Source organism: Triturus cristatus, chromosome 11 (assembly GCF_964204655.1).
Source record: "Triturus cristatus chromosome 11, aTriCri1.1, whole genome shotgun sequence".
NCBI classification, from domain to species: Eukaryota; Metazoa; Chordata; class Amphibia; order Caudata; family Salamandridae; genus Triturus; species Triturus cristatus.
The window spans coordinates 638,554,508-638,626,596 of NC_140594.1; positions in this window are offsets into that span (position 1 = coordinate 638,554,508).

Genomic DNA, 72,089 nt, shown 5'->3' on the forward strand with positions numbered 1-72,089 from the left:
AATCAATTTTCTGATGAAAAACGATGACCCGTGACCTGTCGAACTGTCTCCAGATGGTCAGAAATGGTAATTTTTTAATGTTTAATTTTTTGACTGTAAATGACTATTGCTTGTGAATTATCACTTTTGGAACTAAATTAAGTGAGTTTAGAGTCATTTTAATGCCTGAAATTGGTCGAAATAGAAGCTTCTGAGTAGGAGAAAAAGTCTGTAAAAATGGCAATTTTGGTCACATTGAGGCTTTAAAAAGTAATTATTCAACATGAGGCACAATCCAAATGACATTTTGAATCAATGTTTCTACAGTCCAAAAACTCTATTTTCTGATGAAAAACGATGACCTGTGACCTGTCGAACTGTCTCCAGATGGTCAGAAATGGTAATTTTTTAATGTTTAATTTTTTGACTGTAAATGACTATTGCTTGTGAATTTTCACTTTTGGAACTAAATTAAGTGAGTTTAGAGTCATTTTAATGCCTGAAATTGGTCGAAAAAGAAGCTTCTGAGTAGGAGAAAAAGTCTGTAAAAATGGCAATTTTGGTCACATTGAGGCTTTAAAAAGTAGTTATTTAACATGAGGCACAATCCAAATGACATTTTGAATCAATTTTTCTACAGTCCAAAAAATCAATTTTTTGATGAAAAACGATGACCCGTGACCTGTCGAACTGTCTCCAGATGGACAGAAATGGTAATTTTTTAATGCTTAATTTTTTGACTGTAAATGACTATTGCTTGTGAATTTTCACTTTTGGAACTAAATTAAGTGAGTTTAGAGTCATTTTAATGCCTGAAATTGGTCGAAATAGAAGCTTCTGAGCAGGAGAAAAAGTCTGTAAAAATGTCAATTTTGGTCACATTGAGGCTTTAAAAAGAAATTATTCAACATGAGGCACAATCCAAATGACATTTTGAATCAATTTTTCTACAGTCCAAAAAATCAATTTTCTGATGAAAAACGATGACCCGTGACCTGTCGAACTGTCTCCAGATGGTCAGAAATGGTAATTTTTTAATGTTTAATTTTTTGACTGTAAATGACAATTGCTTGTGAATTATCACTTTTGGAACTAAATTAAGTGAGTTTAGAGTCATTTTAATGCCTGAAATTGGTCGAAATAGAAGCTTCTGAGTAGGAGAAAAAGTCTGTAAAAATGGCAATTTTGGTCACATTGAGGCTTTAAAAAGTAATTATTCAACATGAGGCACAATCCAAATGACATTTTGAATCAATTTTTCTACAGTCCAAAAAGTCTATTTTCTGATGAAAAACGATGACCTGTGACCTGTCGAACTGTCTCCAGATGGTCAGAAATGGTAATTTTTTAATGTTTAATTTTTTGACTGTAAATGACTATTGCTTGTGAATTTTCACTTTTGGAACTAAATTAAGTGAGTTTAGAGTCATTTTAATGCCTGAAATTGGTCGAAATTGAAGCTTCTGAGCAGGAGAAAAAGTCTGTAAAAATGGCAATTTTAGTCACATTGAAGCTTTAAAAAGTAATTATTCAACATGAGGCACAATCCAAATGACATTTTGAATCAATTTTTCTACAGTCCAAAAAATCAATTTTCTGATGAAAAACGATGACCCGTGACCTGTCGAACTGTCTCCAGATGGTCAGAAATGGTAATTTTTTAATGTTTAAATTTTTTGACTGTAAATGACTATTGCTTGTGAATTCTCACTTTTGGAACTAAATTAAGTGAGTTTAGAGTCATTTTAATGCCTGAAATTGGTCGAAAAAGAAGCTTCTGAGTAGGAGAAAAAGTCTGTAAAAATGGCAATTTTGGTCACATTGAGGCTTTAAAAAGTAGTTATTTAACATGAGGCACAATCCAAATGACATTTTGAATCAATTTTTCTACAGTCCAAAAAATCAATTTTTTGATGAAAAACGATGACCCGTGACCTGTCGAACTGTCTCCAGATGGACAGAAATGGTAATTTTTTAATGCTTAATTTTTTGACTGTAAATGACTATTGCTTGTGAATTATCACTTTTGGAACTAAATTAAGTGAGTTTAGAGTCATTTTAATGCCTGAAATTGGTCGAAATAGAAGCTTCTGAGTAGGAGAAAAAGTCTGTAAAAATGGCAATTTTGGTCACATTGTGGCTTTAAAAAGTAGTTATTCAACATGAGGCACAATCCAAATGACATTTTGAATCAATATTTCTACAGTCCAAAAAATCAATTTTCTGATGAAAAACGATGACCCGTGACCTGTCGAACTGTCTCCAGATGGTCAGAAATGGTAATTTTTTAATGTTTAATTTTTTTACTGTAAATGACTATTACTTGTGAATTATCACTTTTGGAACTAAATTAAGTGAGTTTAGAGTCATTTTAATGCCTGAAATTGGTCGAAATAGAAGCTTCTGAGTAGGAGAAAAAGTCTGTAAAAATGGCAATTTTGGTCACATTGTGGCTTTAAAAAGTAGTTATTCAACATGAGGCACAATCCAAATGACATTTTGAATCAATTTTTCTACAGTCCAAAAAATCAATATTCTGATGAAAAACGATGACCCGTGACCTGTCGAACTGTCTCCAGATGGTCAGAAATGGTAATTTTTTAATGTTTAATTTTTTGACTGTAAATGACTATTGCTTGTGAATTATCACTTTTGGAACTAAATTAAGTGAGTTTAGAGTCATTTTAATGCCTGAAATTAGTCGAAATAGAAGCTTCTGAGTAGGAGAAAAAGTCTGTAATAATGGCAATTTTGGTCACATTGAGGCTTTAAAAAGTAGTTATTCAACATGAGGCACAATCCAAATGACATTTTGAATCAATTTTTCTACAATCCAAAAAATCTATTTTCTGATGAAAAATGATGACCCGTGACCTGTCGAACTGTCTCCAGATGGTCAGAAATGGTAATTTTTTAATGTTTATCTTTTTTGACTGTAAATGACTATTGCTTGTGAATTATCACTTTTGGAACTAAATTAAGTGAGTTTAGAGTCATTTTAATGCCTGAAATTGGTCGAAATAGAAGCTTCTGAGTAGGAGAAAAAGTCTGTAAAAATGGCAATTTTGGTCACATTGTGGCTTTAAAAAGTAGTTATTCAACATGAGGCACAATACAAATGACATTTTGAATCAATATTTCTACAGTCCAAAAAATCAATTTTCTGATGAAAAACGATGACCCGTGACCTGTCGAACTGTCTCCAATGGTCAGAAATGGTAATTTTTTAATGTTTAATTTTTTGACTGTAAATGACTATTACTTGTGAATTATCACTTTTGGAACTAAATTAAGTGAGTTTAGAGTCATTTTAATGCCTGAAATTGGTCGAAATAGAAGCTTCTGAGTAGGAGAAAAAGTCTGTAAAAATGGCAATTTTGGTCACATTGTGGCTTTAAAAAGTAGTTATTCAACATGAGGCACAATCCAAATGACATTTTGAATCAATTTTTCTACAGTCCAAAAAATCAATATTCTGATGAAAAACGATGACCCGTGACCTGTCGAACTGTCTCCAGATGGTCAGAAATGGTAATTTTTTAATGTTTAATTTTTTGACTGTAAATGACTATTGCTTGTGAATTATCACTTTTGGAACTAAATTAAGTGAGTTTAGAGTCATTTTAATGCCTGAAATTGGTCGAAATAGAAGCTTCTGAGTAGGAGAAAAAGTCTGTAAAAATGGCAATTTTGGTCACATTGAGGCTTTAAAAAGTAATTATTCAACATGAGGCACAATCCAAATGACATTTTGAATCAATTTTTCTACAGTCCAAAAAATCTATTTTCTGATGAAAAACGATGACCCGTGACCTGTCGAACTGTCTCCAGATGGTCAGAAATGGTAATTTTTTAATGTTTAATTTTTTGACTGTAAATGACTATTGCTTGTGAATTTTCACTTTTGGAACTAAATTAAGTGAGTTTAGAGTCATTTTAATGCCTGAAATTTGTCGAAATTGAAGCTTCTGAGCAGGAGAAAAAGTCTGTAAAAATGGCAATTTTGGTCACATTGAAGCTTTAAAAAGTAATTATTCAACATGAGGCACAATCCAAATGACATTTTGAATCAATTTTTCTACAGTCAAACAAAATCAATTTTCTGATGAAAAACGATGACCCGTGACCTGTCGAACTGTCTCCAGATGGTCAGAAATGGTAATTTTTTAATGTTTAACTTTTTTGACTTTAAATGACTATTGCTTGTGAATTATCACTTTTGGAATTAAATTAAGTGAGTTTAGAGTCATTTTAATGCCTGAAATTAGTCGAAATAGAAGCTTCTGAGTAGGAGAAAAAGTCTGTAATAATGGCAATTTTGGTCACATTGAGGCTTTAAAAAGTAGTTATTCAACATGAGGCACAATCCAAATGACATTTTGAATCAATTTTTCTACAGTCCAAAAAAAGAATTTTCTGATTAAAAACGATGACCCGTGACCTGTCGAACTGTCTCCAGATGGTCAGAAATGGTAATTTTTTAATGTTTAATTTTTTGACTGTAAATGACTATTGCTTGTGAATTATCACTTTTGTAACTAAATTAAGTGAGTTTAGAGTCATTTTAATGCCTGAAATTGGTCGAAATAGAAGCTTCTGAGTAGGAGAAAAAGTCTGTAAAAATGGCAATTTTGGTCACATTCTGGCTTTAAAAAGTAGTTATTCAACATGAGGCACAATCCAAATGACATTTTGAATCAATTTTTCTACAGTCCAAAAAATCAATTTTCTGATGAAAAACGATGACCCGTGACCTGTCGAACTGTCTCCAGATGGTCAGAAATGGTAATTTCTTAATGTTTAATTTTTTGACTGTAAATGACAATTGCTTGTGAATTTTCACTTTTGGAACTAAATTAAGTGAGTTTAGAGTCATTTTAATGCCTGAAATTAGTCGAAATAGAAGCTTATGAGTAGGAGAAAAAGTCTGTAATAATGGCAATTTTGGTCACATTGAGGCTTTAAAACGTAGTTATTCAACATGAGTCACAATCCAAATGACATTTTGAATCAATTTTTCTACAATCCAAAAAATCTATTTTCTGATGAAAAACGATGACCCGTGACCTGTCGAACTGTCTCCAGATGGTCAGAAATGGTAATTTTTGAATGTTTAATTTTTTGACTGTAAATGACTATTGCTTGTGAATTATCACTTTTGGAATTAAATTAAGTGAGTTTATAGTCATTTTAATGCCTGAAATTGGTCGAAATAGAAGCTTCTGAGTAGGAGAAAAAGTTTGTAAAAATGGCAATTTTGGTCACATTGTGGCTTTAAAAAGTAGTTATTCAACATGATGCACAATCCAAATGACATTTTGAATCAATGTTTCTACAGTCCAAAAAATCAATTTTCAGATGAAAAACGATGACCCGTGACCTGTCGAACTGTCTCCAGATGGTCAGAAATGGTAATTTTTTAATGTTTAATTTTTTGACTGTAAATGACTATTGCTTGTGAATTATCACTTTTGGAACTAAATTAAGTGAGTTTAGAGTCATTTTAATGCCTGAAATTTGTCGAAATTGAAGCTTCTGAGCAGGAGAAAAAGTCTGTAAAAATGGCAATTTTGGTCACATTGAAGCTTTAAAAAGTAATTATTCAACATGAGGCACAATCCAAATGACATTTTGAATCAATTTTTCTACAGTCAAACAAAATCAATTTTCTGATGAAAAACGATGACCCGTGACCTGTCGAACTGTCTCCAGATGGTCAGAAATGGTAATTTTTTAATGTTTAACTTTTTTGACTTTAAATGACTATTGCTTGTGAATTATCACTTTTGGAATTAAATTAAGTGAGTTTAGAGTCATTTTAATGCCTGAAATTAGTCGAAATAGAAGCTTCTGAGTAGGAGAAAAAGTCTGTAATAATGGCAATTTTGGTCACATTGAGGCTTTAAAAAGTAGTTATTCAACATGAGGCACAATCCAAATGACATTTTGAATCAATTTTTCTACAGTCCAAAAAAAGAATTTTCTGATTAAAAACGATGACCCGTGACCTGTCGAACTGTCTCCAGATGGTCAGAAATGGTAATTTTTTAATGTTTAATTTTTTGACTGTAAATGACTATTGCTTGTGAATTATCACTTTTGTAACTAAATTAAGTGAGTTTAGAGTCATTTTAATGCCTGAAATTGGTCGAAATAGAAGCTTCTGAGTAGGAGAAAAAGTCTGTAAAAATGGCAATTTTGGTCACATTCTGGCTTTAAAAAGTAGTTATTCAACATGAGGCACAATCCAAATGACATTTTGAATCAATTTTTCTACAGTCCAAAAAATCAATTTTCTGATGAAAAACGATGACCCGTGACCTGTCGAACTGTCTCCAGATGGTCAGAAATGGTAATTTCTTAATGTTTAATTTTTTGACTGTAAATGACAATTGCTTGTGAATTTTCACTTTTGGAACTAAATTAAGTGAGTTTAGAGTCATTTTAATGCCTGAAATTAGTCGAAATAGAAGCTTATGAGTAGGAGAAAAAGTCTGTAATAATGGCAATTTTGGTCACATTGAGGCTTTAAAACGTAGTTATTCAACATGAGTCACAATCCAAATGACATTTTGAATCAATTTTTCTACAATCCAAAAAATCTATTTTCTGATGAAAAACGATGACCCGTGACCTGTCGAACTGTCTCCAGATGGTCAGAAATGGTAATTTTTGAATGTTTAATTTTTTGACTGTAAATGACTATTGCTTGTGAATTATCACTTTTGGAATTAAATTAAGTGAGTTTAGAGTCATTTTAATGCCTGAAATTAGTCGAAATAGAAGCTTATGAGTAGGAGAAAAAGTCTGTAATAATGGCAATTTTGGTCACATTGAGGCTTTAAAACGTAGTTATTCAACATGAGTCACAATCCAAATGACATTTTGAATCAATTTTTCTACAATCCAAAAAATCTATTTTCTGATGAAAAACGATGACCCGTGACCTGTCGAACTGTCTCCAGATGGTCAGAAATGGTAATTTTTGAATGTTTAATTTTTTGACTGTAAATGACTATTGCTTGTGAATTATCACTTTTGGAATTAAATTAAGTGAGTTTATAGTCATTTTAATGCCTGAAATTGGTCGAAATAGAAGCTTCTGAGTAGGAGAAAAAGTTTGTAAAAATGGCAATTTTGGTCACATTGTGGCTTTAAAAAGTAGTTATTCAACATGATGCACAATCCAAATGACATTTTGAATCAATGTTTCTACAGTCCAAAAAATCAATTTTCAGATGAAAAACGATGACCCGTGACCTGTCGAACTGTCTCCAGATGGTCAGAAATGGTAATTTTTTAATGTTTAATTTTTTGACTGTAAATGACTATTACTTGTGAATTATCACTTTTGGAACTAAATTAAGTGAGTTTAGAGTCATTTTAATGCCTGAAATTGGTCGAAATAGAAGCTTCTGAGTAGGAGAAAAAGTCTGTAAAAATGGCAATTTTGGTCACATTGTGGCTTTAAAAAGTAGTTATTCAACATGAGGCACAATCCAAATGACATTTTGAATAAATTTTTCTACAGTCCAAAAAATCAATATTCTGATGAAAAACGATGACCCGTGACCTGTCGAACTGTCTCCAGATGGTCAGAAATCGTAATTTTTTAATGTTTAATTTTTTGACTGTAAATGACTATTGCTTGTGAATTATCACTTTTGGAACTAAATTAAGTGAGTTTAGAGTCATTTTAATGCCTGAAATTGGTCGAAATAGAAGCTTCTGAGTAGGAGAAAAAGTCTGTAAAAATGGCAATTTTGGTCACATTGTGGCTTTAAAAAGTAGTTATTCAACATGAGGCACAATCCAAATGACATTTTGAATCAATTTTTCTACAGTCCAAAAAATCAATATTCTGATGAAAAACGATGACCCGTGACCTGTCGAACTGTCTCCAGATGGTCAGAAATGGTAATTTTTTAATGTTTAATTTTTTGACTGTAAATGACTATTGCTTGTGAATTATCACTTTTGGAACTAAATTAAGTGAGTTTAGAGTCATTTTAATGCCTGAAATTGGTCGAAATAGAAGCTTCTGAGTAGGAGAAAAAGTCTGTAAAAATGGCAATTTTGGTCACATTGAGGCTTTAAAAAGTAATTATTCAACATGAGGCACAATCCAAATGACATTTTGAATCAATTTTTCTACAGTCCAAAAAATCTATTTTCTGATGAAAAACGATGACCCGTGACCTGTCGAACTGTCTCCAGATGGTCAGAAATGGTAATTTTTTAATGTTTAATTTTTTGACTGTAAATGACTATTGCTTGTGAATTTTCACTTTTGGAACTAAATTAAGTGAGTTTAGAGTCATTTTAATGCCTGAAATTTGTCGAAATTGAAGCTTCTGAGCAGGAGAAAAAGTCTGTAAAAATGGCAATTTTGGTCACATTGAAGCTTTAAAAAGTAATTATTCAACATGAGGCACAATCCAAATGACATTTTGAATCAATTTTTCTACAGTCAAACAAAATCAATTTTCTGATGAAAAACGATGACCCGTGACCTGTCGAACTGTCTCCAGATGGTCAGAAATGGTAATTTTTTAATGTTTAACTTTTTTGACTTTAAATGACTATTGCTTGTGAATTATCACTTTTGGAATTAAATTAAGTGAGTTTAGAGTCATTTTAATGCCTGAAATTAGTCGAAATAGAAGCTTCTGAGTAGGAGAAAAAGTCTGTAATAATGGCAATTTTGGTCACATTGAGGCTTTAAAAAGTAGTTATTCAACATGAGGCACAATCCAAATGACATTTTGAATCAATTTTTCTACAATCCAAAAAATCGATTTTCTGATGAAAAATGATGACCCGTGACCTGTCGAACTGTCTACAGATGGTCAGGAATGGTAATTTTTTAATGTTTAACTTTTTTGACTGTAAATGACTATTGCTTGTGAATTATCACTTTTGGAATTAAATTAAGTGAGTTTAGAGTCATTTTAATGCCTGAAATTGGTCGAAATAGAAGCTTCTGAGTAGGAGAAAAAGTCTGTAAAAATGGCAATTTTGGTCACATTGAGGCTTTAAAAAGTAATTATTCAACATGAGGCACAATCCAAATGACATTTTGAATCAATTTTTCTACAGTCCAAAAAATCTATTTTCTGATGAAAAACGATGACCCGTGACCTGTCGAACTGTCTCCAGATGGTCAGAAATGGTAATTTTTTAATGTTTAATTTTTTGACTGTAAATGACTATTACTTGTGAATTATCACTTTTGGAACTAAATTAAGTGAGTTTAGAGTCATTTTAATGCCTGAAATTGGTCGAAATAGAAGCTTCTGAGTAGGAGAAAAAGTCTGTAAAAATGGCAATTTTGGTCACATTGTGGCTTTAAAAAGTAGTTATTCAACATGAGGCACAATCCAAATGACATTTTGAATCAATTTTTCTACAGTCCAAAAAATCAATATTCTGATGAAAAACGATGACCCGTGACCTGTCGAACTGTCTCCAGATGGTCAGAAATGGTAATTTTTTAATGTTTAATTTTTTGACTGTAAATGACTATTGCTTGTGAATTATCACTTTTGGAACTAAATTAAGTGAGTTTAGAGTCATTTTAATGCCTGAAATTGGTCGAAATAGAAGCTTCTGAGTAGGAGAAAAAGTCTGTAAAAATGGCAATTTTGGTCACATTGAGGCTTTAAAAAGTAATTATTCAACATGAGGCACAATCCAAATGACATTTTGAATCAATTTTTCTACAGTCCAAAAAATCTATTTTCTGATGAAAAACGATGACCCGTGACCTGTCGAACTGTCTCCAGATGGTCAGAAATGGTAATTTTTTAATGTTTAATTTTTTGACTGTAAATGACTATTGCTTGTGAATTTTCACTTTTGGAACTAAATTAAGTGAGTTTAGAGTCATTTTAATGCCTGAAATTTGTCGAAATTGAAGCTTCTGAGCAGGAGAAAAAGTCTGTAAAAATGGCAATTTTGGTCACATTGAAGCTTTAAAAAGTAATTATTCAACATGAGGCACAATCCAAATGACATTTTGAATCAATTTTTCTACAGTCAAACAAAATCAATTTTCTGATGAAAAACGATGACCCGTGACCTGTCGAACTGTCTCCAGATGGTCAGAAATGGTAATTTTTTAATGTTTAACTTTTTTGACTTTAAATGACTATTGCTTGTGAATTATCACTTTTGGAATTAAATTAAGTGAGTTTAGAGTCATTTTAATGCCTGAAATTAGTCGAAATAGAAGCTTCTGAGTAGGAGAAAAAGTCTGTAATAATGGCAATTTTGGTCACATTGAGGCTTTAAAAAGTAGTTATTCAACATGAGGCACAATCCAAATGACATTTTGAATCAATTTTTCTACAATCCAAAAAATCGATTTTCTGATGAAAAATGATGACCCGTGACCTGTCGAACTGTCTACAGATGGTCAGGAATGGTAATTTTTTAATGTTTAACTTTTTTGACTGTAAATGACTATTGCTTGTGAATTATCACTTTTGGAATTAAATTAAGTGAGTTTAGAGTCATTTTAATGCCTGAAATTGGTCGAAATAGAAGCTTCTGAGTAGGAGAAAAAGTCTGTAAAAATGGCAATTTTGGTCACATTGAGGCTTTAAAAAGTAATTATTCAACATGAGGCACAATCCAAATGACATTTTGAATCAATTTTTCTACAGTCCAAAAAATCTATTTTCTGATGAAAAACGATGACCCGTGACCTGTCGAACTGTCTCCAGATGGTCAGAAATGGTAATTTTTTAATGTTTAATTTTTTGACTGTAAATGACTATTGCTTGTGAATTTTCACTTTTGGAACTAAATTAAGTGAGTTTAGAGTCATTTTAATGCCTGAAATTGGTCGAAAAAGAAGCTTCTGAGTAGGAGAAAAAGTCTGTAAAAATGGCAATTTTGGTCACATTGAGGCTTTAAAAAGTAGTTATTTAACATGAGGCACAATCCAAATGACATTTTGAATCAATTTTTCTACAGTCCAAAAAATCAATATTCTGATGAAAAACGATGACCCGTGACCTGTCGAACTGTCTCCAGATGGTCAGAAATGGTAATTTTTTAATGTTTAATTTTTTGACTGTAAATGACTATTGCTTGTGAATTATCACTTTTGGAATTAAATTAAGTGAGTTTAGAGTCATTTTAATGCCTGAAATTAGTCGAAATAGAAGCTTCTGAGTAGGAGAAAAAGTCTGTAATAATGGCAATTTTGGTCACATTGAGGCTTTACAAAGTAGTTATTCAACATGAGGCACAATCCAAAAGACATTTTGAATCAATTTTTCTACAATCCAAAAAATCTATTTTCTGATGAAAAATGATGACCCGTGACCTGTCGAACTGTCTCCAGATGGTCAGAAATGGTAATTTTTTAATGTTTATCTTTTTTGACTGTAAATGACTATTGCTTGTGAATTATCACTTTTGGAATTAAATTAAGTGAGTTTAGAGTCATTTTAATGCCTGAAATTGGTCGAAATAGAAGCTTCTGAGTAGGAGAAAAAGTCTGTAAAAATGGCAATTTTGGTCACATTGAGGCTTTAAAAAGTAGTTATTCAACATGAGGCACAATCCAAATGACATTTTGAATCAATTTTTCTACAGTCCAAAAAATCAATTTTCTGATGAAAAACGATGACCCGTGACCTGTCGAACTGTCTCCAGATGGTCAGAAATCGTAATTTTTTAATGTTTAATTTTTTGACTGTAAATGACTATTGCTTGTGAATTATCACTTTTGGAACTAAATTAAGTGAGTTTAGAGTCATTTTAATGCCTGAAATTGGTCGAAATAGAAGCTTCTGAGTAGGAGAAAAAGTCTGTAAAAATGGCAATTTTGGTCACATTGTGGCTTTAAAAAGTAGTTATTCAACATGAGGCACAATCCAAATGACATTTTGAATCAATTTTTCTACAGTCCAAAAAATCAATTTTCTGATGAAAAACGATGACCCGTGACCTGTCGAACTGTCTCCAGATGGTCAGAAATGGTAATTTTTGAATGTTTAATTTTTTGACTGTAAATGACTATTGCTTGTGAATTATCACTTTTGGAACTAAATTAAGTGAGTTTAGAGTCATTTTAATGCCTGAAATTGGTCGAAAAAGAAGCTTCTGAGTAGGAGAAAAAGCCTGTAAAAATGTCAATTTTGGTCACATTGAGGCTTTAAAAAGTAGTTATTTAACATGAGGCACAATCCAAATGACATTTTGAATCAATTTTTCTACAGTCCAAAAAAAGAATTTTCTGATGAAAAACGATGACCCGTGACCTGTCGAACTGTCTCCAGATGGTCAGAAATGGTAATTTTTTAATGTTTAACTTTTTTGACTTTAAATGACTATTGCTTGTGAATTTTCACTTTTGGAACTAAATTAAGTGAGTTTAGAGTCATTTTAATGCCTGAAATTAGTCGAATTAGAAGCTTCTGAGTAGGGGAAAAAGTCTGTAATAATGGCAATTTTGGTCACATTGAGGCTTTAAAAAGTAGTTATTCAACATGAGGCACAATCCAAATGACATTTTGAATCAATTTTTCTACAGTCCAAAAAATCAATTTTCTGATGAAAAACGATGACCCGTGACCTGTCGAACTGTCTCCAGATGGTCAGAAATGGTAATTTTTTAATGTTTAATTTTTTGACTGTAAATGAATATTGCTTGTGAATTATCACTTTTGGAACTAAATTAAGTGAGTGTAGAGTCCTTTTAATGCCTGAAATTGGTCGAAATAGAAGCTTCTGAGTAGGAGAAAAAGTCTGTAAAAATGGCAATTTTGGTCACATTGTGGCTTTAAAAAGTAGTTATTCAACATGAGGCACAATCCAAATTACATTTTGAATCAATTTTTCTACAGTCCAAAAAATCAATTTTCTGATGAAAAACGATGACCCGTGACCTGTCGAACTGTCTCCAGATGGTCAGAAATGGTAATTTTTGAATGTTTAATTTTTTGACTGTAAATGACTATTGCTTGTGAATTATCACTTTTGGAACTAAATTAAGTGAGTTTAGAGTCATTTTAATGCCTGAAATTGGTCGAAAAAGAAGCTTCTGAGTAGGAGAAAAAGTCTGTAAAAATGGCAATTTTGGTCACATTGAGGCTTTAAAAAGTAGTTATTTAACACGAGGCACAATCCAAATGACATTTTGAATCAATTTTTCTACAGTCCAAAAAAAGAATTTTCTGATTAAAAACGATGACCCGTGACCTGTCGAACTGTCTCCAGATGGTCAGAAATGGTAATTTTTTAATGTTTAATTTTTTGACTGTAAATGACTATTGCTTGTGAATTATCACTTTTGTAACTAAATTAAGTGAGTTTAGAGTCATTTTAATGCCTGAAATTGGTCGAAATAGAAGCTTCTGAGTAGGAGAAAAAGTCTGTAAAAATGGCAATTTTGGTCACATTCTGGCTTTAAAAAGTAGTTATTCAACATGAGGCACAATCCAAATGACATTTTGAATCAATTTTTCTACAGTCCAAAAAATCAATTTTCTGATGAAAAACGATGACCCGTGACCTGTCGAACTGTCTCCAGATGGTCAGAAATGGTAATTTCTTAATGTTTAATTTTTTGACTGTAAATGACAATTGCTTGTGAATTTTCACTTTTGGAACTAAATTAAGTGAGTTTAGAGTCATTTTAATGCCTGAAATTAGTCGAAATAGAAGCTTATGAGTAGGAGAAAAAGTCTGTAATAATGGCAATTTTGGTCACATTGAGGCTTTAAAAAGTAATTATTCAACATGAGGCACAATCCAAATGACATTTTGAATCAATTTTTCTACAGTCAAACAAAATCAATTTTCTGATGAAAAACGATGACCCGTGACCTGTCGAACTGTCTCCAGATGGTCAGAAATGGTAATTTTTTAATGTTTAACTTTTTTGACTTTAAATGACTATTGCTTGTGAATTATCACTTTTGGAATTAAATTAAGTGAGTTTAGAGTCATTTTAATGCCTGAAATTAGTCGAAATAGAAGCTTCTGAGTAGGAGAAAAAGTCTGTAATAATGGCAATTTTGGTCACATTGAGGCTTTAAAAAGTAGTTATTCAACATGAGGCACAATCCAAATGACATTTTGAATCAATTTTTCTACAGTCCAAAAAAAGAATTTTCTGATTAAAAACGATGACCCGTGACCTGTCGAACTGTCTCCAGATGGTCAGAAATGGTAATTTTTTAATGTTTAATTTTTTGACTGTAAATGACTATTGCTTGTGAATTATCACTTTTGTAACTAAATTAAGTGAGTTTAGAGTCATTTTAATGCCTGAAATTGGTCGAAATAGAAGCTTCTGAGTAGGAGAAAAAGTCTGTAAAAATGGCAATTTTGGTCACATTCTGGCTTTAAAAAGTAGTTATTCAACATGAGGCACAATCCAAATGACATTTTGAATCAATTTTTCTACAGTCCAAAAAATCAATTTTCTGATGAAAAACGATGACCCGTGACCTGTCGAACTGTCTCCAGATGGTCAGAAATGGTAATTTCTTAATGTTTAATTTTTTGACTGTAAATGACAATTGCTTGTGAATTTTCACTTTTGGAACTAAATTAAGTGAGTTTAGAGTTATTTTAATGCCTGAAATTAGTCGAAATAGAAGCTTATGAGTAGGAGAAAAAGTCTGTAATAATGGCAATTTTGGTCACATTGAGGCTTTAAAACGTAGTTATTCAACATGAGTCACAATCCAAATGACATTTTGAATCAATTTTTCTACAATCCAAAAAATCTATTTTCTGATGAAAAACGATGACCCCGTGACCTGTCGAACTGTCTCCAGATGGTCAGAAATGGTAATTTTTGAATGTTTAATTTTTTGACTGTAAATGACTATTGCTTGTGAATTATCACTTTTGGAATTAAATTAAGTGAGTTTAGAGTCATTTTAATGCCTGAAATTAGTCGAAATAGAAGCTTATGAGTAGGAGAAAAAGTCTGTAATAATGGCAATTTTGGTCACATTGAGGCTTTAAAACGTAGTTATTCAACATGAGTCACAATCCAAATGACATTTTGAATCAATTTTTCTACAATCCAAAAAATCTATTTTCTGATGAAAAACGATGACCCGTGACCTGTCGAACTGTCTCCAGATGGTCAGAAATGGTAATTTTTGAATGTTTAATTTTTTGACTGTAAATGACTATTGCTTGTGAATTATCACTTTTGGAATTAAATTAAGTGAGTTTATAGTCATTTTAATGCCTGAAATTGGTCGAAATAGAAGCTTCTGAGTAGGAGAAAAAGTTTGTAAAAATGGCAATTTTGGTCACATTGTGGCTTTAAAAAGTAGTTATTCAACATGATGCACAATCCAAATGACATTTTGAATCAATGTTTCTACAGTCCAAAAAATCAATTTTCAGATGAAAAACGATGACCCGTGACCTGTCGAACTGTCTCCAGATGGTCAGAAATGGTAATTTTTTAATGTTTAATTTTTTGACTGTAAATGACTATTACTTGTGAATTATCACTTTTGGAACTAAATTAAGTGAGTTTAGAGTCATTTTAATGCCTGAAATTGGTCGAAATAGAAGCTTCTGAGTAGGAGAAAAAGTCTGTAAAAATGGCAATTTTGGTCACATTGTGGCTTTAAAAAGTAGTTATTCAACATGAGGCACAATCCAAATGACATTTTGAATCAATTTTTCTACAGTCCAAAAAATCAATATTCTGATGAAAAACGATGACCCGTGACCTGTCGAACTGTCTCCAGATGGTCAGAAATCGTAATTTTTTAATGTTTAATTTTTTGACTGTAAATGACTATTGCTTGTGAATTATCACTTTTGGAACTAAATTAAGTGAGTTTAGAGTCATTTTAATGCCTGAAATTGGTCGAAATAGAAGCTTCTGAGTAGGAGAAAAAGTCTGTAAAAATGGCAATTTTGGTCACATTGTGGCTTTAAAAAGTAGTTATTCAACATGAGGCACAATCCAAATGACATTTTGAATCAATTTTTCTACAGTCCAAAAAATCAATATTCTGATGAAAAACGATGACCCGTGACCTGTCGAACTGTCTCCAGATGGTCAGAAATGGTAATTTTTTAATGTTTAATTTTTTGACTGTAAATGACTATTGCTTGTGAATTATCACTTTTGGAACTAAATTAAGTGAGTTTAGAGTCATTTTAATGCCTGAAATTGGTCGAAATAGAAGCTTCTGAGTAGGAGAAAAAGTCTGTAAAAATGGCAATTTTGGTCACATTGAGGCTTTAAAAAGTAATTATTCAACATGAGGCACAATCCAAATGACATTTTGAATCAATTTTTCTACAGTCCAAAAAATCTATTTTCTGATGAAAAACGATGACCCGTGACCTGTCGAACTGTCTCCAGATGGTCAGAAATGGTAATTTTTTAATGTTTAATTTTTTGACTGTAAATGACTATTGCTTGTGAATTTTCACTTTTGGAACTAAATTAAGTGAGTTTAGAGTCATTTTAATGCCTGAAATTTGTCGAAATTGAAGCTTCTGAGCAGGAGAAAAAGTCTGTAAAAATGGCAATTTTGGTCACATTGAAGCTTTAAAAAGTAATTATTCAACATGAGGCACAATCCAAATGACATTTTGAATCAATTTTTCTACAGTCAAACAAAATCAATTTTCTGATGAAAAACGATGACCCGTGACCTGTCGAACTGTCTCCAGATGGTCAGAAATGGTAATTTTTTAATGTTTAACTTTTTTGACTTTAAATGACTATTGCTTGTGAATTATCACTTTTGGAATTAAATTAAGTGAGTTTAGAGTCATTTTAATGCCTGAAATTAGTCGAAATAGAAGCTTCTGAGTAGGAGAAAAAGTCTGTAATAATGGCAATTTTGGTCACATTGAGGCTTTAAAAAGTAGTTATTCAACATGAGGCACAATCCAAATGACATTTTGAATCAATTTTTCTACAATCCAAAAAATCGATTTTCTGATGAAAAATGATGACCCGTGACCTGTCGAACTGTCTACAGATGGTCAGGAATGGTAATTTTTTAATGTTTAACTTTTTTGACTGTAAATGACTATTGCTTGTGAATTATCACTTTTGGAATTAAATTAAGTGAGTTTAGAGTCATTTTAATGCCTGAAATTGGTCGAAATAGAAGCTTCTGAGTAGGAGAAAAAGTCTGTAAAAATGGCAATTTTGGTCACATTGAGGCTTTAAAAAGTAATTATTCAACATGAGGCACAATCCAAATGACATTTTGAATCAATTTTTCTACAGTCCAAAAAATCTATTTTCTGATGAAAAACGATGACCCGTGACCTGTCGAACTGTCTCCAGATGGTCAGAAATGGTAATTTTTTAATGTTTAATTTTTTGACTGTAAATGACTATTACTTGTGAATTATCACTTTTGGAACTAAATTAAGTGAGTTTAGAGTCATTTTAATGCCTGAAATTGGTCGAAATAGAAGCTTCTGAGTAGGAGAAAAAGTCTGTAAAAATGGCAATTTTGGTCACATTGTGGCTTTAAAAAGTAGTTATTCAACATGAGGCACAATCCAAATGACATTTTGAATCAATTTTTCTACAGTCCAAAAAATCAATATTCTGATGAAAAACGATGACCCGTGACCTGTCGAACTGTCTCCAGATGGTCAGAAATGGTAATTTTTTAATGTTTAATTTTTTGACTGTAAATGACTATTGCTTGTGAATTATCACTTTTGGAACTAAATTAAGTGAGTTTAGAGTCATTTTAATGCCTGAAATTGGTCGAAATAGAAGCTTCTGAGTAGGAGAAAAAGTCTGTAAAAATGGCAATTTTGGTCACATTGAGGCTTTAAAAAGTAATTATTCAACATGAGGCACAATCCAAATGACATTTTGAATCAATTTTTCTACAGTCCAAAAAATCTATTTTCTGATGAAAAACGATGACCCGTGACCTGTCGAACTGTCTCCAGATGGTCAGAAATGGTAATTTTTTAATGTTTAATTTTTTGACTGTAAATGACTATTGCTTGTGAATTTTCACTTTTGGAACTAAATTAAGTGAGTTTAGAGTCATTTTAATGCCTGAAATTTGTCGAAATTGAAGCTTCTGAGCAGGAGAAAAAGTCTGTAAAAATGGCAATTTTGGTCACATTGAAGCTTTAAAAAGTAATTATTCAACATGAGGCACAATCCAAATGACATTTTGAATCAATTTTTCTACAGTCAAACAAAATCAATTTTCTGATGAAAAACGATGACCCGTGACCTGTCGAACTGTCTCCAGATGGTCAGAAATGGTAATTTTTTAATGTTTAACTTTTTTGACTTTAAATGACTATTGCTTGTGAATTATCACTTTTGGAATTAAATTAAGTGAGTTTAGAGTCATTTTAATGCCTGAAATTAGTCGAAATAGAAGCTTCTGAGTAGGAGAAAAAGTCTGTAATAATGGCAATTTTGGTCACATTGAGGCTTTAAAAAGTAGTTATTCAACATGAGGCACAATCCAAATGACATTTTGAATCAATTTTTCTACAATCCAAAAAATCGATTTTCTGATGAAAAATGATGACCCGTGACCTGTCGAACTGTCTACAGATGGTCAGGAATGGTAATTTTTTAATGTTTAACTTTTTTGACTGTAAATGACTATTGCTTGTGAATTATCACTTTTGGAATTAAATTAAGTGAGTTTAGAGTCATTTTAATGCCTGAAATTGGTCGAAATAGAAGCTTCTGAGTAGGAGAAAAAGTCTGTAAAAATGGCAATTTTGGTCACATTGAGGCTTTAAAAAGTAATTATTCAACATGAGGCACAATCCAAATGACATTTTGAATCAATTTTTCTACAGTCCAAAAAATCTATTTTCTGATGAAAAACGATGACCCGTGACCTGTCGAACTGTCTCCAGATGGTCAGAAATGGTAATTTTTTAATGTTTAATTTTTTGACTGTAAATGACTATTGCTTGTGAATTTTCACTTTTGGAACTAAATTAAGTGAGTTTAGAGTCATTTTAATGCCTGAAATTGGTCGAAAAAGAAGCTTCTGAGTAGGAGAAAAAGTCTGTAAAAATGGCAATTTTGGTCACATTGAGGCTTTAAAAAGTAGTTATTTAACATGAGGCACAATCCAAATGACATTTTGAATCAATTTTTCTACAGTCCAAAAAATCAATATTCTGATGAAAAACGATGACCCGTGACCTGTCGAACTGTCTCCAGATGGTCAGAAATGGTAATTTTTTAATGTTTAATTTTTTGACTGTAAATGACTATTGCTTGTGAATTATCACTTTTGGAATTAAATTAAGTGAGTTTAGAGTCATTTTAATGCCTGAAATTAGTCGAAATAGAAGCTTCTGAGTAGGAGAAAAAGTCTGTAATAATGGCAATTTTGGTCACATTGAGGCTTTACAAAGTAGTTATTCAACATGAGGCACAATCCAAAAGACATTTTGAATCAATTTTTCTACAATCCAAAAAATCTATTTTCTGATGAAAAATGATGACCCGTGACCTGTCGAACTGTCTCCAGATGGTCAGAAATGGTAATTTTTTAATGTTTATCTTTTTTGACTGTAAATGACTATTGCTTGTGAATTATCACTTTTGGAATTAAATTAAGTGAGTTTAGAGTCATTTTAATGCCTGAAATTGGTCGAAATAGAAGCTTCTGAGTAGGAGAAAAAGTCTGTAAAAATGGCAATTTTGGTCACATTGAGGCTTTAAAAAGTAGTTATTCAACATGAGGCACAATCCAAATGACATTTTGAATCAATTTTTCTACAGTCCAAAAAATCAATTTTCTGATGAAAAACGATGACCCGTGACCTGTCGAACTGTCTCCAGATGGTCAGAAATCGTAATTTTTTAATGTTTAATTTTTTGACTGTAAATGACTATTGCTTGTGAATTATCACTTTTGGAACTAAATTAAGTGAGTTTAGAGTCATTTTAATGCCTGAAATTGGTCGAAATAGAAGCTTCTGAGTAGGAGAAAAAGTCTGTAAAAATGGCAATTTTGGTCACATTGTGGCTTTAAAAAGTAGTTATTCAACATGAGGCACAATCCAAATGACATTTTGAATCAATTTTTCTACAGTCCAAAAAATCAATTTTCTGATGAAAAACGATGACCCGTGACCTGTCGAACTGTCTCCAGATGGTCAGAAATGGTAATTTTTGAATGTTTAATTTTTTGACTGTAAATGACTATTGCTTGTGAATTATCACTTTTGGAACTAAATTAAGTGAGTTTAGAGTCATTTTAATGCCTGAAATTGGTCGAAAAAGAAGCTTCTGAGTAGGAGAAAAAGCCTGTAAAAATGTCAATTTTGGTCACATTGAGGCTTTAAAAAGTAGTTATTTAACATGAGGCACAATCCAAATGACATTTTGAATCAATTTTTCTACAGTCCAAAAAAAGAATTTTCTGATGAAAAACGATGACCCGTGACCTGTCGAACTGTCTCCAGATGGTCAGAAATGGTAATTTTTTAATGTTTAACTTTTTTGACTTTAAATGACTATTGCTTGTGAATTTTCACTTTTGGAACTAAATTAAGTGAGTTTAGAGTCATTTTAATGCCTGAAATTAGTCGAATTAGAAGCTTCTGAGTAGGGGAAAAAGTCTGTAATAATGGCAATTTTGGTCACATTGAGGCTTTAAAAAGTAGTTATTCAACATGAGGCACAATCCAAATGACATTTTGAATCAATTTTTCTACAGTCCAAAAAATCAATTTTCTGATGAAAAACGATGACCCGTGACCTGTCGAACTGTCTCCAGATGGTCAGAAATGGTAATTTTTTAATGTTTAATTTTTTGACTGTAAATGAATATTGCTTGTGAATTATCACTTTTGGAACTAAATTAAGTGAGTGTAGAGTCCTTTTAATGCCTGAAATTGGTCGAAATAGAAGCTTCTGAGTAGGAGAAAAAGTCTGTAAAAATGGCAATTTTGGTCACATTGTGGCTTTAAAAAGTAGTTATTCAACATGAGGCACAATCCAAATTACATTTTGAATCAATTTTTCTACAGTCCAAAAAATCAATTTTCTGATGAAAAACGATGACCCGTGACCTGTCGAACTGTCTCCAGATGGTCACAAATGGTAATTTTTGAATGTTTAATTTTTTGACTGTAAATGACTATTGCTTGTGAATTATCACTTTTGGAACTAAATTAAGTGAGTTTAGAGTCATTTTAATGCCTGAAATTGGTCGAAAAAGAAGCTTCTGAGTAGGAGAAAAAGTCTGTAAAAATGGCAATTTTGGTCACATTGAGGCTTTAAAAAGTAGTTATTTAACACGAGGCACAATCCAAATGACATTTTGAATCAATTTTTCTACAGTCCAAAAAAAGAATTTTCTGATTAAAAACGATGACCCGTGACCTGTCCAACTGTCTCCAGATGGTCAGAAATGGTAATTTTTTAATGTTTAATTTTTTGACTGTAAATGACTATTGCTTGTGAATTATCACTTTTGTAACTAAATTAAGTGAGTTTAGAGTCATTTTAATGCCTGAAATTGGTCGAAATAGAAGCTTCTGAGTAGGAGAAAAAGTCTGTAAAAATGGCAATTTTGGTCACATTCTGGCTTTAAAAAGTAGTTATTCAACATGAGGCACAATCCAAATGACATTTTGAATCAATTTTTCTACAGTCCAAAAAATCAATTTTCTGATGAAAAACGATGACCCGTGACCTGTCGAACTGTCTCCAGATGGTCAGAAATGGTAATTTCTTAATGTTTAATTTTTTGACTGTAAATGACAATTGCTTGTGAATTTTCACTTTTGGAACTAAATTAAGTGAGTTTAGAGTCATTTTAATGCCTGAAATTAGTCGAAATAGAAGCTTATGAGTAGGAGAAAAAGTCTGTAATAATGGCAATTTTGGTCACATTGAGGCTTTAAAACGTAGTTATTCAACATGAGTCACAATCCAAATGACATTTTGAATCAATTTTTCTACAATCCAAAAAATCTATTTTCTGATGAAAAACGATGACCCGTGACCTGTCGAACTGTCTCCAGATGGTCAGAAATGGTAATGTTTGAATGTTTAATTTTTTGACTGTAAATGACTATTGCTTGTGAATTATCACTTTTGGAATTAAATTAAGTGAGTTTATAGTCATTTTAATGCCTGAAATTGGTCGAAATAGAAGCTTCTGAGTAGGAGAAAAAGTTTGTAAAAATGGCAATTTTGGTCACATTGTGGCTTTAAAAAGTAGTTATTCAACATGAGGCACAATCCAAATGACATTTTGAATCAATGTTTCTACAGTCCAAAAAATCCATTTTCGGATGAAAAACGATGACCCGTGACCTGTCGAACTGTCTCCAGATGGTCAGAAATGGTAATTTTTTAATGTTTAATTTTTTGACTGTAAATGACTATTACTTGTGAATTATCACTTTTGGAACTAAATTAAGTGAGTTTAGAGTCATTTTAATGCCTGAAATTGGTCGAAATAGAAGCTTCTGAGTAGGAGAAAAAGTCTGTAAAAATGGCAATTTTGGTCACATTGTGGCTTTAAAAAGTAGTTATTCAACATGAGGCACAATCCAAATGACATTTTGAATCAATTTTTCTACAGTCCAAAAAATCAATTTTCTGATGAAAAACGATGACCCGTGACCTGTCGAACTGTCTCCAGATGGTCAGAAATGGTAATTTTTGAATGTTTAATTTTTTGACTGTAAATGACTATTGCTTGTGAATTATCACTTTTGGAACTAAATTAAGTGAGTTTAGAGTCATTTTAATGCCTGAAATTGGTCGAAAAAGAAGCTTCTGAGTAGGAGAAAAAGCCTGTAAAAATGTCAATTTTGGTCACATTGAGGCTTTAAAAAGTAGTTATTTAACATGAGGCACAATCCAAATGACATTTTGAATCAATTTTTCTACAGTCGAAAAAAAGAATTTTCTGATGAAAAATGATGACCCGTGACCTGTCGAACTGTCTCCAGATGGTCAGAAATGGTAATTTTTTAATGTTTAACTTTTTTGACTGTAAATGACTATTGCTTGTGAATTATCACTTTTGGAATTAAATTAAGTGAGTTTAGAGTCATTTTAATGCCTGAAATTGGTCGAAATAGAAGCTTCTGAGTAGGAGAAAAAGTCTGTAAAAATGGCAATTTTGGTCACATTGAGGCTTTAAAAAGTAGTTATTCAACATGAGGCAAAATCCAAATGACATTTTGAATCAATTTTTCTACAGTCCAAAAAATCAATTTTCTGATGAAAAACGATGACCCGTGACCTGTCGAACTGTCTCCAGATGGTCAGAAATGGTAATTTTTTAATGTTTAATTTTTTGACTGTAAATGACTATTGCTTGTGAATTTTCACTTTTGGAACTAAATTAAGTGAGTTTAGAGTCATTTTAATGCCTGAAATTGGTCGAAAAAGAAGCTTCTGAGTAGGAGAAAAAGTCTGTAAAAATGGCAATTTTGGTCACATTGAGGCTTTAAAAAGTAGTTATTTAACATGAGGCACAATCCAAATGACATTTTGAATCAATTTTTCTACAGTCCAAAAAATCAATATTCTGATGAAAAACGATGACCCGTGACCTGTCGAACTGTCTCCAGATGGTCAGAAATGGTAATTTTTTAATGTTTAATTTTTTGACTGTAAATGACTATTGCTTGTGAATTATCACTTTTGGAATTAAATTAAGTGAGTTTAGAGTCATTTTAATGCCTGAAATTAGTCGAAATAGAAGCTTCTGAGTAGGAGAAAAAGTCTGTAATAATGGCAATTTTGGTCACATTGAGGCTTTACAAAGTAGTTATTCAACATGAGGCACAATCCAAAAGACATTTTGAATCAATTTTTCTACAATCCAAAAAATCTATTTTCTGATGAAAAATGATGACCCGTGACCTGTCGAACTGTCTCCAGATGGTCAGAAATGGTAATTTTTTAATGTTTATCTTTTTTGACTGTAAATGACTATTGCTTGTGAATTATCACTTTTGGAATTAAATTAAGTGAGTTTAGAGTCATTTTAATGCCTGAAATTGGTCGAAATAGAAGCTTCTGAGTAGGAGAAAAAGTCTGTAAAAATGGCAATTTTGGTCACATTGAGGCTTTAAAAAGTAGTTATTCAACATGAGGCACAATCCAAATGACATTTTGAATCAATTTTTCTACAGTCCAAAAAATCAATTTTCTGATGAAAAACGATGACCCGTGACCTGTCGAACTGTCTCCAGATGGTCAGAAATCGTAATTTTTTAATGTTTAATTTTTTGACTGTAAATGACTATTGCTTGTGAATTATCACTTTTGGAACTAAATTAAGTGAGTTTAGAGTCATTTTAATGCCTGAAATTGGTCGAAATAGAAGCTTCTGAGTAGGAGAAAAAGTCTGTAAAAATGGCAATTTTGGTCACATTGTGGCTTTAAAAAGTAGTTATTCAACATGAGGCACAATCCAAATGACATTTTGAATCAATTTTTCTACAGTCCAAAAAATCAATTTTCTGATGAAAAACGATGACCCGTGACCTGTCGAACTGTCTCCAGATGGTCAGAAATGGTAATTTTTGAATGTTTAATTTTTTGACTGTAAATGACTATTGCTTGTGAATTATCACTTTTGGAACTAAATTAAGTGAGTTTAGAGTCATTTTAATGCCTGAAATTGGTCGAAAAAGAAGCTTCTGAGTAGGAGAAAAAGCCTGTAAAAATGTCAATTTTGGTCACATTGAGGCTTTAAAAAGTAGTTATTTAACATGAGGCACAATCCAAATGACATTTTGAATCAATTTTTCTACAGTCCAAAAAAAGAATTTTCTGATGAAAAACGATGACCCGTGACCTGTCGAACTGTCTCCAGATGGTCAGAAATGGTAATTTTTTAATGTTTAACTTTTTTGACTTTAAATGACTATTGCTTGTGAATTTTCACTTTTGGAACTAAATTAAGTGAGTTTAGAGTCATTTTAATGCCTGAAATTAGTCGAATTAGAAGCTTCTGAGTAGGGGAAAAAGTCTGTAATAATGGCAATTTTGGTCACATTGAGGCTTTAAAAAGTAGTTATTCAACATGAGGCACAATCCAAATGACATTTTGAATCAATTTTTCTACAGTCCAAAAAATCAATTTTCTGATGAAAAACGATGACCCGTGACCTGTCGAACTGTCTCCAGATGGTCAGAAATGGTAATTTTTTAATGTTTAATTTTTTGACTGTAAATGAATATTGCTTGTGAATTATCACTTTTGGAACTAAATTAAGTGAGTGTAGAGTCCTTTTAATGCCTGAAATTGGTCGAAATAGAAGCTTCTGAGTAGGAGAAAAAGTCTGTAAAAATGGCAATTTTGGTCACATTGTGGCTTTAAAAAGTAGTTATTCAACATGAGGCACAATCCAAATTACATTTTGAATCAATTTTTCTACAGTCCAAAAAATCAATTTTCTGATGAAAAACGATGACCCGTGACCTGTCGAACTGTCTCCAGATGGTCAGAAATGGTAATTTTTGAATGTTTAATTTTTTGACTGTAAATGACTATTGCTTGTGAATTATCACTTTTGGAACTAAATTAAGTGAGTTTAGAGTCATTTTAATGCCTGAAATTGGTCGAAAAAGAAGCTTCTGAGTAGGAGAAAAAGTCTGTAAAAATGGCAATTTTGGTCACATTGAGGCTTTAAAAAGTAGTTATTTAACACGAGGCACAATCCAAATGACATTTTGAATCAATTTTTCTACAGTCCAAAAAAAGAATTTTCTGATTAAAAACGATGACCCGTGACCTGTCGAACTGTCTCCAGATGGTCAGAAATGGTAATTTTTTAATGTTTAATTTTTTGACTGTAAATGACTATTGCTTGTGAATTATCACTTTTGTAACTAAATTAAGTGAGTTTAGAGTCATTTTAATGCCTGAAATTGGTCGAAATAGAAGCTTCTGAGTAGGAGAAAAAGTCTGTAAAAATGGCAATTTTGGTCACATTCTGGCTTTAAAAAGTAGTTATTCAACATGAGGCACAATCCAAATGACATTTTGAATCAATTTTTCTACAGTCCAAAAAATCAATTTTCTGATGAAAAACGATGACCCGTGACCTGTCGAACTGTCTCCAGATGGTCAGAAATGGTAATTTCTTAATGTTTAATTTTTTGACTGTAAATGACAATTGCTTGTGAATTTTCACTTTTGGAACTAAATTAAGTGAGTTTAGAGTCATTTTAATGCCTGAAATTAGTCGAAATAGAAGCTTATGAGTAGGAGAAAAAGTCTGTAATAATGGCAATTTTGGTCACATTGAGGCTTTAAAACGTAGTTATTCAACATGAGTCACAATCCAAATGACATTTTGAATCAATTTTTCTACAATCCAAAAAATCTATTTTCTGATGAAAAACGATGACCCGTGACCTGTCGAACTGTCTCCAGATGGTCAGAAATGGTAATTTTTGAATGTTTAATTTTTTGACTGTAAATGACTATTGCTTGTGAATTATCACTTTTGGAATTAAATTAAGTGAGTTTATAGTCATTTTAATGCCTGAAATTGGTCGAAATAGAAGCTTCTGAGTAGGAGAAAAAGTTTGTAAAAATGGCAATTTTGGTCACATTGTGGCTTTAAAAAGTAGTTATTCAACATGAGGCACAATCCAAATGACATTTTGAATCAATTTTTCTACAGTCCAAAAAATCAATTTTCTGATGAAAAACGATGACCCGTGACCTGTCGAACTGTCTCCAGATGGTCAGAAATGGTAATTTTTGAATGTTTAATTTTTTGACTGTAAATGACTATTGCTTGTGAATTATCACTTTTGGAACTAAATTAAGTGAGTTTAGAGTCATTTTAATGCCTGAAATTGGTCGAAAAAGAAGCTTCTGAGTAGGAGAAAAAGCCTGTAAAAATGTCAATTTTGGTCACATTGAGGCTTTAAAAAGTAGTTATTTAACATGAGGCACAATCCAAATGACATTTTGAATCAATTTTTCTACAGTCGAAAAAAAGAATTTTCTGATGAAAAATGATGACCCGTGACCTGTCGAACTGTCTCCAGATGGTCAGAAATGGTAATTTTTTAATGTTTAACTTTTTTGACTGTAAATGACTATTGCTTGTGAATTATCACTTTTGGAATTAAATTAAGTGAGTTTAGAGTCATTTTAATGCCTGAAATTGGTCGAAATAGAAGCTTCTGAGTAGGAGAAAAAGTCTGTAAAAATGGCAATTTTGGTCACATTGAGGCTTTAAAAAGTAGTTATTCAACATGAGGCAAAATCCAAATGACATTTTGAATCAATTTTTCTACAGTCCAAAAAATCAATTTTCTGATGAAAAACGATGACCCGTGACCTGTCGAACTGTCTCCAGATGGTCAGAAATGGTAATTTTTTAATGTTTATCTTTTTTGACTGTAAATGACTATTGCTTGTGAATTATCACTTTTGGAATTAAATTAAGTGAGTTTAGAGTCATTTTAATGCCTGAAATTGGTCGAAATAGAAGCTTCTGAGTAGGAGAAAAAGTCTGTAAAAATGGCAATTTTGGTCACATTGAGGCTTTAAAAAGTAGTTATTCAACATGAGGCACAATCCAAATGACATTTTGAATCAATTTTTCTACAGTCCAAAAAATCAATTTTCTGATGAAAAACGATGACCCGTGACCTGTCGAACTGTCTTCAGATGGTCAGAAATCGTAATTTTTTAATGTTTAATTTTTTGACTGTAAATGACTATTGCTTGTGAATTATCACTTTTGGAACTAAATTAAGTGAGTTTAGAGTCATTTTAATGCCTGAAATTGGTCGAAATAGAAGCTTCTGAGTAGGAGAAAAAGTCTGTAAAAATGGCAATTTTGGTCACATTGTGGCTTTAAAAAGTAATTATTCAACATGAGGCACAATCCAAATGACATTTTGAATCAATTTTTCTACAGTCCAAAAAATCAATTTTCTGATGAAAAACGATGACCCGTGACCTGTCGAACTGTCTCCAGATGGCCAGAAATGGTAATTTTTTAATGTTTAACTTTTTTGACTTCAAATGACTATTGCTTGTGAATTTTCACTTTTGGAACTAAATTAAGTTAGTTTAGAGTCATTTTAATGCCTGAAATTAGTCGCAATTTTGGTCGCATTAAAGCTTTAAAAAGTAATTATTCAACATGAGGCACAATCCAAATGACATTTTGAATCAATTTTTCTACAGTCCAAAAAATCAATTTTCTGATGAAAAACGATGACCCGTGACCTGTCGAACTGTCTCCAGATGGTCAGAAATGGTCATTTTTTAATGTTTAATTTTTTGACTGTAAATGACTATTGCTTGTGAATTATCACTTTTGGAATTAAATTAAGTGAGTTTAGAGTCATTTTAATGCCTGAAATTAGTCGAAATAGAAGCTTCTGAGTAGGAGAAAAAGTCTGTAATAATGGCAATTTTGGTCACATTGAGGCTTTAAAAAGTAGTTATTCAACATGAGGCACAATCCAAATGACATTTTGAATCAATTTTTCTACAATCCAAAAAATCGATTTTCTGATGAAAAATGATGACCCGTGACCTGTCGAACTGTCTCCAGATGGTCAGAAATGGTAATTTTTTAATGTTTAACTTTTTTGACTGTAAATGACTATTGCTTGTGAATTATCACTTTTGGAATTAAATTAAGTGAGTTTAGAGTCATTTTAATGCCTGAAATTGGTCGAAAAAGAAGCTTCTGAGTAGGAGAAAAAGTCTGTAAAAATGGCAATTTTGGTCACATTGAGGCTTTAAAAAGTAGTTATTTAACATGAGGCACAATCCAAATGACATTTTGAATCAATTTTTCTACAGTCCAAAAAATCAATATTCTGATGAAAAACGATGACCCGTGACCTGTCGAACTGTCTCCAGATGGTCAGAAATGGTAATTTTCTAATGTTTAATTTTTTGACTGTAAATGACTATTGCTTGTGAATTATCACTTTTGGAATTAAATTAAGTGAGTTTAGAGTCATTTTAATGCCTGAAATTAGTCGAAATAGAAGCTTCTGAGTAGGAGAAAAAGTCTGTAATAATGGCAATTTTGGTCACATTGAGGCTTTAAAAAGTAGTTATTCAACATGAGGCACAATCCAAATGACATTTTGAATCAATTTTTCTACAATCCAAAAAATCTATTTTCTGATGAAAAATGATGACCCGTGACCTGTCGAACTGTCTCCAGATGGTCAGAAATGGTAATTTTTTAATGTTTATCTTTTTTGACTGTAAATGACTATTGCTTGTGAATTATCACTTTTGGAATTAAATTAAGTGAGTTTAGAGTCATTTTAATGCCTGAAATTGGTCGAAATAGAAGCTTCTGAGTAGGAGAAAAAGTCTGTAAAAATGGCAATTTTGGTCACATTGAGGCTTTAAAAAGTAGTTATTCAACATGAGGCACAATCCAAATGACATTTTGAATCAATTTTTCTACAGTCCAAAAAATCAATTTTCTGATGAAAAACGATGACCCGTGACCTGTCGAACTGTCTCCAGATGGTCAGAAATCGTAATTTTTTAATGTTTAATTTTTTGACTGTAAATGACTATTGCTTGTGAATTATCACTTTTGGAACTAAATTAAGTGAGTTTAGAGTCATTTTAATGCCTGAAATTGGTCAAAATAGAAGCTTCTGAGTAGGAGAAAAAGTCTGTAAAAATGGCAATTTTGGTCACATTGTGGCTTTAAAAAGTAGTTATTCAACATGAGGCACAATCCAAATGACATTTTGAATCAATATTTCTACAGTCCAAAAAATCAATTTTCTGATGAAAAACGATGACCCGTGACCTGTCGAACTGTCTCCAGATGGTCAGAAATGGTAATTTTTTAATGTTTAATTTTTTGACTGTAAATGACTATTACTTGTGAATTATCACTTTTGGAACTAAATTAAGTGAGTTTAGAGTCATTTTAATGCCTGAAATTGGTCGAAATAGAAGCTTCTGAGTAGGAGAAAAAGTCTGTAAAAATGGCAATTTTGGTCACATTGTGGCTTTAAAAAGTAGTTATTCAACATGAGGCACAATCCAAATGACATTGTGAATCAATTTTTCTACAGTCCAAAAAATCAATATTCTGATGAAAAACGATGACCCGTGACCTGTCGAACTGTCTCCAGATGGTCAGAAATGGTAATTTTTTAATGTTTAATTTTTTGACTGTAAATGACTATTGCTTGTGAATTATCACTTTTGGAACTAAATTAAGTGAGTTTAGAGTCATTTTAATGCCTGAAATTGGTCGAAATAGAAGCTTCTGAGTAGGAGAAAAAGTCTGTAAAAATGGCAATTTTGGTCACATTGAGGCTTTAAAAAGTAATTATTCAACATGAGGCACAATCCAAATGACATTTTGAATCAATTTTTCTACAGTCCAAAAAATCTATTTTCTGATGAAAAACGATGACCCGTGACCTGTCGAACTGTCTCCAGATGGTCAGAAATGGTAATTTTTTAATGTTTAATTTTTTGACTGTAAATGACTATTGCTTGTGAATTTTCACTTTTGGAACTAAATTAAGTGAGTTTAGAGTCATTTTAATGCCTGAAATTTGTCGAAATTGAAGCTTCTGAGCAGGAGAAAAAGTCTGTAAAAATGGCAATTTTGGTCACATTGAAGCTTTAAAAAGTAATTATTCAACATGAGGCACAATCCAAATGACATTTTGAATCAATTTTTCTACAGTCAAACAAAATCAATTTTCTGATGAAAAACGATGACCCGTGACCTGTCGAACTGTCTCCAGATGGTCAGAAATGGTAATTTTTTAATGTTTAACTTTTTTGACTTTAAATGACTATTGCTTGTGAATTATCACTTTTGGAATTAAATTAAGTGAGTTTAGAGTCATTTTAATGCCTGAAATTAGTCGAAATAGAAGCTTCTGAGTAGGAGAAAAAGTCTGTAATAATGGCAATTTTGGTCACATTGAGGCTTTAAAAAGTAGTTATTCAACATGAGGCACAATCCAAATGACATTTTGAATCAATTTTTCTACAATCCAAAAAATCGATTTTCTGATGAAAAATGATGACCCGTGACCTGTCGAACTGTCTACAGATGGTCAGGAATGGTAATTTTTTAATGTTTAACTTTTTTGACTGTAAATGACTATTGCTTGTGAATTATCACTTTTGGAATTAAATTAAGTGAGTTTAGAGTCATTTTAATGCCTGAAATTGGTCGAAATAGAAGCTTCTGAGTAGGAGAAAAAGTCTGTAAAAATGGCAATTTTGGTCACATTGAGGCTTTAAAAAGTAATTATTCAACATGAGGCACAATCCAAATGACATTTTGAATCAATTTTTCTACAGTCCAAAAAATCTATTTTCTGATGAAAAACGATGACCCGTGACCTGTCGAACTGTCTCCAGATGGTCAGAAATGGTAATTTTTTAATGTTTAATTTTTTGACTGTAAATGACTATTGCTTGTGAATTTTCACTTTTGGAACTAAATTAAGTGAGTTTAGAGTCATTTTAATGCCTGAAATTGGTCGAAAAAGAAGCTTCTGAGTAGGAGAAAAAGTCTGTAAAAATGGCAATTTTGGTCACATTGAGGCTTTAAAAAGTAGTTATTTAACATGAGGCACAATCCAAATGACATTTTGAATCAATTTTTCTACAGTCCAAAAAATCAATATTCTGATGAAAAACGATGACCCCTGACCTGTCGAACTGTCTCCAGATGGTCAGAAATGGTAATTTTTTAATGTTTAATTTTTTGACTGTAAATGACTATTGCTTGTGAATTATCACTTTTGGAATTAAATTAAGTGAGTTTAGAGTCATTTTAATGCCTGAAATTAGTCGAAATAGAAGCTTCTGAGTAGGAGAAAAAGTCTGTAATAATGGCAATTTTGGTCACATTGAGGCTTTAAAAAGTAGTTATTCAACATGAGTCACAATCCAAAAGACATTTTGAATCAATTTTTCTACAATCCAAAAAATCTATTTTCTGATGAAAAATGATGACCCGTGACCTGTCGAACTGTCTCCAGATGGTCAGAAATGGTAATTTTTTAATGTTTATCTTTTTTGACTGTAAATGACTATTGCTTGTGAATTATCACTTTTGGAATTAAATTAAGTGAGTTTAGAGTCATTTTAATGCCTGAAATTGGTCGAAATAGAAGCTTCTGAGTAGGAGAAAAAGTCTGTAAAAATGGCAATTTTGGTCACATTGAGGCTTTAAAAAGTAGTTATTCAACATGAGGCACAATCCAAATGACATTTTGAATCAATTTTTCTACAGTCCAAAAAATCAATTTTCTGATGAAAAACGATGACCCGTGACCTGTCGAACTGTCTCCAGATGGTCAGAAATCGTAATTTTTTAATGTTTAATTTTTTGACTGTAAATGACTATTGCTTGTGAATTATCACTTTTGGAACTAAATTAAGTGAGTTTAGAGTCATTTTAATGCCTGAAATTGGTCGAAATAGAAGCTTCTGAGTAGGAGAAAAAGTCTGTAAAAATGGCAATTTTGGTCACATTGTGGCTTTAAAAAGTAGTTATTCAACATGAGGCACAATCCAAATGACATTTTGAATCAATTTTTCTACAGTCCAAAAAATCAATTTTCTGATGAAAAACGATGACCCGTGACCTGTCGAACTGTCTCCAGATGGTCAGAAATGGTAATTTTTGAATGTTTAATTTTTTGACTGTAAATGACTATTGCTTGTGAATTATCACTTTTGGAACTAAATTAAGTGAGTTTAGAGTCATTTTAATGCCTGAAATTGGTCGAAAAAGAAGCTTCTGAGTAGGAGAAAAAGCCTGTAAAAATGTCAATTTTGGTCACATTGAGGCTTTAAAAAGTAGTATTTAACATGAGGCACAATCCAAATGACATTTTGAATCAATTTTTCTACAGTCCAAAAAAAGAATTTTCTGATGAAAAACGATGACCCGTGACCTGTCGAACTGTCTCCAGATGGTCAGAAATGGTAATTTTTTAATGTTTAACTTTTTTGACTGTAAATGAATATTGCTTGTGAATTATCACTTTTGGAACTAAATTAAGTGAGTGTAGAGTCCTTTTAATGCCTGAAATTGGTCGAAATAGAAGCTTCTGAGTAGGAGAAAAAGTCTGTAAAAATGGCAATTTTGGTCACATTGTGGCTTTAAAAAGTAGTTATTCAACATGAGGCACAATCCAAATTACATTTTGAATCAATTTTTCTACAGTCCAAAAAATCAATTTTCTGATGAAAAACGATGACCCGTGACCTGTCGAACTGTCTCCAGATGGTCAGAAATGGTAATTTTTTAATGTTTAATTTTTTGACTGTAAATGACTATTGCTTGTGAATTATCACTTTTGGAACTAAATTAAGTGAGTTTAGAGTCATTTTAATGCCTGAAATTGGTCGAAAAAGAAGCTTCTGAGTAGGAGAAAAAGTCTGTAAAAATGGCAATTTTGGTCACATTGAGGCTTTAAAAAGTAGTTATTTAACATGAGGCACAATCCAAATGACATTTTGAATCAATTTTTCTACAGTCCAAAAAAAGAATTTTCTGATGAAAAACGATGACCCGTGACCTGTCGAACTGTCTCCAGATGGTCAGAAATGGTAATTTTTTAATGTTTAATTTTTTGACTGTAAATGACTATTGCTTGTGAATTATCACTTTTGTAACTAAATTAAGTGAGTTTAGAGTCATTTTAATGCCTGAAATTGGTCGAAATAGAAGCTTCTGAGTAGGAGAAAAAGTCTGTAAAAATGGCAATTTTGGTCACATTCTGGCTTTAAAAAGTAGTTATTCAACATGAGGCACAATCCAAATGACATTTTGAATCAATTTTTCTACAGTCCAAAAAATCAATTTTCTGATGAAAAACGATGACCCGTGACCTGTCGAACTGTCTCCAGATGGTCAGAAATGGTAATTTCTTAATGTTTAATTTTTTGACTGTAAATGACTATTGCTTGTGAATTTTCACTTTTGGAACTAAATTAAGTGAGTTTAGAGTCATTTTAATGCCTGAAATTAGTCGAAATAGAAGCTTATGAGTAGGAGAAAAAGTCTGTAATAATGGCAATTTTGGTCACATTGAGGCTTTAAAACGTAGTTATTCAACATGAGTCACAATCCAAATGACATTTTGAATCAATTTTTCTACAATCCAAAAAATCTATTTTCTGATGAAAAACGATGACCCGTGACCTGTCGAACTGTCTCCAGATGGTCAGAAATGGTAATTTTTGAATGTTTAATTTTTTGACTGTAAATGACTATTGCTTGTGAATTATCACTTTTGGAATTAAATTAAGTGAGTTTATAGTCATTTTAATGCCTGAAATTGGTCGAAATAGAAGCTTCTGAGTAGGAGAAAAAGTTTGTAAAAATGGCAATTTTGGTCACATTGTGGCTTTAAAAAGTAGTTATTCAACATGAGGCACAATCCAAATGACATTTTGAATCAATTTTTCTACAGTCCAAAAAATCAATTTTCGGATGAAAAACGATGACCCGTGACCTGTCGAACTGTCTCCAGATGGTCAGAAATGGTAATTTTTTAATGTTTAATTTTTTGACTGTAAATGACTATTGCTTGTGAATTATCACTTTTGGAACTAAATTAAGTGAGTTTAGAGTCATTTTAATGCCTGAAATTGGTCGAAAAAGAAGCTTCTGAGTAGGAGAAAAAGCCTGTAAAAATGTCAATTTTGGTCACATTGAGGCTTTAAAAAGTAGTTATTTAACATGAGGCACAATCCAAATGACATTTTGAATCAATTTTTCTACAGTCCAAAAAAAGAATTTTCTGATGAAAAACGATGACCCGTGACCTGTCGAACTGTCTCCAGATGGTCAGAAATGGTAATTTTTTAATGTTTAACTTTTTTGACTTTAAATGACTATTGCTTGTGAATTTTCACTTTTGGAACTAAATTAAGTGAGTTTAGAGTCATTTTAATGCCTGAAATTAGTCAAATTAGAAGCTTCTGAGTAGGGGAAAAAGTCTGTAATAATGGCAATTTTGGTCACATTGAGGCTTTAAAAAGTAGTTATTCAACATGAGGCACAATCCAAATGACATTTTGAATCAATTTTTCTACAGTCCAAAAAATCAATTTTCTGATGAAAAACGATGACCCGTGACCTGTCGAACTGTCTCCAGATGGTCAGAAATGGTAATTTTTTAATGTTTAATTTTTTGACTGTAAATGAATATTGCTTGTGAATTATCACTTTTGGAACTAAATTAAGTGAGTGTAGAGTCCTTTTAATGCCTGAAATTGGTCGAAATAGAAGCTTCTGAGTAGGAGAAAAAGTCTGTAAAAATGGCAATTTTGGTCACATTGTGGCTTTAAAAAGTAGTTATTCAACATGAGGCACAATCCAAATGACATTTTGAATTATTTTTTCTACAGTCCAAAAAATCAATTTTCTGATGAAAAACGATGACCCGTGACCTGTCGAACTGTCTCCAGATGGTCAGAAATGGTAATTTTTGAATGTTTAATTTTTTGACTGTAAATGACTATTGCTTGTGAATTATCACTTTTGGAACTAAATTAAGTGAGTTTAGAGTCATTTTAATGCCTGAAATTGGTCGAAAAAGAAGCTTCTGAGTAGGAGAAAATGTCTGTAAAAATGGCAATTTTGGTCACATTGAGGCTTTAAAAAGTAGTTATTTAACATGAGGCACAATCCAAATGACATTTTGAATCAATTTTTCTACAGTCCAAAAAAAGAATTTTCTGATGAAAAACGATGACCCGTGACCTGTCGAACTGTCTCCAGATGGTCAGAAATGGTAATTTTTTAATGTTTAATTTTTTGACTGTAAATGACTATTGCTTGTGAATTATCACTTTTGTAACTAAATTAAGTGAGTTTAGAGTCATTTTAATGCCTGAAATTGGTCGAAATAGAAGCTTCTGAGTAGGAGAAAAAGTCTGTAAAAATGGCAATTTTGGTCACATTCTGGCTTTAAAAAGTAGTTATTCAACATGAGGCACAATCCAAATGACATTTTGAATCAATTTTTCTACAGTCCAAAAAATCAATTTTCTGATGAAAAACGATGACCCGTGACCTGTCGAACTGTCTCCAGATGGTCAGAAATGGTAATTTTTGAATGTTTAATTTTTTGACTGTAAATGACTATTGCTTGTGAATTATCACTTTTGGAACTAAATTAAGTGAGTTTAGAGTCATTTTAATGCCTGAAATTGGTCGAAAAAGAAGCTTCTGAGTAGGAGAAAAAGCCTGTAAAAATGTCAATTTTGGTCACATTGAGGCTTTAAAAAGTAGTTATTTAACATGAGGCACAATCCAAATGACATTTTGAATCAATTTTTCTACAGTCGAAAAAAAGAATTTTCTGATGAAAAATGATGACCCGTGACCTGTCGAACTGTCTCCAGATGGTCAGAAATGGTAATTTTTTAATGTTTAACTTTTTTGACTGTAAATGACTATTGCTTGTGAATTATCACTTTTGGAATTAAATTAAGTGAGTTTAGAGTCATTTTAATGCCTGAAATTGGTCGAAATAGAAGCTTCTGAGTAGGAGAAAAAGTCTGTAAAAATGGCAATTTTGGTCACATTGAGGCTTTAAAAAGTAGTTATTCAACATGAGGCAAAATCCAAATGACATTTTGAATCAATTTTTCTACAGTCCAAAAAATCAATTTTCTGATGAAAAACGATGACCCGTGACCTGTCGAACTGTCTCCAGATGGTCAGAAATGGTAATTTTTTAATGTTTATCTTTTTTGACTGTAAATGACTATTGCTTGTGAATTATCACTTTTGGAATTAAATTAAGTGAGTTTAGAGTCATTTTAATGCCTGAAATTGGTCGAAATAGAAGCTTCTGAGTAGGAGAAAAAGTCTGTAAAAATGGCAATTTTGGTCACATTGAGGCTTTAAAAAGTAGTTATTCAACATGAGGCACAATCCAAATGACATTTTGAATCAATTTTTCTACAGTCCAAAAAATCAATTTTCTGATGAAAAACGATGACCCGTGACCTGTCGAACTGTCTTCAGATGGTCAGAAATCGTAATTTTTTAATGTTTAATTTTTTGACTGTAAATGACTATTGCTTGTGAATTATCACTTTTGGAACTAAATTAAGTGAGTTTAGAGTCATTTTAATGCCTGAAATTGGTCGAAATAGAAGCTTCTGAGTAGGAGAAAAAGTCTGTAAAAATGGCAATTTTGGTCACATTGTGGCTTTAAAAAGTAATTATTCAACATGAGGCACAATCCAAATGACATTTTGAATCAATTTTTCTACAGTCCAAAAAATCAATTTTCTGATGAAAAACGATGACCCGTGACCTGTCGAACTGTCTCCAGATGGCCAGAAATGGTAATTTTTTAATGTTTAACTTTTTTGACTTCAAATGACTATTGCTTGTGAATTTTCACTTTTGGAACTAAATTAAGTTAGTTTAGAGTCATTTTAATGCCTGAAATTAGTCGCAATTTTGGTCGCATTAAAGCTTTAAAAAGTAATTATTCAACATGAGGCACAATCCAAATGACATTTTGAATCAATTTTTCTACAGTCCAAAAAATCAATTTTCTGATGAAAAACGATGACCCGTGACCTGTCGAACTGTCTCCAGATGGTCAGAAATGGTCATTTTTTAATGTTTAATTTTTTGACTGTAAATGACTATTGCTTGTGAATTATCACTTTTGGAATTAAATTAAGTGAGTTTAGAGTCATTTTAATGCCTGAAATTAGTCGAAATAGAAGCTTCTGAGTAGGAGAAAAAGTCTGTAATAATGGCAATTTTGGTCACATTGAGGCTTTAAAAAGTAGTTATTCAACATGAGGCACAATCCAAATGACATTTTGAATCAATTTTTCTACAATCCAAAAAATCGATTTTCTGATGAAAAATGATGACCCGTGACCTGTCGAACTGTCTCCAGATGGTCAGAAATGGTAATTTTTTAATGTTTAACTTTTTTGACTGTAAATGACTATTGCTTGTGAATTATCACTTTTGGAATTAAATTAAGTGAGTTTAGAGTCATTTTAATGCCTGAAATTGGTCGAAAAAGAAGCTTCTGAGTAGGAGAAAAAGTCTGTAAAAATGGCAATTTTGGTCACATTGAGGCTTTAAAAAGTAGTTATTTAACATGAGGCACAATCCAAATGACATTTTGAATCAATTTTTCTACAGTCCAAAAAATCAATATTCTGATGAAAAACGATGACCCGTGACCTGTCGAACTGTCTCCAGATGGTCAGAAATGGTAATTTTCTAATGTTTAATTTTTTGACTGTAAATGACTATTGCTTGTGAATTATCACTTTTGGAATTAAATTAAGTGAGTTTAGAGTCATTTTAATGCCTGAAATTAGTCGAAATAGAAGCTTCTGAGTAGGAGAAAAAGTCTGTAATAATGGCAATTTTGGTCACATTGAGGCTTTAAAAAGTAGTTATTCAACATGAGGCACAATCCAAATGACATTTTGAATCAATTTTTCTACAATCCAAAAAATCTATTTTCTGATGAAAAATGATGACCCGTGACCTGTCGAACTGTCTCCAGATGGTCAGAAATGGTAATTTTTTAATGTTTATCTTTTTTGACTGTAAATGACTATTGCTTGTGAATTATCACTTTTGGAATTAAATTAAGTGAGTTTAGAGTCATTTTAATGCCTGAAATTGGTCGAAATAGAAGCTTCTGAGTAGGAGAAAAAGTCTGTAAAAATGGCAATTTTGGTCACATTGAGGCTTTAAAAAGTAGTTATTCAACATGAGGCACAATCCAAATGACATTTTGAATCAATTTTTCTACAGTCCAAAAAATCAATTTTCGGATGAAAAACGATGACCCGTGACCTGTCGAACTGTCTCCAGATGGTCAGAAATGGTAATTTTTTAATGTTTAATTTTTTGACTGTAAATGACTATTGCTTGTGAATTATCACTTTTGGAACTAAATTAAGTGAGTTTAGAGTCATTTTAATGCCTGAAATTGGTCGAAAAAGAAGCTTCTGAGTAGGAGAAAAAGCCTGTAAAAATGTCAATTTTGGTCACATTGAGGCTTTAAAAAGTAGTTATTTAACATGAGGCACAATCCAAATGACATTTTGAATCAATTTTTCTACAGTCCAAAAAAAGAATTTTCTGATGAAAAACGATGACCCGTGACCTGTCGAACTGTCTCCAGATGGTCAGAAATGGTAATTTTTTAATGTTTAACTTTTTTGACTTTAAATGACTATTGCTTGTGAATTTTCACTTTTGGAACTAAATTAAGTGAGTTTAGAGTCATTTTAATGCCTGAAATTAGTCAAATTAGAAGCTTCTGAGTAGGGGAAAAAGTCTGTAATAATGGCAATTTTGGTCACATTGAGGCTTTAAAAAGTAGTTATTCAACATGAGGCACAATCCAAATGACATTTTGAATCAATTTTTCTACAGTCCAAAAAATCAATTTTCTGATGAAAAACGATGACCCGTGACCTGTCGAACTGTCTCCAGATGGTCAGAAATGGTAATTTTTTAATGTTTAATTTTTTGACTGTAAATGAATATTGCTTGTGAATTATCACTTTTGGAACTAAATTAAGTGAGTGTAGAGTCCTTTTAATGCCTGAAATTGGTCGAAATAGAAGCTTCTGAGTAGGAGAAAAAGTCTGTAAAAATGGCAATTTTGGTCACATTGTGGCTTTAAAAAGTAGTTATTCAACATGAGGCACAATCCAAATGACATTTTGAATTATTTTTTCTACAGTCCAAAAAATCAATTTTCTGATGAAAAACGATGACCCGTGACCTGTCGAACTGTCTCCAGATGGTCAGAAATGGTAATTTTTGAATGTTTAATTTTTTGACTGTAAATGACTATTGCTTGTGAATTATCACTTTTGGAACTAAATTAAGTGAGTTTAGAGTCATTTTAATGCCTGAAATTGGTCGAAAAAGAAGCTTCTGAGTAGGAGAAAATGTCTGTAAAAATGGCAATTTTGGTCACATTGAGGCTTTAAAAAGTAGTTATTTAACATGAGGCACAATCCAAATGACATTTTGAATCAATTTTTCTACAGTCCAAAAAAAGAATTTTCTGATGAAAAACGATGACCCGTGACCTGTCGAACTGTCTCCAGATGGTCAGAAATGGTAATTTTTTAATGTTTAATTTTTTGACTGTAAATGACTATTGCTTGTGAATTATCACTTTTGTAACTAAATTAAGTGAGTTTAGAGTCATTTTAATGCCTGAAATTGGTCGAAATAGAAGCTTCTGAGTAGGAGAAAAAGTCTGTAAAAATGGCAATTTTGGTCACATTCTGGCTTTAAAAAGTAGTTATTCAACATGAGGCACAATCCAAATGACATTTTGAATCAATTTTTCTACAGTCCAAAAAATCAATTTTCTGATGAAAAACGATGACCCGTGACCTGTCGAACTGTCTCCAGATGGTCAGAAATGGTAATTTTTGAATGTTTAATTTTTTGACTGTAAATGACTATTGCTTGTGAATTATCACTTTTGGAACTAAATTAAGTGAGTTTAGAGTCATTTTAATGCCTGAAATTGGTCGAAAAAGAAGCTTCTGAGTAGGAGAAAAAGCCTGTAAAAATGTCAATTTTGGTCACATTGAGGCTTTAAAAAGTAGTTATTTAACATGAGGCACAATCCAAATGACATTTTGAATCAATTTTTCTACAGTCGAAAAAAAGAATTTTCTGATGAAAAATGATGACCCGTGACCTGTCGAACTGTCTCCAGATGGTCAGAAATGGTAATTTTTTAATGTTTAACTTTTTTGACTGTAAATGACTATTGCTTGTGAATTATCACTTTTGGAATTAAATTAAGTGAGTTTAGAGTCATTTTAATGCCTGAAATTGGTCGAAATAGAAGCTTCTGAGTAGGAGAAAAAGTCTGTAAAAATGGCAATTTTGGTCACATTGAGGCTTTAAAAAGTAGTTATTCAACATGAGGCAAAATCCAAATGACATTTTGAATCAATTTTTCTACAGTCCAAAAAATCAATTTTCTGATGAAAAACGATGACCCGTGACCTGTCGAACTGTCTCCAGATGGTCAGAAATGGTAATTTTTTAATGTTTATCTTTTTTGACTGTAAATGACTATTGCTTGTGAATTATCACTTTTGGAATTAAATTAAGTGAGTTTAGAGTCATTTTAATGCCTGAAATTGGTCGAAATAGAAGCTTCTGAGTAGGAGAAAAAGTCTGTAAAAATGGCAATTTTGGTCACATTGAGGCTTTAAAAAGTAGTTATTCAACATGAGGCACAATCCAAATGACATTTTGAATCAATTTTTCTACAGTCCAAAAAATCAATTTTCTGATGAAAAACGATGACCCGTGACCTGTCGAACTGTCTTCAGATGGTCAGAAATCGTAATTTTTTAATGTTTAATTTTTTGACTGTAAATGACTATTGCTTGTGAATTATCACTTTTGGAACTAAATTAAGTGAGTTTAGAGTCATTTTAATGCCTGAAATTGGTCGAAATAGAAGCTTCTGAGTAGGAGAAAAAGTCTGTAAAAATGGCAATTTTGGTCACATTGTGGCTTTAAAAAGTAATTATTCAACATGAGGCACAATCCAAATGACATTTTGAATCAATTTTTCTACAGTCCAAAAAATCAATTTTCTGATGAAAAACGATGACCCGTGACCTGTCGAACTGTCTCCAGATGGCCAGAAATGGTAATTTTTTAATGTTTAACTTTTTTGACTTCAAATGACTATTGCTTGTGAATTTTCACTTTTGGAACTAAATTAAGTTAGTTTAGAGTCATTTTAATGCCTGAAATTAGTCGCAATTTTGGTCGCATTAAAGCTTTAAAAAGTAATTATTCAACATGAGGCACAATCCAAATGACATTTTGAATCAATTTTTCTACAGTCCAAAAAATCAATTTTCTGATGAAAAACGATGACCCGTGACCTGTCGAACTGTCTCCAGATGGTCAGAAATGGTCATTTTTTAATGTTTAATTTTTTGACTGTAAATGACTATTGCTTGTGAATTATCACTTTTGGAATTAAATTAAGTGAGTTTAGAGTCATTTTAATGCCTGAAATTAGTCGAAATAGAAGCTTCTGAGTAGGAGAAAAAGTCTGTAATAATGGCAATTTTGGTCACATTGAGGCTTTAAAAAGTAGTTATTCAACATGAGGCACAATCCAAATGACATTTTGAATCAATTTTTCTACAATCCAAAAAATCGATTTTCTGATGAAAAATGATGACCCGTGACCTGTCGAACTGTCTCCAGATGGTCAGAAATGGTAATTTTTTAATGTTTAACTTTTTTGACTGTAAATGACTATTGCTTGTGAATTATCACTTTTGGAATTAAATTAAGTGAGTTTAGAGTCATTTTAATGCCTGAAATTGGTCGAAAAAGAAGCTTCTGAGTAGGAGAAAAAGTCTGTAAAAATGGCAATTTTGGTCACATTGAGGCTTTAAAAAGTAGTTATTTAACATGAGGCACAATCCAAATGACATTTTGAATCAATTTTTCTACAGTCCAAAAAATCAATATTCTGATGAAAAACGATGACCCGTGACCTGTCGAACTGTCTCCAGATGGTCAGAAATGGTAATTTTCTAATGTTTAATTTTTTGACTGTAAATGACTATTGCTTGTGAATTATCACTTTTGGAATTAAATTAAGTGAGTTTAGAGTCATTTTAATGCCTGAAATTAGTCGAAATAGAAGCTTCTGAGTAGGAGAAAAAGTCTGTAATAATGGCAATTTTGGTCACATTGAGGCTTTAAAAAGTAGTTATTCAACATGAGGCACAATCCAAATGACATTTTGAATCAATTTTTCTACAATCCAAAAAATCTATTTTCTGATGAAAAATGATGACCCGTGACCTGTCGAACTGTCTCCAGATGGTCAGAAATGGTAATTTTTTAATGTTTATCTTTTTTGACTGTAAATGACTATTGCTTGTGAATTATCACTTTTGGAATTAAATTAAGTGAGTTTAGAGTCATTTTAATGCCTGAAATTGGTCGAAATAGAAGCTTCTGAGTAGGAGAAAAAGTCTGTAAAAATGGCAATTTTGGTCACATTGAGGCTTTAAAAAGTAGTTATTCAACATGAGGCACAATCCAAATGACATTTTGAATCAATTTTTCTACAGTCCAAAAAATCAATTTTCTGATGAAAAACGATGACCCGTGACCTGTCGAACTGTCTCCAGATGGTCAGAAATCGTAATTTTTTAATGTTTAATTTTTTGACTGTAAATGACTATTGCTTGTGAATTATCACTTTTGGAACTAAATTAAGTGAGTTTAGAGTCATTTTAATGCCTGAAATTGGTCAAAATAGAAGCTTCTGAGTAGGAGAAAAAGTCTGTAAAAATGGCAATTTTGGTCACATTGTGGCTTTAAAAAGTAGTTATTCAACATGAGGCACAATCCAAATGACATTTTGAATCAATATTTCTACAGTCCAAAAAATCAATTTTCTGATGAAAAACGATGACCCGTGACCTGTCGAACTGTCTCCAGATGGTCAGAAATGGTAATTTTTTAATGTTTAATTTTTTGACTGTAAATGACTATTACTTGTGAATTATCACTTTTGGAACTAAATTAAGTGAGTTTAGAGTCATTTTAATGCCTGAAATTGGTCGAAATAGAAGCTTCTGAGTAGGAGAAAAAGTCTGTAAAAATGGCAATTTTGGTCACATTGTGGCTTTAAAAAGTAGTTATTCAACATGAGGCACAATCCAAATGACATTGTGAATCAATTTTTCTACAGTCCAAAAAATCAATATTCTGATGAAAAACGATGACCCGTGACCTGTCGAACTGTCTCCAGATGGTCAGAAATGGTAATTTTTTAATGTTTAATTTTTTGACTGTAAATGACTATTGCTTGTGAATTATCACTTTTGGAACTAAATTAAGTGAGTTTAGAGTCATTTTAATGCCTGAAATTGGTCGAAATAGAAGCTTCTGAGTAGGAGAAAAAGTCTGTAAAAATGGCAATTTTGGTCACATTGAGGCTTTAAAAAGTAATTATTCAACATGAGGCACAATCCAAATGACATTTTGAATCAATTTTTCTACAGTCCAAAAAATCTATTTTCTGATGAAAAACGATGACCCGTGACCTGTCGAACTGTCTCCAGATGGTCAGAAATGGTAATTTTTTAATGTTTAATTTTTTGACTGTAAATGACTATTGCTTGTGAATTTTCACTTTTGGAACTAAATTAAGTGAGTTTAGAGTCATTTTAATGCCTGAAATTTGTCGAAATTGAAGCTTCTGAGCAGGAGAAAAAGTCTGTAAAAATGGCAATTTTGGTCACATTGAAGCTTTAAAAAGTAATTATTCAACATGAGGCACAATCCAAATGACATTTTGAATCAATTTTTCTACAGTCAAACAAAATCAATTTTCTGATGAAAAACGATGACCCGTGACCTGTCGAACTGTCTCCAGATGGTCAGAAATGGTAATTTTTTAATGTTTAACTTTTTTGACTTTAAATGACTATTGCTTGTGAATTATCACTTTTGGAATTAAATTAAGTGAGTTTAGAGTCATTTTAATGCCTGAAATTAGTCGAAATAGAAGCTTCTGAGTAGGAGAAAAAGTCTGTAATAATGGCAATTTTGGTCACATTGAGGCTTTAAAAAGTAGTTATTCAACATGAGGCACAATCCAAATGACATTTTGAATCAATTTTTCTACAATCCAAAAAATCGATTTTCTGATGAAAAATGATGACCCGTGACCTGTCGAACTGTCTACAGATGGTCAGGAATGGTAATTTTTTAATGTTTAACTTTTTTGACTGTAAATGACTATTGCTTGTGAATTATCACTTTTGGAATTAAATTAAGTGAGTTTAGAGTCATTTTAATGCCTGAAATTGGTCGAAATAGAAGCTTCTGGGTAGGAGAAAAAGTCTGTAAAAATGGCAATTTTGGTCACATTGAGGCTTTAAAAAGTAATTATTCAACATGAGGCACAATCCAAATGACATTTTGAATCAATTTTTCTACAGTCCAAAAAATCTATTTTCTGATGAAAAACGATGACCCGTGACCTGTCGAACTGTCTCCAGATGGTCAGAAATGGTAATTTTTTAATGTTTAATTTTTTGACTGTAAATGACTATTGCTTGTGAATTTTCACTTTTGGAACTAAATTAAGTGAGTTTAGAGTCATTTTAATGCCTGAAATTGGTCGAAAAAGAAGCTTCTGAGTAGGAGAAAAAGTCTGTAAAAATGGCAATTTTGGTCACATTGAGGCTTTAAAAAGTAGTTATTTAACATGAGGCACAATCCAAATGACATTTTGAATCAATTTTTCTACAGTCCAAAAAATCAATATTCTGATGAAAAACGATGACCCCTGACCTGTCGAACTGTCTCCAGATGGTCAGAAATGGTAATTTTTTAATGTTTAATTTTTTGACTGTAAATGACTATTGCTTGTGAATTATCACTTTTGGAATTAAATTAAGTGAGTTTAGAGTCATTTTAATGCCTGAAATTAGTCGAAATAGAAGCTTCTGAGTAGGAGAAAAAGTCTGTAATAATGGCAATTTTGGTCACATTGAGGCTTTAAAAAGTAGTTATTCAACATGAGTCACAATCCAAAAGACATTTTGAATCAATTTTTCTACAATCCAAAAAATCTATTTTCTGATGAAAAATGATGACCCGTGACCTGTCGAACTGTCTCCAGATGGTCAGAAATGGTAATTTTTTAATGTTTATCTTTTTTGACTGTAAATGACTATTGCTTGTGAATTATCACTTTTGGAATTAAATTAAGTGAGTTTAGAGTCATTTTAATGCCTGAAATTGGTCGAAATAGAAGCTTCTGAGTAGGAGAAAAAGTCTGTAAAAATGGCAATTTTGGTCACATTGAGGCTTTAAAAAGTAGTTATTCAACATGAGGCACAATCCAAATGACATTTTGAATCAATTTTTCTACAGTCCAAAAAATCAATTTTCTGATGAAAAACGATGACCCGTGACCTGTCGAACTGTCTCCAGATGGTCAGAAATCGTAATTTTTTAATGTTTAATTTTTTGACTGTAAATGACTATTGCTTGTGAATTATCACTTTTGGAACTAAATTAAGTGAGTTTAGAGTCATTTTAATGCCTGAAATTGGTCGAAATAGAAGCTTCTGAGTAGGAGAAAAAGTCTGTAAAAATGGCAATTTTGGTCACATTGTGGCTTTAAAAAGTAGTTATTCAACATGAGGCACAATCCAAATGACATTTTGAATCAATTTTTCTACAGTCCAAAAAATCAATTTTCTGATGAAAAACGATGACCCGTGACCTGTCGAACTGTCTCCAGATGGTCAGAAATGGTAATTTTTGAATGTTTAATTTTTTGACTGTAAATGACTATTGCTTGTGAATTATCACTTTTGGAACTAAATTAAGTGAGTTTAGAGTCATTTTAATGCCTGAAATTGGTCGAAAAAGAAGCTTCTGAGTAGGAGAAAAAGCCTGTAAAAATGTCAATTTTGGTCACATTGAGGCTTTAAAAAGTAGTATTTAACATGAGGCACAATCCAAATGACATTTTGAATCAATTTTTCTACAGTCCAAAAAAAGAATTTTCTGATGAAAAACGATGACCCGTGACCTGTCGAACTGTCTCCAGATGGTCAGAAATGGTAATTTTTTAATGTTTAACTTTTTTGACTGTAAATGAATATTGCTTGTGAATTATCACTTTTGGAACTAAATTAAGTGAGTGTAGAGTCCTTTTAATGCCTGAAATTGGTCGAAATAGAAGCTTCTGAGTAGGAGAAAAAGTCTGTAAAAATGGCAATTTTGGTCACATTGTGGCTTTAAAAAGTAGTTATTCAACATGAGGCACAATCCAAATTACATTTTGAATCAATTTTTCTACAGTCCAAAAAATCAATTTTCTGATGAAAAACGATGACCCGTGACCTGTCGAACTGTCTCCAGATGGTCAGAAATGGTAATTTTTTAATGTTTAATTTTTTGACTGTAAATGACTATTGCTTGTGAATTATCACTTTTGGAACTAAATTAAGTGAGTTTAGAGTCATTTTAATGCCTGAAATTGGTCGAAAAAGAAGCTTCTGAGTAGGAGAAAAAGTCTGTAAAAATGGCAATTTTGGTCACATTGAGGCTTTAAAAAGTAGTTATTTAACATGAGGCACAATCCAAATGACATTTTGAATCAATTTTTCTACAGTCCAAAAAAAGAATTTTCTGATGAAAAACGATGACCCGTGACCTGTCGAACTGTCTCCAGATGGTCAGAAATGGTAATTTTTTAATGTTTAATTTTTTGACTGTAAATGACTATTGCTTGTGAATTATCACTTTTGTAACTAAATTAAGTGAGTTTAGAGTCATTTTAATGCCTGAAATTGGTCGAAATAGAAGCTTCTGAGTAGGAGAAAAAGTCTGTAAAAATGGCAATTTTGGTCACATTCTGGCTTTAAAAAGTAGTTATTCAACATGAGGCACAATCCAAATGACATTTTGAATCAATTTTTCTACAGTCCAAAAAATCAATTTTCTGATGAAAAACGATGACCCGTGACCTGTCGAACTGTCTCCAGATGGTCAGAAATGGTAATTTCTTAATGTTTAATTTTTTGACTGTAAATGACTATTGCTTGTGAATTTTCACTTTTGGAACTAAATTAAGTGAGTTTAGAGTCATTTTAATGCCTGAAATTAGTCGAAATAGAAGCTTATGAGTAGGAGAAAAAGTCTGTAATAATGGCAATTTTGGTCACATTGAGGCTTTAAAACGTAGTTATTCAACATGAGTCACAATCCAAATGACATTTTGAATCAATTTTTCTACAATCCAAAAAATCTATTTTCTGATGAAAAACGATGACCCGTGACCTGTCGAACTGTCTCCAGATGGTCAGAAATGGTAATTTTTGAATGTTTAATTTTTTGACTGTAAATGACTATTGCTTGTGAATTATCACTTTTGGAATTAAATTAAGTGAGTTTATAGTCATTTTAATGCCTGAAATTGGTCGAAATAGAAGCTTCTGAGTAGGAGAAAAAGTTTGTAAAAATGGCAATTTTGGTCACATTGTGGCTTTAAAAAGTAGTTATTCAACATGAGGCACAATCCAAATGACATTTTGAATCAATTTTTCTACAGTCCAAAAAATCAATTTTCGGATGAAAAACGATGACCCGTGACCTGTCGAACTGTCTCCAGATGGTCAGAAATGGTAATTTTTTAATGTTTAATTTTTTGACTGTAAATGACTATTGCTTGTGAATTATCACTTTTGGAACTAAATTAAGTGAGTTTAGAGTCATTTTAATGCCTGAAATTGGTCGAAAAAGAAGCTTCTGAGTAGGAGAAAAAGCCTGTAAAAATGTCAATTTTGGTCACATTGAGGCTTTAAAAAGTAGTTATTCAACATGAGGCACAATCCAAATGACATTTTGAATCAATTTTTCTACAGTCCAAAAAAAGAATTTTCTGATGAAAAACGATGACCCGTGACCTGTCGAACTGTCTCCAGATGGTCAGAAATGGTAATTTTTTAATGTTTAACTTTTTTGACTTTAAATGACTATTACTTGTGAATTATCACTTTTGGAACTAAATTAAGTGAGTTTAGAGTCATTTTAATGCCTGAAATTGGTCGAAATAGAAGTTTCTGAGTAGGAGAAAAAGTCTGTAAAAATGGCAATTTTGGTCACATTGTGGCTTTAAAAAGTAGTTATTCAACATGAGGCACAATCCAAATGACATTTTGAATCAATTTTTCTACAGTCCAAAAAATCAATATTCTGATGAAAAACGATGACCCGTGACCTGTCGAACTGTCTCCAGATGGTCAGAAATGGTAATTTCTTAATGTTTAATTTTTTGACTGTAAATGACTATTGCTTGTGAATTTTCACTTTTGGAACTAAATTAAGTGAGTTTAGAGTCATTTTAATGCCTGAAATTAGTCGAAATAGAAGCTTATGAGTAGGAGAAAAAGTCTGTAATAATGGCAATTTTGGTCACATTGAGGCTTTAAAACGTAGTTATTCAACATGAGTCACAATCCAAATGACATTTTGAATCAATTTTTCTACAATCCAAAAAATCTATTTTCTGATGAAAAACGATGACCCGTGACCTGCCGAACTGTCTCCAGATGGTCAGAAATGGTAATTTTTGAATGTTTAACTTTTTTGACTGTAAATGACTATTGCTTGTGAATTATCACTTTTGGAATTAAATTAAGTGAGTTTAGAGTCATTTTAATGCCTGAAATTGGTCGAAAAAGAAGCTTCTGAGTAGGAGAAAAAGTCTGTAAAAATGGCAATTTTGGTCACATTGAGGCTTTAAAAAGTAGTTATTTAACATGAGGCACAATCCAAATGACATTTTGAATCAATTTTTCTACAGTCCAAAAAATCAATATTCTGATGAAAAACGATGACCCGTGACCTGTCGAACTGTCTCCAGATGGTCAGAAATGGTAATTTTTTAATGTTTAATTTTTTGACTGTAAATGACTATTGCTTGTGAATTATCACTTTTGGAATTAAATTAAGTGAGTTTAGAGTCATTTTAATGCCTGAAATTAGTCGAAATAGAAGCTTCTGAGTAGGAGAAAAAGTCTGTAATAATGGCAATTTTGGTCACATTGAGGCTTTAAAAAGTAGTTATTCAACATGAGGCACAATCCAAATGACATTTTGAATCAATTTTTCTACAATCCAAAAAATCTATTTTCTGATGAAAAATGATGACCCGTGACCTGTCGAACTGTCACCAGATGGTCAGAAATGGTAATTTTTTAATGTTTATCTTTTTTGACTGTAAATGACTATTGCTTGTGAATTATCACTTTTGGAATTAAATTAAGTGAGTTTAGAGTCATTTTAATGCCTGAAATTGGTCGAAATAGAAGCTTCTGAGTAGGAGAAAAAGTCTGTAAAAATGGCAATTTTGGTCACATTGAGGCTTTAAAAAGTAGTTATTCAACATGAGGCACAATCCAAATGACATTTTGAATCAATTTTTCTACAGTCCAAAAAATCAATTTTCTGATGAAAAACGATGACCCGTGACCTGTCGAACTGTCTCCAGATGGTCAGAAATCGTAATTTTTTAATGTTTAATTTTTTGACTGTAAATGACTATTGCTTGTGAATTATCACTTTTGGAACTAAATTAAGTGAGTTTAGAGTCATTTTAATGCCTGAAATTGGTCGAAATAGAAGCTTCTGAGTAGGAGAAAAAGTCTGTAAAAATGGCAATTTTGGTCACATTGAGGCTTTAAAAAGTAGTTATTCAACATGAGGCATAATCCAAATGACATTTTGAATCAATATTTCTACAGTCCAAAAAATCAATTTTCTGATGAAAAACGATGACCCGTGACCTGTCGAACTGTCTCCAGATGGTCAGAAATCGTAATTTTTTAATGTTTAATTTTTTGACTGTAAATGACTATTGCTTGTGAATTATCACTTTTGGAATTAAATTAAGTGAGTTTAGAGTCATTTTAATGCCTGAAATTGGTCGAAAAAGAAGCTTCTGAGTAGGAGAAAAAGTCTGTAAAAATGGCAATTTTGGTCACATTGTGGCTTTAAAAAGTAGTTATTTAACATGAGGCACAATCCAAATGACATTTTGAATCAATTTTTCTACAGTCCAAAAAATCAATATTCTGATGAAAAACGATGACCCGTGACCTGTCGAACTGTCTCCAGATGGTCAGAAATGGTAATTTTCTAATGTTTAATTTTTTGACTGTAAATGACTATTGCTTGTGAATTATCACTTTTGGAACTAAATTAAGTGAGTTTAGAGTCATTTTAATGCCTGAAATTAGTCGAAATAGAAGCTTCTGAGTAGGAGAAAAAGTCTGTAATAATGGCAATTTTGGTCACATTGAGGCTTTAAAAAGTAGTTATTCAACATGAGGCACAATCCAAATGACATTGTGAATCAATTTTTCTACAGTCCAAAAAATCAATATTCTGATGAAAAACGATGACCCGTGACCTGTCGAACTGTCTCCAGATGGTCAGAAATGGTAATTTTTTAATGTTTAATTTTTTGACTGTAAATGACTATTGCTTGTGAATTATCACTTTTGGAACTAAATTAAGTGAGTTTAGAGTCATTTTAATGCCTGAAATTGGTCGAAATAGAAGCTTCTGAGTAGGAGAAAAAGTCTGTAAAAATGGCAATTTTGGTCACATTGAGGCTTTAAAAAGTAATTATTCAACATGAGGCACAATCCAAATGACATTTTGAATCAATTTTTCTACAGTCCAAAAAATCTATTTTCTGATGAAAAACGATGACCCGTGACCTGTCGAACTGTCTCCAGATGGTCAGAAATGGTAATTTTTTAATGTTTAATTTTTTGACTGTAAATGACTATTGCTTGTGAATTTTCACTTTTGGAACTAAATTAAGTGAGTTTAGAGTCATTTTAATGCCTGAAATTTGTCGAAATTGAAGCTTCTGAGCAGGAGAAAAAGTCTGTAAAAATGGCAATTTTGGTCACATTGAAGCTTTAAAAAGTAATTATTCAACATGAGGCACAATCCAAATGACATTTTGAATCAATTTTTCTACAGTCAAACAAAATCAATTTTCTGATGAAAAACGATGACCCGTGACCTGTCGAACTGTCTCCAGATGGTCAGAAATGGTAATTTCTTAATGTTTAATTTTTTGACTGTAAATGACTATTGCTTGTGAATTTTCACTTTTGGAACTAAATTAAGTGAGTTTAGAGTCATTTTAATGCCTGAAATTAGTCGAAATAGAAGCTTATGAGTAGGAGAAAAAGTCTGTAATAATGGCAATTTTGGTCACATTGAGGCATTAAAACGTAGTTATTCAACATGAGTCACAATCCAAATGACATTTTGAATCAATTTTTCTACAATCCAAAAAATCTATTTTCTGATGAAAAACGATGACCCGTGACCTGTCGAACTGTCTCCAGATGGTCAGAAATGGTAATTTTTGAATGTTTAATTTTTTGACTGTAAATGACTATTGCTTGTGAATTATCACTTTTGGAATTAAATTAAGTGAGTTTAGAGTCATTTTAATGCCTGAAATTGGTCGAAATAGAAGCTTCTGAGTAGGAGAAAAAGTTTGTAAAAATGGCAATTTTGGTCACATTGTGGCTTTAAAAAGTAGTTATTCAACATGAGGCACAATCCAAATGACATTTTGAATCAATTTTTCTACAGTCCAAAAAATCAATTTTCGGATGAAAAACGATGACCCGTGACCTGTCGAACTGTCTCCAGATGGTCAGAAATGGTAATTTTTTAATGTTTAATTTTTTGACTGTAAATGACTATTACTTGTGAATTATCACTTTTGGAACTAAATTAAGTGAGTTTAGAGTCATTTTAATGCCTGAAATTGGTCGAAATAGAAGTTTCTGAGTAGGAGAAAAAGTCTGTAAAAATGGCAATTTTGGTCACATTGTGGCTTTAAAAAGTAGTTATTCAACATGAGGCACAATCCAAATGACATTTTGAATCAATTTTTCTACAGTCCAAAAAATCAATATTCTGATGAAAAACGATGACCCGTGACCTGTCGAACTGTCTCCAGATGGTCAGAAATGGTAATTTTTTAATGTTTAATTTTTTGACTGTAAATGACTATTGCTTGTGAATTATCACTTTTTGGAACTAAATTAAGTGAGTTTAGAGTCATTTTAATGCCTGAAATTGGTCGAAATAGAAGCTTCTGAGTAGGAGAAAAAGTCTGTAAAAATGGCAATTTTGGTCACATTGAGGCTTTAAAAAGTAATTATTCAACATGAGGCACAATCCAAATGACATTTTGAATCAATTTTTCTACAGTCCAAAAAATCTATTTTCTGATGAAAAACGATGACCCGTGACCTGTCGAACTGTCTCCAGATGGTCAGAAATGGTAATTTTTTAATGTTTAATTTTTTGACTGTAAATGACTATTGCTTGTGAATTTTCACTTTTGGAACTAAATTAAGTGAGTTTAGAGTCATTTTAATGCCTGAAATTGGTCGAAATTGAAGCTTCTGAGCAGGAGAAAAAGTCTGTAAAAATGGCAATTTTGGTCACATTGAAGCTTTAAAAAGTAATTATTCAACATGAGGCACAATCCAAATGACATTTTGAATCAATTTTTCTACAGTCCAAAAAATCAATTTTCTGATGAAAAACGATGACCCGTGACCTGTCGAACTGTCTCCAGATGGTCAGAAATGGTAATTTCTTAATGTTTAATTTTTTGACTGTAAATGACTATTGCTTGTGAATTTTCACTTTTGGAACTAAATTAAGTGAGTTTACAGTCATTTTAATGCCTGAAATTAGTCGAAATAGAAGCTTATGAGTAGGAGAAAAAGTCTGTAATAATGACAATTTTGGTCACATTGAGGCTTTAAAACGTAGTTATTCAACATGAGTCACAATCCAAATGACGTTTTGAATCAATTTTTCTACAATCCAAAAAATCTATTTTCTGATGAAAAACGATGACCCGTGACCTGCCGAACTGTCTCCAGATGGTCAGAAATGGTAATTTTTGAATGTTTAATTTTTTGACTGTAAATGACTATTGCTTGTGAATTATCACTTTTGGAATTAAATTAAGTGAGTTTATAGTCATTTTAATGCCTGAAATTGGTCGAAATAGAAGCTTCTGAGTAGGAGAAAAAGTTTGTAAAAATGGCAATTTTGGTCACATTGTGGCTTTAAAAAGTAGTTATTCAACATGAGGCACAATCCAAATGACATTTTGAATCAATTTTTCTACAGTCCAAAAAATCAATTTTCGGATGAAAAATGATGACCCGTGACCTGTCGAACTGTCTCCAGATGGTCAGAAATGGTAATTTTTTAATGTTTAATTTTTTGACTGTAAATGACTATTACTTGTGAATTATCACTTTTGGAACTAAATTAAGTGAGTTTAGAGTCATTTTAATGCCTGAAATTGGTCGAAATAGAAGTTTCTGAGTAGGAGAAAAAGTCTGTAAAAATGGCAATTTTGGTCACATTGTGGCTTTAAAAAGTAGTTATTCAACATGAGGCACAATCCAAATGACATTTTGAATCAATTTTTCTACAGTCCAAAAAATCAATATTCTGATGAAAAACGATGACCCGTGACCTGTCGAACTGTCTCCAGATGGTCAGAAATGGTAATTTTTTAATGTTTAATTTTTTGACTGTAAATGACTATTGCTTGTGAATTATCACTTTTGGAACTAAATTAAGTGAGTTTAGAGTCATTTTAATGCCTGAAATTGGTCAAAATAGAAGCTTCTGAGTAGGAGAAAAAGTTTGTAAAAATGGCAATTTTGGTCACATTGTGGCTTTAAAAAGTAGTTATTCAACATGAGTCACAATCCAAATGACATTTTGAATCAATTTTTCTACAATCCAAAAAATCTATTTTCTGATGAAAAACGATGACCCGTGACCTGCCGAACTGTCTCCAGATGGTCAGAAATGGTAATTTTTGAATGTTTAACTTTTTTGACTGTAAATGACTATTGCTTGTGAATTATCACTTTTGGAATTAAATTAAGTGAGTTTAGAGTCATTTTAATGCCTGAAATTGGTCGAAAAAGAAGCTTCTGAGTAGGAGAAAAAGTCTGTAAAAATGGCAATTTTGGTCACATTGAGGCTTTAAAAAGTAGTTATTTAACATGAGGCACAATCCAAATGACATTTTGAATCAATTTTTCTACAGTCCAAAAAATCAATATTCTGATGAAAAACGATGACCCGTGACCTGTCGAACTGTCTCCAGATGGTCAGAAATGGTAATTTTTTAATGTTTAATTTTTTGACTGTAAATGACTATTGCTTGTGAATTATCACTTTTGGAATTAAATTAAGTGAGTTTAGAGTCATTTTAATGCCTGAAATTAGTCGAAATAGAAGCTTCTGAGTAGGAGAAAAAGTCTGTAATAATGGCAATTTTGGTCACATTGAGGCTTTAAAAAGTAGTTATTCAACATGAGGCACAATCCAAATGACATTTTGAATCAATTTTTCTACAATCCAAAAAATCTATTTTCTGATGAAAAATGATGACCCGTGACCTGTCGAACTGTCACCAGATGGTCAGAAATGGTAATTTTTTAATGTTTATCTTTTTTGACTGTAAATGACTATTGCTTGTGAATTATCACTTTTGGAATTAAATTAAGTGAGTTTAGAGTCATTTTAATGCCTGAAATTGGTCGAAATAGAAGCTTCTGAGTAGGAGAAAAAGTCTGTAAAAATGGCAATTTTGGTCACATTGAGGCTTTAAAAAGTAGTTATTCAACATGAGGCACAATCCAAATGACATTTTGAATCAATTTTTCTACAGTCCAAAAAATCAATTTTCTGATGAAAAACGATGACCCGTGACCTGTCGAACTGTCTCCAGATGGTCAGAAATCGTAATTTTTTAATGTTTAATTTTTTGACTGTAAATGACTATTGCTTGTGAATTATCACTTTTGGAACTAAATTAAGTGAGTTTAGAGTCATTTTAATGCCTGAAATTGGTCGAAATAGAAGCTTCTGAGTAGGAGAAAAAGTCTGTAAAAATGGCAATTTTGGTCACATTGAGGCTTTAAAAAGTAGTTATTCAACATGAGGCATAATCCAAATGACATTTTGAATCAATATTTCTACAGTCCAAAAAATCAATTTTCTGATGAAAAACGATGACCCGTGACCTGTCGAACTGTCTCCAGATGGTCAGAAATCGTAATTTTTTAATGTTTAATTTTTTGACTGTAAATGACTATTGCTTGTGAATTATCACTTTTGGAATTAAATTAAGTGAGTTTAGAGTCATTTTAATGCCTGAAATTGGTCGAAAAAGAAGCTTCTGAGTAGGAGAAAAAGTCTGTAAAAATGGCAATTTTGGTCACATTGTGGCTTTAAAAAGTAGTTATTTAACATGAGGCACAATCCAAATGACATTTTGAATCAATTTTTCTACAGTCCAAAAAATCAATATTCTGATGAAAAACGATGACCCGTGACCTGTCGAACTGTCTCCAGATGTTCAGAAATGGTAATTTTCTAATGTTTAATTTTTTGACTGTAAATGACTATTGCTTGTGAATTATCACTTTTGGAACTAAATTAAGTGAGTTTAGAGTCATTTTAATGCCTGAAATTAGTCGAAATAGAAGCTTCTGAGTAGGAGAAAAAGTCTGTAATAATGGCAATTTTGGTCACATTGAGGCTTTAAAAAGTAGTTATTCAACATGAGGCACAATCCAAATGACATTGTGAATCAATTTTTCTACAGTCCAAAAAATCAATATTCTGATGAAAAACGATGACCCGTGACCTGTCGAACTGTCTCCAGATGGTCAGAAATGGTAATTTTTTAATGTTTAATTTTTTGACTGTAAATGACTATTGCTTGTGAATTATCACTTTTGGAACTAAATTAAGTGAGTTTAGAGTCATTTTAATGCCTGAAATTGGTCGAAATAGAAGCTTCTGAGTAGGAGAAAAAGTCTGTAAAAATGGCAATTTTGGTCACATTGAGGCTTTAAAAAGTAATTATTCAACATGAGGCACAATCCAAATGACATTTTGAATCAATTTTTCTACAGTCCAAAAAATCTATTTTCTGATGAAAAACGATGACCCGTGACCTGTCGAACTGTCTCCAGATGGTCAGAAATGGTAATTTTTTAATGTTTAATTTTTTGACTGTAAATGACTATTGCTTGTGAATTTTCACTTTTGGAACTAAATTAAGTGAGTTTAGAGTCATTTTAATGCCTGAAATTGGTCGAAATTGAAGCTTCTGAGCAGGAGAAAAAGTCTGTAAAAATGGCAATTTTGGTCACATTGAAGCTTTAAAAAGAAATTATTCAACATGAGGCACAATCCAAATGACATTTTGAATCAATTTTTCTACAGTCCAAAAAATCAATTTTCTGATGAAAAACGATGACCCGTGACCTGTCGAACTGTCTCCAGATGGCCAGAAATGGTAATTTTTTAATGTTTAACTTTTTTGACTTTAAATGACTATTGCTTGTGAATTTTCACTTTTGGAACTAAATTAAGTTAGTTTAGAGTCATTTTAATGCCTGAAATTAGTCGCAATTTTGATCGCATTGAAGCTTTAAAAAGTAATTATTCAACATGAGGCACAATCCAAATGACATTTTGAATCAATTTTTCTACAGTCCAAAAAATCAATTTTCTGATGAAAAACGATGACCCGTGACCTGTCGAACTGTCTCCAGATGGTCAGAAATGGTAATTTTTTAATGTTTAACTTTTTTGACTTTAAATAACTATTGCTTGTGAATTTTCACTTTTGGAACTAAATTAAGTGAGTTTAGAGTCATTTTAATGCCTGAAATTAGTCGAATTAGAAGCTTCTGAGTAGGGGAAAAAGTCTGTAATAATGGCAATTTTGGTCACATTGAGGCTTTAAAAAGTAGTTATTCAACATGAGGCACAATCCAAATGACATTTTGAATCAATTTTTCTACAATCCAAAAAATCAATTTTCTGATGAAAAACGATGACCCGTGACCTGTCGAACTGTCTCCAGATGGTCAGAAATGGTAATTTTTTAATGTTTAATTTTTTGACTGTAAATGACTATTGCTTGTGAATTATCACTTTTGGAATTAAATTAAGTGAGTTTAGAGTCATTTTAATGCCTGAAATTAGTCGAAATAGAAGCTTCTGAGTAGGAGAAAAAGTCTGTAATAATGGCAATTTTGGTCACATTGAGGCTTTAAAAAGTAGTTATTCAACATGAGGCACAATCCAAATGACATTTTGAATCAATTTTTCTACAGTCCAAAAAATCAATATTCTGATGAAAAACGATGACCCGTGACCTGTCGAACTGTCTCCAGATGGTCAGAAATGGTAATTTTTTAATGTTTAACTTTTTTGACTGTAAATGACTATTGCTTGTGAATTATCACTTTTGGAATTAAATTAAGTGAGTTTAGAGTCATTTTAATGCCTGAAATTAGTCGAAATAGAAGCTTCTGAGTAGGAGAAAAAGTCTGTAAAAATGGCAATTTTGGTCACATTGTGGCTTTAAAAAGTAGTTATTCAACATGAGGCACAATCCAAATGACATTTTGAATCAATTTTTCTACAGTCCAAGAAATCAATTTTCTGATGAAAAACAATGACCCGTGACCTGTCGAACTGTCTCCAGATGGTCAGAAATGGTAATTTTTGAATGTTTAATTTTTTGACTGTAAATGACTATTGCTTGTGAATTATCACTTTTGGAACTAAATTAAGTGAGTTTAGAGTCATTTTAATGCCTGAAATTGGTCGAAAAAGAAGCTTCTGAGTAGGAGAAAAAGCCTGTAAAAATGGCAATTTTGGTCACATTGAGGCTTTAAAAAGTAGTTATTTAACATGAGGCACAATCCAAATGACATTTTGAATCAATTTTTCTACAGTCCAAAAAAAGAATTTTCTGATGAAAAATGATGACCCGTGACCTGTCGAACTGTCTCCAGATGGTCAGAAATCGTAATTTTTTAATGTTTATCTTTTTTGACTGTAAATGACTATTGCTTGTGAATTATCACTTTTGGAATTAAATTAAGTGAGTTTAGAGTCATTTTAATGCCTGAAATTGGTCGAAATAGAAGCTTCTGAGTAGGAGAAAAAGCCTGTAAAAATGGCAATTTTGGTCACACTGAGGCTTTAAAAAGTAGTTATTTAACATGAGGCACAATCCAAATGACATTTTGAATCAATTTTTCTACAGTCCAAAAAAAGAATTTTCTGATGAAAAACGATGACCCGTGACCTGTCGAACTGTCTCCAGATGGTCAGAAATGGTAATTTTTTAATGTTTAATTTTTTGACTGTAAATGACTATTGCTTGTGAATTTTCACTTTTGGAACTAAATTAAGTGAGTTTAGAGTCATTTTAATGCCTGAAATTGGTCGAAATTGAAGCTTCTGAGCAGGAGAAAAAGTCTGTAAAAATGGCAATTTTGGTCACATTGAAGCTTTAAAAAGTAATTATTCAACATGAGGCACAATCCAAATGACATTTTGAATCAATTTTTCTACAGTCCAAAAAATCAATTTTCTGATGAAAAACGATGACCCGTGACCTGTCGAACTGTCTCCAGATGGCCAGAAATGGTAATTTTTTAATGTTTAACTTTTTTGACTTTAAATGACTATTGCTTGTGAATTTTCACTTTTGGAACTAAATTAAGTTAGTTTAGAGTCATTTTAATGCCTGAAATTAGTCGCAATTTTGGTCGCATTGAAGCTTTAAAAAGTAATTATTCAACATGAGGCACAATCCAAATGACATTTTGAATCAATTTTTCTACAGTCCAAAAAATCAATTTTCTGATGAAAAACGATGACCCGTGACCTGTCGAACTGTCTCCAGATGGTCAGAAATGGTAATTTTTTAATGTTTAACTTTTTTGACTTTAAATAACTATTGCTTGTGAATTTTCACTTTTGGAACTAAATTAAGTGAGTTTAGAGTCATTTTAATGCCTGAAATTAGTCGAATTAGAAGCTTCTGAGTAGGGGAAAAAGTCTGTAATAATGGCAATTTTGGTCACATTGAGGCTTTAAAAAGTAGTTATTCAACATGAGGCACAATCCAAATGACATTTTGAATCAATTTTTCTACAATCCAAAAAATCTATTTTCTGATGAAAAATGATGACCCGTGACCTGTCGAACTGTCTCCAGATGGTCAGAAATGGTAATTTTTTAATGTTTATCTTTTTTGACTGTAAATGACTATTGCTTGTGAATTATCACTTTTGGAATTAAATTAAGTGAGTTTAGAGTCATTTTAATGCCTGAAATTGGTCGAAATAGAAGCTTCTGAGTAGGAGAAAAAGTCTGTAAAAATGGCAATTTTGGTCACATTGAGGCTTTAAAAAGTTGTTATTCAACATGAGGCACAATCCAAATGACATTTTGAATCAATTTTTCTACAGTCCAAAAAATCAATTTTCTGATGAAAAACGATGACCCGTGACCTGTCGAACTGTCTCCAGATGGTCAGAAATCGTAATTTTTTAATGTTTAATTTTTTGACTGTAAATGACTATTGCTTGTGAATTATCACTTTTAGAACTAAATTAAGTGAGTTTAGAGTCATTTTAATGCCTGAAATTGGTCGAAATAGAAGCTTCTGAGTAGGAGAAAAAGTCTGTAAAAATGGCAATTTTGGTCACATTGTGGCTTTAAAAAGTAGTTATTCAACATGAGGCACAATCCAAATGACATTTTGAATCAATTTTTCTACAGTCCAAGAAATCAATTTTCTGATGAAAAACGATGACCCGTGACCTGTCGAACTGTCTCCAGATGGTCAGAAATGGTAATTTTTGAATGTTTAATTTTTTGACTGTAAATGACTATTGCTTGTGAATTATCACTTTTGGAACTAAATTAAGTGAGTTTAGAGTCATTTTAATGCCTGAAATTGGTCGAAAAAGAAGCTTCTGAGTAGGAGAAAAAGCATGTAAAAATGGCAATTTTGGTCACATTGAGGCTTTAAAAAGTAGTTATTTAACATGAGGCACAATCCAAATGACATTTTGAATCAATTTTTCTACAGTCCAAAAAATCAATTTTTTGATGAAAAACAATGACCCGTGACCTGTCGAACTGTCTCCAGATGGACAGAAATGGTAATTTTTTAATGCTTAATTTTTTGACTGTAAATGACTATTGCTTGTGAATTTTCACTTTTGGAACTAAATTAAGTGAGTTTAGAGTCATATTAATGCCTGAAATTGGTCGAAATAGAAGCTTCTGAGCAGGAGAAAAAGTCTGTAAAAATGTCAATTTTGGTCACATTGAGGCTTTAAAAAGTAATTATTCAACATGAGGCACAATCCAAATGACATTTTGAATCAATTTTTCTACAGTCCAAAAAATCAATTTTCTGATGAAAAACGATGACCCGTGACCTGTCGAACTGTCTCCAGATGGTCAGAAATGGTAATTTTTTAATGTTTAATTTTTTGACTGTAAATGACTATTGCTTGTGAATTTTCACTTTTGGAACTAAATTAAGTGAGTTTAGAGTCATTTTAATGCCTGAAATTGGTCGAAATTGAAGCTTCTGAGCAGGAGAAAAAGTCTGTAAAAATGGCAATTTTGGTCACATTGAAGCTTTAAAAAGTAATTATTCAACATGAGGCACAATCCAAATGACATTTTGAATCAATTTTTCTACAGTCCAAAAAATCAATTTTCTGATGAAAAACGATGACCCGTGACCTGTCGAACTGTCTCCAGATGGTCAGAAATGGTAATTTTTTAATGTTTAACTTTTTTGACTTTAAATGACTATTGCTTGTGAATTTTCACTTTTGGAACTAAATTAAGTGAGTTTAGAGTCATTTTAATGCCTGAAATTAGTCGAATTAGAAGCTTCTGAGTAGGGGAAAAAGTCTGTAATAATGGCAATTTTGGTCACATTGAGGCTTTAAAAAGTAGTTATTCAACATGAGGCACAATCCAAATGACATTTTGAATACATTTTTCTACAATCCAAAAAATCAATTTTCCGATGAAAAACGATGACCCGTGACCTGTCGAACTGTCTCCAGATGGTCAGAAATGGTAATTTTTTAATGTTTAATTTTTTGACTGTAAATGACTATTGCTTGTGAATTATCACTTTTGGAATTAAATTAAGTGAGTTTAGAGTCATTTTAATGCCTGAAATTGGTCGAAATAGAAGCTTCTGAGTAGGAGAAAAAGTCTGTAAAAATGGCAATTTTGGTCACATTGAGGCTTTAAAAAGTAGTTATTCAACATGAGGCACAATCCAAATGACATTTTGAATCAATTTTTCTACAGTCCAAAAAATCAATTTTCTGATGAAAAACGATGACCCGTGACCTGTCGAACTGTCTCCAGATGGTCAGAAATGGTAATTTTTGAATGTTTATTTTTTTGACTGTAAATGACTATTGCTTGTGAATTATCACTTTTGGAACTAAATTAAGTGAGTTTAGAGTCATTTTAATGCCTGAAATTGGTCGAAAAAGAAGCTTCTGAGTAGGAGAAAAAGTCTGTAAAAATGACAATTTTGGTCACATTGAGGCTTTAAAAAGTAGTTATTTAACATGAGGCACAATCCAAATGACATTTTGAATCAATTTTTCTACAGTCCAAAAAATCAATTTTCTGATGAAAAACGATGACCCATGACCTGTCGAACTGTCTCCAGATGGTCAGAAATGGTAATTTTTTAATGTTTAATTTTTTGACTGTAAATGACTATTGCTTGTGAATTCTCACTTTTGGAACTAAATTAAGTGAGTTTAGAGTCATTTTAATGCCTGAAATTGGTCGAAAAAGAAGCTTCTGAGTAGGAGAAAAAGTCTGTAAAAATGGCAATTTTGGTCACATTGAGGCTTTAAAAAGTAGTTATTTAACATGAGGCACAATCCAAATGACATTTTGAATCAATTTTTCTACAGTCCAAAAAATCAATTTTTTGATGAAAAACGATGACCCGTGACCTGTCGAACTGTCTCCAGATGGACAGAAATGGTAATTTTTTAATGCTTAATTTTTTGACTGTAAATGACTATTGCTTGTGATTTTTCACTTTTGGAACTAAATTAAGTGAGTTTAGAGTCATATTAATGCCTGAAATTGGTCGAAATAGAAGCTTCTGAGCAGGAGAAAAAGTCTGTAAAAATGTCAATTTTGGTCACATTGAGGCTTTAAAAAGTAATTATTCAACATGAGGCACAATCCAAATGACATTTTGAATCAATTTTTCTACAGTCCAAAAAATCAATTTTCTGATGAAAAACGATGACCCGTGACCTGTCGAACTGTCTCCAGATGGTCAGAAATGGTAATTTTTTAATGTTTAATTTTTTGACTGTAAATGACTATTGCTTGTGAATTATCACTTTTGGAACTAAATTAAGTGAGTTTAGAGTCATTTTAATGCCTGAAATTGGTCGAAAAAGAAGCTTCTGAGTAGGAGAAAAAGTCTGTAAAAATGGCAATTTTGGTCACATTGAGGCTTTAAAAAGTAGTTATTTAACATGAGGCACAATCCAAATGACATTTTAAATCAATTTTTCTACAGTCCAAAAAATCAATTTTTTGATGAAAAACGATGACCCGTGACCTGTCGAACTGTCTCCAGATGGACAGAAATGGTAATTTTTTAATGCTTAATTTTTTGACTGTAAATGACTATTGCTTGTGAATTTTCACTTTTGGAACTAAATTAAGTGAGTTTAGAGTCATATTAATGCCTGAAATTGGTCGAAATAGAAGCTTCTGAGCAGGAGAAAAAGTCTGTAAAAATGTCAATTTTGGTCACATTGAGGCTTTAAAAAGTAATTATTCAACATGAGGCACAATCCAAATGACATTTTGAATCAATTTTTCTACAGTCCAAAAAATCAATTTTCTGATGAAAAACGATGACCCGTGACCTGTCGAACTGTCTCCAGATGGTCAAAAATGGTAATTTTTTAATGTTTAATTTTTTGACTGTAAATGACTATTGCTTGTGAATTATCACTTTTGGAACTAAATTAAGTGAGTTTAGAGTCATTTTAATGCCTGAAATTGGTCGAAATAGATGCTTCTGAGTAGGAGAAAAAGTCTGTAAAAATGGCAATTTTGGTCACATTGAGGCTTTAAAAAGTAATTATTCAACATGAGGCACAATCCAAATGACATTTTGAATCAATTTTTCTACAGTCCAAAAAATCTATTTTCTGATGAAAAACGATGACCTGTGACCTGTCGAACTGTCTCCAGATGGTCAGAAATGGTAATTTTTTAATGTTTAAAATTTTTTGACTGTAAATGACTATTGCTTGTAAATTTTCACTTTTGGAACTAAATTAAGTGAGTTTAGAGTCATTTTAATGCCTGAAATTGGTCGAAATTGAAGCTTCTGAGCAGGAGAAAAAGTCTGTAAAAATGGCAATTTTGGTCACATTGAAGCTTTAAAAAGTAATTATTCAACATGAGGCACAATCCAAATGACATTTTGAATCAATTTTTCTACAGTCCAAAAAATCAATTTTCTGATGAAAAACGATGACCCGTGACCTGTCGAACTGTCTCCAGATGGTCAGAAATGGTAATTTTTTAATGTTTAACTTTTTTGACTTTAAATAACTATTGCTTGTGAATTTTCACTTTTGGAACTAAATTAAGTGAGTTTAGAGTCATTTTAATGCCTGAAATTAGTCGAATTAGAAGCTTCTGAGTAGGGGAAAAAGTCTGTAATAATGGCAATTTTGGTCACATTGAGGCTTTAAAAAGTAGTTATTCAACATGAGGCACAATCCAAATGACATTTTGAATCAATTTTTCTACAATCCAAAAAATCAATTTTCTGATGAAAAACGATGACCCGTGACCTGTCGAACTGTCTCCAGATGGTCAGAAATGGTAATTTTTTAATGTTTAATTTTTTGACTGTAAATGACTATTGCTTGTGAATTATCACTTTTGGAATTAAATTAAGTGAGTTTAGAGTCATTTTAATGCCTGAAATTAGTCGAAATAGAAGCTTCTGAGTAGGAGAAAAAGTCTGTAATAATGGCAATTTTGGTCACATTGAGGCTTTAAAAAGTAGTTATTCAACATGAGGCACAATCCAAATGACATTTTGAATCAATTTTTCTACAATCCAAAAAATCGATTTTCTGATGAAAAATGATGACCCGTGACCTGTCGAACTGTCTCCAGATGGTCAGAAATGGTAATTTTTTAATGTTTAACTTTTTTGACTGTAAATGACTATTGCTTGTGAATTATCACTTTTGGAATTAAATTAAGTGAGTTTAGAGTCATTTTAATGCCTGAAATTGGTCGAAAAAGAAGCTTCTGAGTAGGAGAAAAAGTCTGTAAAAATGGCAATTTTGGTCACATTGAGGCTTTAAAAAGTAGTTATTTAACATGAGGCACAATCCAAATGACATTTTGAATCAATTTTTCTACAGTCCAAAAAATCAATATTCTGATGAAAAACGATGACCCGTGACCTGTCGAACTGTCTCCAGATGGTCAGAAATGGTAATTTTTTAATGTTTAATTTTTTGACTGTAAATGACTATTGCTTGTGAATTATCACTTTTGGAATTAAATTAAGTGAGTTTAGAGTCATTTTAATGCCTGAAATTAGTCGAAATAGAAGCTTCTGAGTAGGAGAAAAAGTCTGTAAAAATGGCAATTTTGGTCACATTGTGGCTTTAAAAAGTAGTTATTCAACATGAGGCACAATCCAAATGAAATTTTGAATCAATTTTTCTACAGTCCAAGAAATCAATTTTCTGATGAAAAACGATGACCCGTGACCTGTCGAACTGTCTCCAGATGGTCAGAAATGGTAATTTTTGAATGTTTAATTTTTTGACTGTAAATGACTATTGCTTGTGAATTATCACTTTTGGAACTAAATTAAGTGAGTTTAGAGTCATTTTAATGCCTGAAATTGGTCGAAAAAGAAGCTTCTGAGTAGGAGAAAAAGCCTGTAAAAATGGCAATTTTGTTCACATTGAGGCTTTAAAAAGTAGTTATTTAACATGAGGCACAATCCAAATGACATTTTGAATCAATTTTTCTACAGTCCAAAAAAAGAATTTTCTGGTGAAAAATGATGACCCGTGACCTGTCGAACTGTCTCCAGATGGTCAGAAATGGTAATTTTTTAATGTTTAATTTTTTGATTGTAAATGACTATTGCTTGTGAATTATCACTTTTGTAACTAAATTAAGTGAGTTTAGAGTCATTTTAATGCCTGAAATTGGTCGAAATAGAAGCTTCTGAGTAGGAGAAAAAGTCTGTAAAAATGGCAATTTTGGTCACATTGAGGCTTTAAAAAGTAATTATTCAACATGAGGCACAATCCAAATGACATTTTGAATCAATTTTTCTACAGTCCAAAAAATCAATTTTCTGATGAAAAACGATGACCCGTGACCTGTCGAACTGTCTCCAGATGGTCAGAAATGGTAATTTTTAAATGTTTAACTTTTTTGACTTTAAATGACTATTGCTTGTGAATTTTCACTTTTGGAACTAAATTAAGTTAGTTTAGAGTCATTTTAATGCCTGAAATTAGTCGCAATTTTGGTCGCATTGAAGCTTTAAAAAGTAATTATTCAACATGAGGCACAATCCAAATGACATTTTGAATCAATTTTTCTACAGTCCAAAAAATCAATTTTCTGATGAAAAACGATGACCCGTGACTTGTCGAACTGTCTCCAGATGGTCAGAAATGGTAATTTTTTAATGTTTAACTTTTTTGACTTTAAATAACTATTGCTTGTGAATTTTCACTTTTGGAACTAAATTAAGTGAGTTTAGAGTCATTTTAATGCCTGAAATTAGTCGAATTAGAAGCTTCTGAGTAGGGGAAAAAGTCTGTAATAATGGCAATTTTGGTCACATTGAGGCTTTAAAAAGTAGTTATTCAACATGAGGCACAATCCAAATGACATTTTGAATCAATTTTTCTACAATCCAAAAAATCAATTTTCTGATGAAAAACGATGACCCGTGACCTGTCGAACTGTCTCCAGATGGTCAGAAATGGTAATTTTTGAATGTTTAATTTTTTGACTGTAAATGACTATTGCTTGTGAATTATCACTTTTGGAATTAAATTAAGTGAGTTTAGAGTCATTTTAATGCCTGAAATTAGTCGAAATAGAAGCTTCTGAGTAGGAGAAAAAGTCTGTAATAATGGCAATTTTGGTCACATTGAGGCTTTAAAAAGTAGTTATTCAACATGAGGCACAATCCAAATGACATTTTGAATCAATTTTTCTACAATCCAAAAAATCGATTTTCTGATGAAAAATGATGACCCGTGACCTGTCGAACTGTCTCCAGATGGTCAGAAATGGTAATTTTTTAATGTTTAACTTTTTTGACTGTAAATGACTATTGCTTGTGAATTATCACTTTTGGAATTAAATTAAGTGAGTTTAGAGTCATTTTAATGCCTGAAATTGGTCGAAAAAGAAGCTTCTGAGTAGGAGAAAAAGTCTGTAAAAATGGCAATTTTGGTCACATTGAGGCTTTAAAAAGTAGTTATTTAACATGAGGCACAATCCAAATGACATTTTGAATCAATTTTTCTACAGTCCAAAAAATCAATATTCTGATGAAAAACGATGACCCGTGACCTGTCGAACTGTCTCCAGATGGTCAGAAATGGAAATTTTTTAATGCTTAATTTTTTGACTGTAAATGACTATTGCTTGTGATTTTTCACTTTTGGAACTAAATTAAGTGAGTTTAGAGTCATATTAATGCCTGAAATTGGTCGAAATAGAAGCTTCTGAGCAGGAGAAAAAGTCTGTAAAAATGTCAATTTTGGTCACATTGAGGCTTTAAAAAGTAATTATTCAACATGAGGCACAATCCAAATGACATTTTGAATCAATTTTTCTACAGTCCAAAAAATCAATTTTCTGATGAAAAACGATGACCCGTGACCTGTCGAACTGTCTCCAGATGGTCAGAAATGGTAATTTTTTAATGTTTAATTTTTTGACTGTAAATGACTATTGCTTGTGAATTATCACTTTTGGAACTAAATTAAGTGAGTTTAGAGTCATTTTAATGCCTGAAATTGGTCGAAAAAGAAGCTTCTGAGTAGGAGAAAAAGTCTGTAAAAATGGCAATTTTGGTCACATTGAGGCTTTAAAAAGTAGTTATTTAACATGAGGCACAATCCAAATGACATTTTAAATCAATTTTTCTACAGTCCAAAAAATCAATTTTTTGATGAAAAACGATGACCCGTGACCTGTCGAACTGTCTCCAGATGGACAGAAATGGTAATTTTTTAATGCTTAATTTTTTGACTGTAAATGACTATTGCTTGTGAATTTTCACTTTTGGAACTAAATTAAGTGAGTTTAGAGTCATATTAATGCCTGAAATTGGTCGAAATAGAAGCTTCTGAGCAGTAGAAAAAGTCTGTAAAAATGTCAATTTTGGTCACATTGAGGCTTTAAAAAGTAATTATTCAACATGAGGCACAATCCAAATGACATTTTGAATCAATTTTTCTACAGTCCAAAAAATCAATTTTCTGATGAAAAACGATGACCCGTGACCTGTCGAACTGTCTCCAGATGGTCAGAAATGGTAATTTTTTAATGTTTAATTTTTGACTGTAAATGACTATTGCTTGTGAATTATCACTTTTGGAACTAAATTAAGTGAGTTTAGAGTCATTTTAATGCCTGAAATTGGTCGAAATAGAAGCTTCTGAGTAGGAGAAAAAGTCTGTAAAAATGGCAATTTTGGTCACATTGAGGCTTTAAAAAGTAATTATTCAACATGAGGCACAATCCAAATGACATTTTGAATCAATTTTTCTACAGTCCAAAAAATCTATTTTCTGATGAAAAACAATGACCTGTGACCTGTCGAACTGTCTCCAGATGGTCAGAAATGGTAATTTTTTAATGTTTAATTTTTTGACTGTAAATGACTATTGCTTGTGAATTTTCACTTTTGGAACTAAATTAAGTGAGTTTAAAATCATTTTAATGCCTGAAATTGGTCGAAATTGAAGCTTCTGAGCAGGAGAAAAAGTCTGTAAAAATGGCAATTTTGGTCACATTGAAGCTTTAAAAAGTAATTATTCAACATGAGGCACAATCCAAATGACATTTTGAATCAATTTTTCTACAGTCCAAAAAATCAATTTTCTGATGAAAAACGATGACCCGTGACCTGTCGAACTGTCTCCAGATGGTCAGAAATGGTAATTTTTTAATGTTTAACTTTTTTGACTTTAAATGACTATTGCTTGTGAATTTTCACTTTTGGAACTAAATTAAGTTAGTTTAGAGTCATTTTAATGCCTGAAATTAGTCGCAATTTTGGTCACATTGAAGCTTTAAAAAGTAATTATTCAACATGAGGCACAATCCAAATGACATTTTGAATCAATTTTTCTACAGTCCAAAAAATCAATTTTCTGATGAAAAACGATGACCCGTGACCTGTCGAACTGTCTCCAGATGGTCAGAAATGGTAATTTTTTAATGTTTAACTTTTTTGACTTTAAATGACTATTGCTTGTGAATTTTCACTTTTGGAACTAAATTAAGTGAGTTTAGAGTCATTTTAATGCCTGAAATTAGTCGAATTAGAAGCTTCTGAGTAGGGGAAAAAGTCTGTAATAATGGCAATTTTGGTCACATTGAGGCTTTAAAAAGTAGTTATTCAACATGAGGCACAATCCAAATGACATTTTGAATAAATTTTTCTACAATCCAAAAAATCAATTTTCTGATGAAAAACGATGACCCGTGACCTGTCGAACTGTCTCCAGATGGTCAGAAATGGTAATTTTTTAATGTTTAATTTTTTGACTGTAAATGACTATTGCTTGTGAATTATCACTTTTGGAATTAAATTAAGTGAGTTTAGAGTCATTTTAATGCCTGAAATTGGTCGAAATAGAAGCTTCTGAGTAGGAGAAAAAGTCTGTAAAAATGGCAATTTTGGTCACATTGAGGCTTTAAAAAGTAGTTATTCAACATGAGGCACAATCCAAATGACATTTTGAATCAATTTTTCTACAGTCCAAAAAATCAATTTTCTGATGAAAAACGATGACCCGTGACCTGTCGAACTGTCTCCAGATGGTCAGAAATGGTAATTTTTGAATGTTTATTTTTTTGACTGTAAATGACTATTGCTTGTGAATTATCACTTTTGGAACTAAATTAAGTGAGTTTAGAGTCATTTTAATGCCTGAAATTGGTCGAAAAAGAAGCTTCTGAGTAGGAGAAAAAGTCTGTAAAAATGACAATTTTGGTCACATTGAGGCTTTAAAAAGTAGTTATTTAACATGAGGCACAATCCAAATGACATTTTGAATCAATTTTTCTACAGTCCAAAAAATCAATTTTCTGATGAAAAACGATGACCCATGACCTGTCGAACTGTCTCCAGATGGTCAGAAATGGTAATTTTTTAATGTTTAATTTTTTGACTGTAAATGACTATTGCTTGTGAATTCTCACTTTTGGAACTAAATTAAGTGAGTTTAGAGTCATTTTAATGCCTGAAATTGGTCGAAAAAGAAGCTTCTGAGTAGGAGAAAAAGTCTGTAAAAATGGCAATTTTGGTCACATTGAGGCTTTAAAAAGTAGTTATTTAACATGAGGCACAATCCAAATGACATTTTGAATCAATTTTTCTACAGTCCAAAAAATCAATTTTTTGATGAAAAACGATGACCCGTGACCTGTCGAACTGTCTCCAGATGGACAGAAATGGTAATTTTTTAATGCTTAATTTTTTGACTGTAAATGACTATTGCTTGTGATTTTTCACTTTTGGAACTAAATTAAGTGAGTTTAGAGTCATATTAATGCCTGAAATTGGTCGAAATAGAAGCTTCTGAGCAGGAGAAAAAGTCTGTAAAAATGTCAATTTTGGTCACATTGAGGCTTTAAAAAGTAATTATTCAACATGAGGCACAATCCAAATGACATTTTGAATCAATTTTTCTACAGTCCAAAAAATCAATTTTCTGATGAAAAACGATGACCCGTGACCTGTCGAACTGTCTCCAGATGGTCAGAAATGGTAATTTTTTAATGTTTAATTTTTTGACTGTAAATGACTATTGCTTGTGAATTATCACTTTTGGAACTAAATTAAGTGAGTTTAGAGTCATTTTAATGCCTGAAATTGGTCGAAAAAGAAGCTTCTGAGTAGGAGAAAAAGTCTGTAAAAATGGCAATTTTGGTCACATTGAGGCTTTAAAAAGTAGTTATTTAACATGAGGCACAATCCAAATGACATTTTAAATCCATTTTTCTACAGTCCAAAAAATCAATTTTTTGATGAAAAACGATGACCCGTGACCTGGCGAACTGTCTCCAGATGGACAGAAATGGTAATTTTTTAATGCTTAATTTTTTGACTGTAAATGACTATTGCTTGTGAATTTTCACTTTTGGAACTAAATTAAGTGAGTTTAGAGTCATATTAATGCCTGAAATTGGTCGAAATAGAAGCTTCTGAGCAGGAGAAAAAGTCTGTAAAAATGTCAATTTTGGTCACATTGAGGCTTTAAAAAGTAATTATTCAACATGAGGCACAATCCAAATGACATTTTGAATCAATTTTTCTACAGTCCAAAAAATCAATTTTCTGATGAAAAACAATGACCCGTGACCTGTCGAACTGTCTCCAGATGGTCAGAAATGGTAATTTTTTAATGTTTAAAATTTTTTGACTGTAAATGACTATTGCTTGTAAATTTTCACTTTTGGAACTAAATTAAGTGAGTTTAGAGTCATTTTAATGCCTGAAATTGGTCGAAATTGAAGCTTCTGAGCAGGAGAAAAAGTCTGTAAAAATGGCAATTTTGGTCACATTGAAGCTTTAAAAAGTTATTATTCAACATGAGGCACAATCCAAATGACATTTTGAATCAATTTTTCTACAGTCCAAAAAATCAATTTTCTGATGAAAAACGATGACCCGTGACCTGTCGAACTGTCTCCAGATGGTCAGAAATGGTAATTTTTTAATGTTTAACTTTTTTGACTTTAAATGACTATTGCTTGTGAATTTTCACTTTTGGAACTAAATTAAGTTAGTTTAGAGTCATTTTAATGCCTGAAATTAGTCGCAATTTTGGTCACATTGAAGCTTTAAAAAGTAATTATTCAACATGAGGCACAATCCAAATGACATTTTGAATCAATTTTTCTACAGTCCAAAAAATCAATTTTCTGATGAAAAACGATGACCCGTGACCTGTCGAACTGTCTCCAGATGGTCAGAAATGGTAATTTTTTAATGTTTAATTTTTTGACTGTAAATGACTATTGCTTGTGAATTATCACTTTTGGAATTAAATTAAGTGAGTTTAGAGTCATTTTAATGCCTGAAATTGGTCAAAATAGAAGCTTCTGAGTAGGAGAAAAAGTCTGTAAAAATGGCAATTTTGGTCACATTGAGGCTTTAAAAAGTAGTTATTCAACATGAGGCACAATCCAAATGACATTTTGAATCAATTTTTCTACAGTCCAAAAAAATCAATTTTCTGATGAAAAACGATGACCCGTGACCTGTCGAA